Raw genomic sequence first — 72,089 nt, forward strand, 5'->3', positions numbered from 1 at the left:
ATTAATGTAATTTATTCAAACAAAAGAGCTGGTTGACAAGCTGTATTAGTTGCATACATAAATGTAAATCATAATTATGTCGGCAATTTTGCAAATAAAACTAAAAAGTGAATATCATGTATTATGTCTTTCTGTAGTCTTTAAGTTCTAACATTTTTAAATGAGTGATTGATTGATTGGTGTCTAACACAACTTTCTGCACTTTTGGCTTTTTCTGTGCAGTCAGTTATTCGTTAAAAGGAAGCCATAGTACCTGGAAATAGCTGTACAGTGACCTATAGTTGTTAATTTCTGTGACATTTTGGTCTCTTGGGGAGAGTTGTCTCATTGGCGGTCATACCACATCTTCTTTTTTTATATTAACCCTTTTGAAGGAAAACTGACAATCCTAGTCAATAACATAAGAGGTGAACGCACTTACCATGTAAGGGGTTTTAAATCACCACCTCAGTGTTTACAGGCTAGTGATACAGATGTTCAACTACTTAAACCATTAGGCTAATGTGGCACCATTTATCAGTGAACAGCATTTCATCAATAGCTTTGTATATTTGAGAATAAACCTTGTTCCTGTTTGTGTGATCATTGGATAATAGGGTAGTACATAGTAGAGTAAAATGTTCAGTTTATTATAAGTTGTCTAAAACCCCACTGAAATTTTAATGTGCATCTGCTCAATAGAGAGTGAGAGACATTGGTGTATCTTAGAATGCTTAGTTACCCAAACCAGATTAGTATTTATGAATCCTGTGAAGCTCAATGCATGCACCCTTCTGATTAAATTAAGATTATGTAACTATCATTTTATACTAAAATCACCATTAGAATTTCTGGACCAGACACACCAATTTATTCTTACTATTTTTTTTAAGAAACATGTTGGTTAAAGTTGAAAAATTAAATCAAATTTATAAAAGTTCTAAAATTTTTGGCAGATTTGGATTTTGGAAATTATTCACATTAAACACGTTGCAATTGACTAAATGATTTATATAGATTTCTTGTTCAAAATAAATGAGAAATAAAAACCTTTTAAAGTATAATTGATCTTAAAACTAAAATCTGGGAACAGTATATCAATATATATGTTCCTGCTACAATTGCAAGTTAATGAAATAGTTTCTTTAAAAGCACCTTTATTCTGATAACATTGTACAAGATGAAGTTTGAAAATTAACTGCATTGAATCCTATTTACTTTTAGTAATAACTAGCATTGAATCTAATTGTTTTGTGGTGGTATACTTTTACTTAGAATTGCTTCTGGTGAAACTTTTTCATTAACAAGGATATTAAACGAGAAATTTGTTATTAAAGAGAGGTGAACGATACCAAAAGTATATCCAAACTTCTAAATCAAAAAACAAAGTGACAACACCATAGGAAAGAAAGAACAAGAGTGCATACGCTGAAATGTCTCGCCTTCTTTACTTATCATTGATGTTATGTTGATAGTCCTAAATATAAAGCTTTACTTCAACTATCACATGAACTTTATATGATCCCAGAAAATGAGGTCAAGGTCATATAAACCAAACAAGAAATACATGTACACCTTACAGTCATTCAATACACTTAATACAGTTGACCTAGTAATTATAGTTTCGAAGGAACAGCCTTAACCAAGAAAACTAAACATTGACCAATAAACCAGGAAAATGAGGTCACGGTCAAGTGAACCATGCCAGGCAGACAGGTAAAGCTTGCAATTTTTGTTGAGCCTTCGACTTTAGTCGAAAAAGCGAGACTAAGTGATCCTACATTCCGTCAGCCGCGGCGGCGTCCACAAATATTCACTCTGGTTAAAGTTTTTGAAATTTTAATAAATCTTTTAAACCATACTAGATTTCTACCAAACTTGGACAGAAGTTTGTTTATGATCATAAGATAGTATCCAGAAGTAAATTTTGTGAAAATAAAATTACACTTTTTCCGTATTTTACTTATAAATGGACTTAGTTTTTCTGTGGGAAAACATTACATTCACTCTGTGGATAAAGTTTTTAAAATTTTAATACCTCTCTTTAACAATCCTTGGTTTGTACCAAACTTGGACAGAAGCTTGTTTATGATCATTAGATAGTATCCAGAAGTAAATTTTGTAAAACGAAAACATTTTTTCCATATTTTACTTTAAATGGACTTAAATTTTCTGCCAGAACACATTCACTCTGTGGTTAAAATTTTAAAAAATTTGATAACTTTCTTATACTATTTTTATTTTGTATCAAACTTGGACAGATGCTGGTTTTTAAAAGATCAAAAACTAGTATCTAGAAGGAAAAGTGAATATTTTATACCTGTGTATCTGTATTTTTACTTATAATTGGACTTATTCTTCCGGTTAACATTACATCCATATAGTTAAAAGTTTTTAAAACATTTATTAGATTCATAAACTATCCTGTATTTTTTCAAAACTTAGACAGAAGCTTCTTACAATCAAATGATAGTATCAAGCAGAATATTATTATTGATTTTTTTCCTCATCAAAGTAGACGAGACGCTGCGTTCTGCAGAACCCTTACAAATTTTTCTATACAACAAATAAAGTTGACTTATTGTATATAATGTTAGAAAAAAAGGACCAAAACTCAAAAACTTAACTATAACAACTGAACCAGCCTCATTAAATATTAATCAGGTGTAAAAACACTGAAGCAAATGGGGTACATAGTTCATTTTGAAATCAAGAGGAAAAGAACATGCTCATTAAAATCTCTTAACTTAGATGGGGGATTGGCTGAATTTAGACAAACTTGGCAATTATAATGTCTGAAAGGTCATAAACAAAGAATCATCATTTAGTTCCAAACAGATAAACCACGAGCGTCAAAAAGTCTGTTCGGGTTCAAAATAGTGTGTCCAACTAGATAGACATATCTTCCGGTCAACTGTTACCTTGGAAATATCATGGTAAAAATGCTAAGTACTGTGTTCTTTTGAAATATATGTATTATCAAATCTGTTTCCAAATGTGGAGTGGATCGTAACCCTTGGCTAGCGAAGATGTTGGTTTCAGAATAAAGATGTTTATTTACGATGCCAAGACTCTATGAATGAATAATGATGTCGATTTTGTGCAACATTTACAAAGCAGGGTTGATATATATATATATGTGAAAAGTAAAATCACAAAAATACTGAACTCAGAGGAAAATCAATTTGGAAAGTCCATAATCACATGGCAAAATCAAAAAACAAAACGCATCAAAAACGAATGGACAAGAACTGAATTATCCAAATATTCTGACTTTTCGTGGCTAGACGTTTGCAGCCATCATTGTTATGTGTTTCTGACTGACTTTTTGTAAACTAGATATAGGTTTAAAAAAGAGGGACGAAAGATAACAGAGGGACAGTCAAACTCATGAATCGAGAATAAACTGACAACGCCATGGCTAAAAATTAAAAAGACAAACACTTAAACAATTGTACACATGACACAATATAGAAAACTAAAGAATAAGCAACGCGAACCCCACCATAACCATAAACTAGGGGTGACCTCAGGTACTCCGGAAGGGAAGCAGATGCTGCTCCACATGTGGCACCCGTCGTAGTGCTCACTGTAATAACAAATCCGGTAAATAGTATAATTCGGTGGGTCACATTCATGAAAGAGAAGGGGGTTGCAGTTACGACGTAAGGAACATATCCGATTTCATTTGTGAAACGGTTATTCAATAACGGTCAACCAACTCGTGATGGCGTCTGTAAAATTTACGAAGGGATGATTTCAACTTCACCATTTGGAACTCTTGGTTGAGTAGCTTCTTTGTGAGTAGCAACCCTCTATCAAGAAAATCATAAAAGGAAATGCAAGCACGGGAATATCGTTTCAATTGGGAGATATATACCCCGTATCAGATGCTGCTGGAATTTTGTTACTTTAGAAATTGAAAGTTCACCATTGGAAAGCTGAAATCATCTCTTTTGTCGAAAAGTTTTGTTTTCAATCGACCCTCATTGTCAATTTCTAGATGTAAGTCAAGATATGAGGCCGACTTAACTGTATCTGTAGTATCCTTTATCTCTTGTTCTATGGGATAGATGCGTTCAACATAGTCACTAAATTTTGAATGATTTAGTGAACGAACATCATCCATATAGCGGAAAGCAGAGTTAATGGATATTGCTAACTTCTTATCTTTCTTCCTAAGAATTTCCTGTATGAAGTCAGCATCATAATGATAAAGAAACAAGTCGACAAGAAGAGGGCCACAATTGGTTCCAATTGGAATGCCGACAGTCTGTTGAATTACAAGTCCTCCGAAAGTAACAAATATGTTGTCAATCAATAAATCAACATATTGATAATGTCAGTTTCAGAGAATTTTTTATTTGAATCAGAGTGATCCTTGTAGGATTTATCCCACCCTAAGACAAGATACTTGTATCGACGTTGGCCATTTTTTTTATGAAACAACACAATACCAACTCTTTCAATTTGTCTTTTAGTTTGGAATGTGTAATACTTGTGTGAAGTGTAGAAAAGTCAAATGTTTTAATACTATTGTAAGATGAAAGAGAGTTAGATTGTATGTAGTCTTAAAAGATCTTTTGAATTTCTAAGTATCCACATCTGATTCACGCCACCTCTAGAACAGGCAGTTTCACAATAACTTTGAAGCCCGTCTTTGATTGCTGATAACACAGATGTTAATAATTTAGGAAGAGGTTTCGTGGATCACTTGGAAGACCCAGCAATATACCGTTGTTTGTAAGGCCACTTATGTTGTTAAGGTATCCAATACCGTGCTGGAAGATCCAGTTCTTCATATTTGGTTGAAATTCCAAAGGAATGAAGTATGGCATAAATTAAATGTAAGAATTTGAGTCTATTCGGTGAACACGACTATGACTTCCTTTCAAAACAGATTAGAATGTTTGAAAAGGTGCTTTAAAAAGTTTTATATACTGTCACTACTTTACTTATTGGCTCGCTGCCTACATGTTGTATTTGTTCCTTGACTAAAGGTTATTATAATTTATGGTTCGACTAGCAAAATGTTTTTTTTTTATATACTTTAAAAATGACTATGTTCTCATCTGTGACTGCACTTATTCATGTTCATCTGATATAAATTAACCGAATTTCGATCATTTATTCTTAGCATTTAAATTCAATCATAGCATAATAAGATTAGATCTCTTTTGAAACCTTTACAATAACAAAAAAATAGCTATTTAACCGTTTTTAAAAAGTCTAAAGGCTTTCTTTGTGTGTAATGATCTATTTAGTTTTGATTTTCCAAAAACTATTTCATAAAGTTTGATTTAAAAAAAACTTAATTCTACCATTAAAATTACGTAAAAAATATACCACAGTTTAACTCAGTCCTGCCTCAGCCAAAATATGGAATTTACCTTCTCATCATAACGCATTAAAAAAGAACCACTGTATTTTTTAATTTGACTCATATATATACGTTTTATACCAGTCGGAGTAAGGAGTTGATCATACGTGAAAATCATTTGGCTAATGTCGTTTTGGATTTATGATGTAACTCATGTTTGGTGACGTCCAACTTCATAAATACTATTACCAGGGCCTTGTCAGTTCTACATTCAGTGTTAATTGTGGATGAATACCAAGAGATACAGACGATTCCAAATTTGAAGGAAACTATAGGAAACCTTGAGTACACCATGAATGTATAAAGGGTCATCTGACGTTTTCGGCTTTGAAACGCAGACCAACAATAGACCAGTAGGAACCAATCTTTGGTAAACTGTATGGATTTGAATCATTTATGCAGTCATAATAGGAGAACGTAGTAACACTTGCAAGTTGTAATGACTCAATATGCTTTCAGCCGTTGATAAGAAACAGACCTGAAACGTCCTGCAAGCTTTTTAAATGACTGCATGTGAAACGTCTCAGATCCTAGATATATATGTGGTACGGATGGACTGTTGTTTAAAATTTGATGATTTTGTTTTTCTTCGTTTTTTTACCCCCGATTGATGCTGATCACAACGTGATATGCAGTAACCAGTACCCAAGTAAATATATCGAGAAATAGCGGTCATTAATACAAATTGTATGTCCTTCAAATCTCACGTTGTGTGTCATTCTGCCAAAATGTCCATCTCCAAATTTGTAGATCTCAAAAAATCTTTCAGTCAGTTTGTCTCAACATCCTAAAGAAAAATGACCTAGGTACAAAATGTGAAAATCTGACTAGCAAATTGAGAGATGTCAAATTATTTAAAAAAAGGGGTTAAATATTCGCTGTATTTTGGTAATATTTGCCGACTTGCGTATCTATTCATATGAAGCAGAATTCAGACAAGACCTTTTCTAATAACACATTTTCATATAACAGTCCATTATTGTAGGTACACAACACAAGTGTATCTTTTTTGTGCATAAACATAAATTCCACCAATAAAATTTCAACAGAATGACAATAGATTTATCATTTTTACCATTAATTTGCTTCTCTGCCCTGGCGACAGTTTTTTTTTGGAAAATCCTTGAAATGGGCAATAATTTCATCTAAATAGAAAGTCGAGTGCATTTTTGTTTATGTTTGGGTGTGTTTGAGTTGACTAGTTTCTTAAAATCTTATAAAGCAAATTTGATACATCATCTCTCTTCAGATTCTATTATTTCTATATATTTTGGTTACATGTTGACTTAAGATCAGGTGACCCCTGTCTAATTGAACATTATAACTTACAATGTCATTATAAACAAATAGGATTATCCTATCAAACATAAAAAAAGTGTAAAATTCACTTGATAAAAACAGCTTTGTCTATTTTTTAGGTTAGCAAATCACTGAAACATGAAAATGAGGTATGGATTAGCTAAGAATGTTATACCTACTGCTACTAAGTATCATAGTACCAAGGAGGGCTAAGATGCTTGTTTACCTTATGAACATTCATGTTGGAGGGCGATTTTTGTATGCATAATTGTCTTATCAGATTGCTTTATAAATAGTGAACATTAAGAATACCTACGTTCAAACGAGCATAGGAAAGATTACAAAAAAAGTCCCGTTAGCATAGGATAGAGAGGGATATGTACTTAGATATCTATCCTGTTGTGCAAGGAAAATCACATACTAGTATCAAATGGGCGTCTTTCAGTATATCCCTTTCGAATTATGTCATCAACGGGGAAATCGTCAATCATAGGCTCCTTTAATATGTGTTTTTCCTAGATAGATGTGGTCGCCTGTATCCCGGCACTATTAACGTTCATCAAGCATCTAAGTGATCGTCATTCTGCAGGATAACACAGAAATAATGTTTGTTCGTAGGTACTGTAACGTGTAACCAGGCGTTTATTTCACAAACGTCCGTTCCAGTCAATACTTGGATCCAAGTTGTCCACAAACAATACGGCAATACTAAAAACTACAACTATCTACGTAATGCACAATGAACTAAAATATACACACTGACTCTTTGTCTAAATAAACTGAGTAACAACGGACAATTATATATATACAAATATAAGACAATAAACCAGCCTGTCCTCAAGATGGGACGATGTGTCACTTAGAGACAGTACAGCTGGTACAGCTTGTCCTCTGAATGGGACAGTCTGTCAATACAAGACAGAGCGGTCTGGTACATTTTGTCCTCCGAGTGGGACAACCTGTCACTACCAGACAGTGCGGGCTGGAACAACTTGTCCTCCGAGTGGGACAACCTGTCACTACCAGACAGTGCGGGCTGGTACAGCCTGTCCTCCGAGTGGGACAGTCTGCCTTGTCAATCCGTTCAACTTGTACGTTTACTTTGTACCCGGTACAAAGTGTCCTTTTAATATTAAGGCTCTTACTTGTGACTTGTGACGGCTTATCGACAGCCAACCGACAGCCTCAAGTGCCGTTTCTCTTATATACCCCACCGCGACTATAATATTTACTTGATAGGGGTGTTCTCTAAATGTTACCCATACGGAGCATAGAGAGTCCCTTACGATCACCCCTATAACTTTCGACCCGGCCACTAATATTCCCGCCAAACGTCTAAATCCACTGAACACTTCTTTCTGCATAAAATATGCATATATAATACAAGATTCTCCAGATTCATAACCATAACGATCAATAAACATTACAGTACTTAATCACAACTCTAATAAATATAGCAGTGCTGATTACCAATTGTAAAAAAATACTTTTAGTTTGCCGAATAGTTAATGTTATATACTAGAGAATCATATTTTCCCCAAAAAATCGCTCGACATTAGAACAGAAGTGACGATGCCTATAAGCGCACGAATGATATTATCAACACCAGTTTGGCAAAGTTTTTGACGGAAGTTCAACGAACTCGAAAGGTCTTTTGTCAAGGCAATTCGATTTTCAACACACACTTTTTCATAAATCAAACATACATCAAAGAGGGGCAAAAGATATCAGAGGAACAGTCAAACTCATAGATAAAAAAAAACTGACATTACCATGGCTAAAAAAGAAAGTTAAACAGACAAATTATAGTACACAAAACACAACATAGAAAACTAAAGATTAAGCAACACGAACACCACTAAAACCTGGGCTTATCTTAGGTGCTCCAGAAGAATAAGCAGATCCTGCCCCATATGTGGCATCCATCATGTTGCTCATTTTTGTTACAAACCCGGTAAATAGTCTTATTCGGTTTATCACTATCTTGAAAAAGGAAGGGGATTGTAGGAAACAGATATTCCATAACGGTCAACTTCACCATTTGGTACTCCTGGTTTAATAGCTAACTTGTGAGCAACAACCCCATAATGAACCCTCTGTCAAGGAAATCATGATAGGAAATAAAGCGCGGAAATATCGTATCAATTGGGAGATACATACTCCTTATGCAGGCGCTGCAGGAATCATGCTACATAGAAATGGAAAATTCACAATTGGGGAGATAAAGTTATCTCTTTTTTAGTAAAGTTTTGTTTTCAACCGACCCTCATTGTCAATTTTTATATGTAAGTAAATATATGAGGCAGCCTTAACTGTATCTGGTGTATCCTTTTGTTTCTAGTTCGATGGGATAGATGTGTTCAATATTGTCACCAAATTTTGAATTATTTAGTGAGAGAACATCAAAACGTACAGAAAGCTAAAAGCACCAAATTGCGATACAATCTTCGTTTGTTCGTATTTTGACATTTAAAAAAGAAATACAACACTATTTTGTTCTTCAAATTAAACACTTTAAGCCGAATCATAAGTATTTTAAAATCAAAGATGTATTAGATTACATAAACAAACGACAACTACTGTACATCAGATTCCTGACTTAGGACAGGTGCAAACATTTGCATGAATATACAAATATTTAGGTGCTCAAAGTGACTAGCCTTGCAATCTCAATGTTTATATCTTTGTTTCCGTATATTTATGACCATATTTATTCCCATACAATGTGTACAATTTAATAAGATGTTAGACAAATTCGAGGTAACTTAAGGGTCAATAATTCACCATTTTAACATGCATTTCTACTTATTTCTTCGTTAATCTGTAAAGTTGGTATAAAATATAACATTTCACATCCGTCAAAAAGTATACATGCTATTATATTCTTTAATTTCATAAAAGTAACAAATATATAAATAAAGTAAGTTAAGCGAAATCCTTTTTATTGTTTTATGCATGACTGTCAGTTGTTCGTCACCGTGTCGACTTTAGACAATATTGAGACGAAAATTTTTTTTCCCCGGAGTACTAGTACTTTCGAAACAGTGTAGTAATCAATATAATTATTTATTGATTTCGATCAATCATGATTGATTTTAATGAGATTGAAGTCCTGTACTGTACTCTGAGATCATTGTCTCTTTTAAATTGTTGGATAGCTTCAATACCTTTTCGCTTAAGGAGAAATGGACAATCTTCTCCTGATAACATCATGTGCTGAAATTCGAGATCTGCAATAGATTTACTTGCACCATGGCCATTTGTCATAAAATTGCAGTCTACACATATAACATCAAAACTCGTGTTTTTGACTGATAAAATAATCAAACCGATTTTCGCTAGCATCAAGGCGTTAAAAGGCAAATGTATTTTTCTTAAGAGGCGGTGATTTATTTTTGTTTTCTCATATAGCGTACTAGGTAATTCGCTCATATATAAGAATGGGTTATATGGATTCCATGCTAATTTTTCGATTGAAGACTTCATTCTTATCAATGATTGGACAGATCTACCTTCGTGTTGATTCAGAAAAGTGCAATCACCACTCCAAATTATATGTTGTATAAGTAATTCCTCTTTTGTTTCGTTTGTGTTACCAATTCCAAATAAACTTTGATTACACGAAAAACATACAACAGTGTCTAATTCTCCTGTATATATAAATCCTGCTTCCGCTAAAGGTCGGATAATATTTTTTTTATAAGGCCAGTTGCGAAATGTTTCTATTCTTTTCTCGACTGTGTCAAACTGAGAACTACGATATTTATAATTATCTATGTAAATTTTCCTAGCAACATTATTCATCAAATGCAAGAAACTGTAATCTGAATGTCCTTCAATTATAACATTGTAGGTCATTTTGTCAAAACTACCTCCGTAAAAATCATAATTTAAAGAATGCTCAATGAATTTTACAAGTTCATCTTTCCATTCCACGATTCGTTCAATCAGTCTGGCTTGTCCTTCCTTTGTAAAATTAAAAGTTACTTCTCTGAGTACACAGTTTTTATTGAAATTTACTATGTTGGCTAATGTGTCACGATTTTCAATCATAACATTTTCAAACCGATCCCACTTTAAAATCATTGTTTTTTCAACAATTTCAACCCCACAGCCTTTCATAAGACCTGTATGTACAGAACACGTACCCATTTGACTTGTTAATTGAGCAATACCAGACTCTTTACACATGTGCCTAAATTTCTTTTGTTTTTTAAAACTTTTTTTAGTCATTGTTGTCATTATTTGTTGTACCAATCCGTTCACTTCCTCGTCTGATTCTCCGCTGCTGGATAAAGAACTGTTTATTTCTAATACTTTTACTAAATGTTGCCACCATCTGTCATTGTCTTCGATGATGAGAAGTGATTCATAGTTACGTAGACATTTTGGAGGTTTGATGTTTTCATCGAGTAATATTGGAAGCATTTTTTTATAATCCTCTGAATCGATTACATAAAGAACTGCATTTTCTACATGATGTATAAAAGCTCTTGATTTCAATGATTTTTCAGAAATGACGAAAGCAATCGCCATTGAGTGCTCCACTTTCTGTTCTATATTCTCAAATATGGAGAGGCCTGAGTCGAAATCATCAGTAATACTTCCAGTGTTATATCCATGACTCTCTAGTCGTTTTATAACGTTGCCCGACCATTCCTTGTCACGTTGAAAATGTTCATTAAAGAAAAAGATATGGTACTTTTTTCCAATAGGCAAAAAACGATTAAGATCCATTTATAAGACTGAAATTTCTTATATCACTTAAAATTTACTTCATAATATTACCTTTCTTACCTATGTTGATCAATATATCACTAATACACAGATCACTAAAGCAAATAAACTATACTATTTGACCTTGTACGAAATATCTAGGTTATGTGTTTTCCTTCAATATGTTTCTATTTATACTGTTCTGAAATATTTAAAAATCTGTGTATTAGTGATATATTGATCAACATAGGTTAGAAAGGTATTATTATGAAGTAAATATTTATTTATAGTGGATTGGGAAACAAGTTTTGCAACTTGAAAGTAATTGTGTCTTAGACAATTTATGGTAAAATAGACGACGAAACTGTTGAAACTTGCATGTATCAATGTCCTTATTGTGAAGTTTTTACAGTTCAATTCAATAAATTCAAAACCTGAGTTGCAACTATTTTAATACAGTTCTTTAAAACTAATATTGCACTTAGGTTTAAAAGCTCAGATGAAATGCAATTAAATCTTTAAATGAAATAAAGGTTGACATAATAATTTCATGTTTTACTGTGCCTTTTCATGGATCTTCATGGCGTATCACAATAGTAATGCCAAAACAGTTCACAACATTGCAGTTTGAGTTTTTCTCCCATAAACTAATCAACTTGGAAAATATTTTAACAAATTGCTTCACTGACAAAAGTTCTGTGACCAAATTTTCCAACCCAAGTGCCGGTGTCCTATATAGCCATTCTTCCCCCATGCCAAAATTTCCGGGGGGAAATACTGAATCGATCCAATATTTCCCCCCGGAAAAATTGGCATGATCCCACTTTTCCCCCTCAGCGTTATAAGGGGAAAACTAGGATCAGGCCAATTTTTCCCCCGTAAGTAGCATGATAAGCTAAATGTTCCGCCTTGTAATATAACGTCGGCGACGTCACGATAAGATGTTTTAAATGATAGTTACTTTTTTTTCAGCTTATAGTTATACCAAAGCTTCATCGTGTGAATATACATTTGATATGTATTTATACGTGTTTTTCTATGTTGTGATGTTATACTATTGTTTCAGAAAAAGGGAGAAGGTTTTGTACCATTAAAACGTTTAACCCCGCTGCAAATGTTTGCACCTGTCCTAAGTCAGAAATCTTATGAACAGTAGTTGTCGTTTGTTTATGTAGTTTATACGTGTTTCTCGTTTCTCGTTTTTTTTTTTATATAACTTAGACATTTGGTTTTCCCGTTTGAATGGTTTTACACTAGTAATTTTGGGGCCCTTTATAGCTTGTTGGCCGGTGTGAGCCAATTAAGACTCCGTGTTGAAGGCCTATTATGGTTCACTTTTATAAATTGTTATTTGGATGGAGAGATGTCTCATTGTCACTCATATCACATCTTCCTATATCTATATACATGCTATATATTTATTCACACGAAGCACATTCTGATCACATCCATTCTCTTTCGTGGACCCTTGGTATCATTCGAATAAATACAATCACTTAAACCACTTCTGGTCAGTCAGTAGTTTTTTCCTTGCATGCGGACATATAGACAGTCATTTAAAAATGTAAAAAGACTGTTGAACAGAAAGATAGACTTGTTGACTCATAGACAGACTGATAAACCTGTAGACAGATTTGTGTAAATGTAAATGAACAACAAATTTGTATATTTATATATAAATCTAATTCTAACACTGTTCGGTTTAATTTCCAGACTCTATATAGATTGGCATGGGGGAAAAGTTACTATATGTATACGTATTGTCAACTTTCCGCAGGGGAAGAATGACAATGATCCAAAATTTCCCCGGGGAAAGAACTAGCATGGGGGAAGAATGACTATATAACAGGTATGCAATAAATTAGATATTAGCTTACTCACTGTCAGAGCGAGTGCAATGTGGTCAAGGCCGTAACAAAGCATCTTATTTTAGTGAGGCAAAATAATTGAGCCGAGCGAAGCGAGGCGATAACAAATTTTGTAGTGTATAAAACGAATGGTGCAAAATCCTGCATTCTAGGCATTGTTAGATAGTTTAATGATGTTTGAATTTGGACACTCTTTATATAAATTTTTCATATTTAAAGACTTTTACTAACACCAAATTTTTAACAACTTCATTTCAATTTATATGTAAGTTAATCATCCTAACATCACTGATTTGAGTCTGCTGCCAGTACATAGAGCAAACATCAATTCAGTAGAGTTTACTAAATTTTTCTATGGCCGGTTCAGTCAAACTGTTTCAGAATCATAATTTGGCCTGCTGATACCCTTATCGCGATGAAAATTGAGCATGACAAGACCGCACAATCTCTCGCCACTCATGCATGCTCTTTTTCAAGTCTTCAGTCCTTTCAGGGCAGTCTGTGTTTCTAAAGGTAACACAATGATCAATGTCTTCTTTCAATTCCTTCTCCATCAGCAATTCGGTAGCAGCATCGGTTGTAACAGTTTTGTTTGCAAAAGGAAATTAAGATTTCCTGTAAGCACCATCATACAGTCGCAGTTACAAAATATTAAACTCGCTTTTGTGCTGACAAAGAGTAGACAAACTAGGGAAAGAATGAGATAAGATGCATGTATATGATTCTATCTATAGAGTAAGTATATATGCATGATATGGCTACAGGGGAATGGGAATGGAGTTTTTGACGTTTACATGTAGGTCTGTAATTTCAAATTATATGCAATACTCAGACTCTGCTCACAAAAAAACTAGTTTACTAGAATTATTCCTTCTTTACCTTCAGTGTCGCTTTTCCTTTTTTTGCAAAAGTCTTTTCTTTCTTTCTCTAGAGTTTCATGATGAATTCGTTACTAGGTTAATATAATCGAGAAACATCACCCGTTGAGATGCTGAATTTTATCCAGGAAGAATAGTTTAAAAGGAATGATGACAAGTTATAGAAATTAAGGCTGAAACAGAACAACACTGTTGAAATGACTATTATATATATATATATACCATGTACTGTAGTACGCCGCTAGATTAAAACTGACGTGGAAAGGCAACACATGCCCACCGAAAGCTCTTTTAATGAGAGCCCAGGTGGTCGTGTGGTCTAGCGGGACGGCTGCATTGCAGGCGATTTGGTGTCACGATATCACAGTAGCATGGGTTCGAATCCCGCCGAGGGAAGAACCAAAAATTTGCGAAAGCAAATTTACAGATCTAACATTGTTGGGTTGATGTTTAGACGAGTTGTAAGGGAAGAACCAAAAATTAAAGCAAATTTACAGATCTAACATTGTTGGGTTGATGTTTAGACGAGTTGAACTTTTTACAACTCGTCTAAACATCAACCCAACATCGTACAACAGTTAGCCAATGTCCATTATCAATGTTTCTTTAGGAATTTCTCGCTACATTGAAGACCTGTTGGTGACCTTCTGCTGTTGTGTTTTTTTATTTTGGTCGGGTTGTTGTCTCTTTGACACATTCCCCATTTCCATTCTCAATTTTATTTCCTTATTATTCTAATATAGAAATAGTATATTCTATTTTATACTGTAATGTACATAGATACAAATACAATCATCTGTTATTTGGAGAGTGGATAAATGCCACTTGTGTCAAATGATCAGACGAAATTATTGAGTATAATGGAAATGAAACTATATTAAAATATTATTTATTCTTTTGGGCTGGTTTTAAATAATTTTTGTTTCCGCAAAAAAAATATTCATACATTAAGATAAATACATTTAGATGACTACACAATTTTGAAAATATTAGATAAAGAGAATGAAGAGCACATCTTTTTGTTTGCACTTTGGAATAATATTTAAAAAAAATAATCTATGGCATAAAACGGCGGGAGACAAGTACTTAATACGTTGGCATATTGTTGGCACAATGTTGGCTTATGTTTCAAGATCTTTCAATATTGTCATGAAATATAACCTAAGAATGAGCATTCAGATAAAGTTTGTTAAAAATTGGTTCAGTGGGTTCAGTCAGAAGATCTTACAATGAACAAATGGACGACATAAGTCGAATATCTTTTGGAAACTACTTATTTAACAGTTGGTAAGAAAATGTTGGGCCAACATTTGGCCAACCATACATAAATGACAGTTGGTGCCAAGTTGTTGGGCCAACGAGGGACCAACAGTGTCAAAATAACGGTTGGCTGAGTTTTGTTGGGCCAACGTTGGTCTCTTGTTGTCCTGCCAACGCCAACTGTTTACCAACTGTGCCAACTAATCACCAATGACTGTTGGCCCAACAAAGTATTGTTATCTGGGATGTACGTGACATGTGATGTACATTTCACTACACGATTGAATGAATGAACATTCCATAGTAAATGTGTTTCTACAGTTTGTAGTAACACTATTTTTTTAGAAATTGTTTGAACTGTATTAAAATTGTCTGTGATATAATATGTGTATAATATATTCTATATATTACATGAACTATCATTAATGTTTATAATCTTGTTATTTCTGAGTTTTTATTCTCTGGTAATAAAACCATCCGAACCTTAGAAAGTCTTTCGTTTATTTCATTAATACCGGATGAGACGCCTTTCACATTTACATAGATCTACTGTTATCAATTTGTTATTATTATATTATTATTGCAAAGTTATTAAGTTATTTTTATTGCATGCTATGTATGTGAGATTTCAACTTTGTATTTTGTCAAAATGCACTGTTTTTATGTTATTTATATGTTTTTATATTCGGTCAAAAGCTCCTTAGAGCTTGTGTTGCTTATTTGTACTCGTGCCGAATCAAAATAAAGTTTTCTTATCTTATCTTATTAACAAGACACTGATATATCTAGAATAAATACGGTAATCGATTTTCTTCACATGATAATAGGTAAAATATCATGTGATGTCTTATCGTACAAAATGGTGTCGAACGTAAACACCGGTGTTTTCTTCCTGCTAGTAAAGTTAATAATATGTTCTTCAAGAAATCTGCATGCGACTATTAATCCAACAATAGGCGCACCATGGCCAATGCCCCAGAAATATACACCTACAGGCAACGTATTTCAGATAGAACCATCAAGTTTTAGATTTGAAGCGACTGGTGAATCCTGTGACATCCTTACCTCAGCGTTTGCTAGATATAGACAAATAATTTTCGGCACAACTCTTAAATTTCAACCACATCATGGGGTAGACAACGAGAACGCGTTGACAACTGCATCCGTAAAAGTTAAGTTGGAATGTGACAAATTTCCAAGTTTGGAATCGGACGAATCTTGTAAGTATGCCTCTTATTCGTGTTATATTCATGTTATTCATACTGTAAACATCAGGAACTATAACATGGGTTTTCCTGTTTATTCATAATGTCTATCCTTAATATGAATAGAGGGACATCGGTAAAAAAAAAATGTAGTATTATGACCTAGTGTACTTCTAGTATATGTCTAGTATTTATTTTTTTAAAGTTCCATAATTTTAAAGTACTCGATTCGTACTACAAGTTTGGGTTTTGAACTATCGAAGTGAAGTTATGAAGGTACTCTTTGATACATTCCCCATTTCCATTCTCAATTTTACAATAAACATAATATACATGTAGTTTTTCTCTTTTTTTCTTTCTATAATTTTAAAGAGTATTTTACTGAACATGCTGAAGGTGTAACAACTCAGTTATAAGTACTATAGTATTGGTAAAAAACAGTTTTGCCTCATAAAATGCATTAAAACACATTAAAAACCGTATACTTTCAACGAAATACCAATCAAGCACTTTAAAATTATGGTACGGAAATTGAACAAGTAAAGTAATAAAGCAGGGGCAGATCGAGTCATTTTTAAAGGGGGTTCCCAACCCAGGATAAAAAAGGGGGTTCCAACCATATGCCCCAATTTCAATACATTGATCGTCCAATAACGGTTGGTTCCGACCATCGGACAGCTACTTTGAAATTAATTGTGCATGAATAAAAGCTGTGTGTCAATTGAAAATTCCTCTTCGCTAACATGGTATTTAGAAGAGACAGGAGATACGTATACAGAAGGGAGACCAAACTCATCCTAGTACATGTATTAGGATGAATAAAGAGAACTGAGAATCGTTTTCCCATTTCAAAGAAATGGAAAACGATGACATGTTGATCATTTGTTGATGACTTCAAAACACTTAGATAAAAAAGTCAAGCACATATACTAACATTAACAAACAAAAAACTAACGTTGGGATGAATTTAGGTAATAACTTAGATTAAGCAGATTATCGACTCGACATGTGACACCACAGATTATCGGCTCGACATGTGACACCCGTAGTGTCACGCGTGATACATTTTTGTAAGCACAAATGCCTTGATATGATTTTGATAGACATGTGACACCCGTAGTGTCACGCATGATACATTTTTGTACAGATGTGGTGATAAGTCTTATCTGCATGGCAATGTCACAATCTTGGAATACATGCTCTGGAATATCGTATCAACTGAAAGATATATCATCAGTATGCTGGAAGTTATATAATCAGTATGATTGAATATATATTCATATCAATTTTGAAGGATGCATTTAAGAAAATAAAATAGAAAAATTACTTTTTTTGTTGAATTTCAGTTATAGCTCAGTTATAGCTTTAATAAAATCTGTGATTTGTCCCATTTATTTAAAATCATAGATTTTTTTAAACGAAAAAAAGAAAGTACACGGAGTTTAATTGTCTTTTATCATTGATCCGTAGTCTGATCGTAAGAGACAATATATTATGAGTGTTGCTGCTCACAAGGAAGCTATTAAACCAAGAGTTCCAAATGATGAAGTTGAAATCATTCCTTCGTAAATTTTGCGGACGCCATCACGAGTTGGTTGACCGTTATGGAATAACCGTTTCACAAATGATATCGGATATGTTCCTTACGTCGTAACTACAATCCCCTTCCCTGTCATGAATGTGACCTACCGAATCAGACTATTTACCGGATGTTTTATCACATAAGAAATACGACGGGTGCAACATGTGGAGCAGGATCTGCTTACCCTTCCGGAGCACCTGAGATCACCCCTAGTTTTTGGTGGGTTCGTGTTGTTTATTCTTTAGTTTTCTATGTTGTGTCATGTGTACTCTTGTTTGTCTGTTTGTCTTTTTCATTTTTAGCCATGGCGTTGTCAATAGATATAGGAAGATGTGGTGTGAGTGCCAATGAGACAACTCTCCATCCAAGTAACAATTTAAAAAGTAAACCATTATAGGTTAAAGTACGGCCTTCAACACGGACAGTTTGTTTTAGATTTATGAGTTTGACTGTCCCTTTGGTATCTTTCGTCCCTCTTTTATGAATCAGAACAGTACTAGACAGATACCTCCAACCGTAAAATAAAGTACGGGAGGTTGCCATAAGAAGTTTTATACACATGGTATCTTTTTGATACCATTGAATTTTAATCAACCAATTTAATATAATCAAGAATGCTTTTTATCATTTTAGACGATCTCGTTGTCAGTGCATCTGGTATTACTATCAATGCCAATGAAGTATGGGGTGCCCTCAGAGGACTGGAAACATTTAGTCAAATTATAGTTAGACGTAGTCTTCAGGTAGGATTTCTCACGGTCAATATACTTTTATATACAAGGTACAGATCTTAGCTATTCTTATTTATATCTTAAAATGTTGATTATCGGTATTTTTAAACGACGTAGATGATCGTAGATGAGAAAAATCACCATTTGTTTTTTATTAACTTCTTACATTTACTTCATTCGAACTTTGGTGAATTGTCTCGTTGGCAATTATACCTCTTTATATTTATAGTTATGCAGAGGGACCTTTTAGCTCTTCCGGAGCATTTGTTTTCACTTTCGAGTTTTTATAAAATTTGTTTTCTGTTTAGTGTTTTATAATATACTTTATCTCTTCGCCCCTGTATGACTGCCTTCATCTTTGTGTGACCTTTGTTTTTCCACTTCAGGGGCGTAGCTAGGTTAAAATGAAGTGCACGCTTGTACCGCCGAGCGGAGCGAGGCGAAAAATTTTTGGGACTATTTTATGCTGAAAATATCATTTTTTTTTGGTTTTCGGTCATAGAAGGGTGAAAAGAGGTGATACATAAACAAAAGACTTGACGTAGACAATTCAAAAATATAAAGGCAAATTATGGTTACATAAATAAAAACACATTTTTGTTAGATAGAATTTATTCAGAATTGTCCAAAATCTGCTCTTCGGGTCTTTGAAGAAACGAACTTTTCCATTACCTTGTCAATATCAACATTGAAATCCCGATGGATATGCATTAATGCCAGCGATGATAATCTGTCGTTATTCATGGTTGATCGTACATACGTTTTCAACCGACGAAGTACACTAAACGACCTCTCCGCGGTAGCACTTGTTACCGGCATTGTCAACATGATACTTAAAATAGTATCTATAGAAGGATACAGCACTGGGCTTACCGCATCGAGTGTCTCACACAGTGAGGTTGGCATCTGATCGCGAGGTGTGATACACCATCGTGTTCGCCATCGAGCGACCTCCCGTTTAAATTCGTCTAGATTACATGTCAGGTCTTCCTCGTATGTTTCAAACAGTGTTGTGATTTGATCGTTTGTTACGTTTTCTACAACTCGAGGAAGCAGATACTGTGCGAAAAATCGATTTTCGGACGATATTAGACGCGACTCGAGTTCCATTATCATGTGGTCTATGAATGGAAAATACAATGACACTTTCCAATATTGTTTTGGTGTGTTTGCCGGATGATTGGCCCTAGTTGTCTGTCGACCGCATCGCCTCGGCATATTCTCCACAATATCAAATGGTTCCGATAAATCTAAAGCTGTTTGGTAAATTTCATTCCAAACAGCTTCATCGCTGCGTTCGGCCCGTAGCATCTCTATAACTGTTCTACATTCTTTCGTAGCCTCTAACAGATCACATTCTACACCTTGCAGATATTTTGATAGATATACCGTACTCTGCAAAATGTGCTCCGAAACTACAAGAGCAATTACAAATTCAAATCTGGTTATAGAGGCAAGATACTGTCCGGATTTGTCATCTCCGTTTTCTCGTAATCTTTCCAATGCATGAACCACCACCGGAAACGATGTTTTAAAAGTATAAAGCGCGTCGGCTCGACTCGTCCATCGTGTTTCACAAAGGGTTCGCAATTTGGTCCTCTTGTCCATATTTTCTTTTGTAGTTGCATCGGAGTCCAACTCTTGGTAAAATGCTTGAAGTTTTTTAGATGAATAATCGAACGAAAAGGCAACTTCCTGTACGGTCGACATTACATTTCTAACCGATGAATCTTTACAACTATGGACTATGGCTAAATTCAAGCAGTGAGATTTACAATGAACATACATAGCACCCGGAACCATTTCACATATTCTTGCTTGAACCCCTTTATATTTACCAGACATATTGGCGGCCCCATCATAGCCTTGTGCCCTCATATTCATGGTAATGATGTCCGCACTGATCAGAGTTTCAATCAAAAGTTCCGCCAAATGCTCACCTGTAGTGCTGGTGGCCATCACGAAATCCAGAAAGTCTTCCTTAATAGATACTTTGTTTGTGATAGTGTCTCTCTCCAAGTAGCGTAGACATACAGATACCTGTTCACGGGTTGATGTGTCAGTTGTTTCGTCTGCGATTAATGTGAAAAATTTACTTTTGTTGCAGTTTTCAACTATCGATGTGCGAATCTGATTTCCGATTATGTTTATTATTTCGTTTTGAATATCAGGGGACGTATATTTTGCCCTGCTACTACTGTTTGCTAAGTGGTCCCTTAAAATGTCATCGCCCTGTGCCTTTGAGTTTAATATTGCCATAAAGTTACTAAGCTCTGGTGTGTGTCCACGTATTGCAATATTTTGTTTCCCGCATAACAAAATTGTCTCAATAATTTTCACCAGAACATGACGATTTTTAAGAACTTGTGTCTTTTTGAATTCAGAAAGTTTGTATATGATTGCTTCATCAGCAGAATCTTTTGAGTGTATTTGTACAAAGTTACCTGCCATTGCCTGGTATTGAAAGTGTGGAGAACCTTCCCTAGTATGGCGCTTTATGAAGCAAGACAAATTGGACCAATCTGTAACTTTATTAATAAAAAGTTTCTCTTTTGCTTCTTTTCGACCAAAAATCACACAAGGGCCACAGTATAACGCATCCTCGGAGACTGAATAGCGCATCCAGCTATTTTCCAACAACCATTTACCCGAAAGGCGACGACTGTGTTTACCTATTTCCCTGTAAAGAATGACGATTATTAAGTTTGTAAATTATGTAAATTTATTTAATAGCCATTACAGTTTTTTATATATATATCTGCGCACAGTGAGTCAACATACCCCCCTTTTTTTTATTATTATTCAAATCCCTGTATCAATATACGGTTTGCCGGAAATTAGACGCGTTTGTGAATCTCATGTTGATTTATTTTTTACTCGGGGAACAAAAAACTAAGATAGATTCGGGTTGAAACGCGGGTTGAAACGTGGCAATTTACATAGACTATCTCATTCTGGGTCTGTTATTATCAATTTAATTTACGACGTGTGAACCTTTTGAAAGTGCCTGTTTTTCGGACAGTTGATGGATTTACATAACCACTAAAATTTGCCGGTATACTAATTTTGAAGTGTTACACATTGGCTTTGCATATGATATAATTCCATTTTTTGGAAACGTTTCATACAAATTATTAATTTAAAGTGACTTTGAAATATAAGAACACAACATACCTCGCCGGGAAGTCATAATTATTTACATCATTCCAGTTGGATGTTAGTAACTGCATCTTAACTTCTGTCATCTGCAAGTTAGAATCGTGCAGACTTGACATGTCTGGGTACGGAGGTGTGTTGGCTTTGCCTTTGGAGGTGACGGCTAAAACTGAGCTGCAGCTTGCAGTTGCATTGTCACTCTCAAACTCTGGCAAGGATTGTTGGGATACGGGTTCATCTGAAGAATCTTTCGTTTCTGTTGAAACGGGTTTGGTAAAAAAACTATCAATAGTTTTCCATTTAGACTTTCCACCTTTTTCGTTACGTTTCGACGCCATGCCGTGTTCTACGCCGGAAATGTAACGTTCGTATATTCCAGAAACAATAACGGATAACGATGATAAGTCCGGGACGAACTTCATGAGTTATAGAAAACTTTCAGTTTGAAACCAAATGCCGTTATTTAATTACGTTTCATCAAGTAAAAAAAAAATCATAAAATTGAGAATGGAAATGGGGAATGTGCCAAAGAGACAACGACCAGACCATAGAGCAGACAACAGCATAAGGTCACCAACAGGTATGCAACGAGAAATTCCCGCACCCGGAATCGTCCTTAACCTGGCCCCCTAAACAAATATTTTATTCATCAAATTTTTTTATTTTTTTTTTTTTTTTGCACGACGAAACGATGTGCACGCAGCTGCGTGTTGGCGTATATGGAGCTACGCGCCTGCACTTGGTATCTTCTTATATTTTGTTTTTGCCGAGTACATTCAAATGAAATACTTCATGTTTACCTATAGCACAATGGTTTTATCCATGGTTCACTTTTCTTTAAAATGAGTATCCCGTTGCTTTTAAGCCCGTTTCAATATCATTTATGGCCATCAACATAACCATTTTCTGGACCAGATATTCGTGTCTCCACGTTTGAACGTCTTCTCATTGATGCTCGAGCCCAACTAATGGACAATTCATAACCAAATACAAACAATGAATAGCTGATAATTTTTAGAACTGACAATACTTTTTCTAACATCAGTTGTAGAAGACCCACTTTTTGTTGAAGGTGCTTCCAGAAAGAAATGTTAAGCTGAAATCGGAGTTAACATGACCTTTCTATATTTAATATAGTTACTACAACCAATGGGTCGATGTCCTCGCTTCCCCATGAGTATCACCAGCGAATAATTCGGCACTTTCTACCCTAGATGGCCTTAGTCGTATTTTGTATAACCTTTAGGAATTTTCGGTTTCTTTGTTCGTCAATTTGATTTTTGATTTAGCCTACTAGTATTTGATTAGAGCGTCACTGAAATAGACAAAACGCGTACTATTTTAAGCCTGGGATAAATTTAAATTATTTTTAAATTGAAAAAGGATGCCATTCTAAATTCAGTTTACTGATTCCTGAACATTAAAATGCATTAAACACACAATGCAATTCAGGTGCAAGCATCTAATTCGTTTGCTTCAAGCATTGTTATTTCTTTCTTAAATGTTCTTTATGTCTATGTTAATTTCAAAAGCTAATATAAAAGTGATATATTTTTTGTAGTATTTCATTAATGGAACAACTATCACAGACTTTCCTAGATTTCAGCATCGTGGAATGTTGATAGATACATCGAGACATTTCTTATCTGTTGACGTCATCAAGGAACATATCGTAAGTGAAATACCATACCCATTTGATATCAAATGTTTAAAAGAATTAAAAAAGAATTCAGTTTTATTTTAAGAAATATTTCAGAATTGACAAATCAACCATAAGAAAGATACATTTTGTTACCTTAAGTTGGGATATGTCATTTTTGTATGTGTTAATATGTTTAGTCATGACACAGGATTCAGTTTCGAAAAGGGGACTACTAAGAGAAATATTTCACCGGAAAGATTTATTTTTTTGAAATGAAACAAAATCAAACTTTCGGTAATAAAGAACGCATATTAACTTGAATATCTTCCTATTAGTTTGTGTACCATAAAGAGTCAGAACTGACAATGCATTGTTTATATTAAACAGGAAGCTATGGCTCAGAACAAGTTTAATGTCTTACATTGGCACATTGTGGACGACAACTCTTTTCCTTATACAAGTGCAGCGTTTCCTGAAATGAGCCAAAAGGTATTTAGAAAAATGAAAAGTATTATCATTATAATGATAAAAATGATTTTGGAAATAATCAATGCTTAAAGCAACAAAAAAAGAATATGAATAACAACACAGATAACATTATTTAATATATAAAAGAGTTAAATATTGTGGCACCAAATCGCCTTGTACTGTCCCGAAGCGCTAGACCACTCGATCTCTGGGGCTTAAAATATATAAGTATATATTCTTATGACGTTAAATTTGTATTTAAGGGATCGTATCCAGGGGCTGGCCATATATACACAGCTTCTAATGTTTTGGACATTATTGGTTTTGCGAGAATGAGAGGAATTCGTGTCATACCAGAGTTTGATACTCCAGGTAAGCAGAACTTAATAATATTATATATACTTTGTGTTTTAAAGGCATCTTATAAAGTTCCTTACTTTCACTTTTCCGACGTATTGATGCCAATTTGATGATACCATGTCACTCAATTACCTACACGAAGTGCTTGCATCTCACATATCCCAGCGAACTTGTTATCAAAGATAGTACCGAAACTAAAGGGTCTCCTTATTTCAATTTCAATTTTTATATTGGACACAGTTGAAAGATTTCAAATTAGAATCATTGACAAACAATGATAACAACTATCCAAAAAAACTCATAAAAGTTGGTACGGCAGGCATCGGTATTCTAATTGTTAGACTTGAAAGTACTCGCTGCTCCTTTGTACGAAATTTACATACCTTAAAATATGTTTATGCTCCTTCATGATCACACTGTACAGACGACGTCATCAATACGGGTGTGCTCTCTTCATGGTCACATTGTACAGACGACGTCATCAATACGGGTGTGCTCTCTTCATGATCACATTGTACAGACGACGTCATCAATACGGGTGTGCTCTTCATGATCACACTGTACAGACGACGTCGTCAATACGGGTGTGCTCTCTTTATGATCACACTGTACAGACGACGTCATCAATACGGGTGTGCTCTCTTCATGATCACACTGTACAGACGACGTCATCAATACGGGTGTGGTCTTGTGACATCAAAGGAAACAGCTCCTGTAGACCCGATAAAGAAGATACGATTTCAGCGACACTTCATGAACCTTACGTTCACCATCACGAATTGTTTGACTGAATACGATGTGTCTTTGTCTCAACTCACTAGCGACACGGTGTTTTTTTGTTCTGTGATGTTAACATACAACAACATGTGTCTCTTCTGTAGATTGTGTCCTAATCTCAATTTTAACACTTTGACTCATAGGAGATCTTTACATACATAGAAGGAGTCGATTGCGCTGTCTTCACATCCCTTATTGAATCCCTCAAACTTGTTTTTGTTTTCTTCATTTAATGGATTTATGAGATTTGTATATCAGTCAATCACTATTGTCCCTAAGTTACGTGTTTAAACACAAAAACTGTTTGTATTTTAAGTATCATGTTATATATTTAATAGGTATGTTTTATCGAATAGATGAGCGTTATTTGTCTTATAATTGTATTTTAGGGTCAAGGAGTACTTGCCTCTCAGTTTTTTTAATTCTTTATTGCTCAAGCTTTAATGTATTTGGCTATATAATCAGTAATCTTCATGGCATTTCTGTCAAAATTTAATCACTGTAATTTATAAGAGATAACGTTTTACATATTTTTTCCCACTGTGCAGGACACACTCAATCTTGGGGAAAGGGTATTCCTGATTTATTGACAAAATGTTACAGTAAAGGTGTATTTGATGGTAGTTATGGACCAGTAGACCCTTCTAAGAACACCACCTATACTTTCCTGGAGACATTTTTTGGTGACGTAGCAAACACTTTCCCAGATCAATATATTCATCTTGGTGGTGATGAAGTTTCATTTGGATGTTGGTAAGAAAATAAATTACGAAGTAAGTTATAATAATTTGCAATGGGTATGAACAACTTTTGTTTTACAAATTTTAAACTGAAGAGAAGACGAATATTAACGAAAAAAAGAAACTCTAAATAAAAACAAACATGTCAATATTCGGATAGAAGAAATATAAGAAATTGAAAAGTGTTTGGCTATATTTTATGTAATATGATAAGAACAAAGATATTTTGTTTTGTACTATTTTATGAATAGAACAATAAACAATATGTCATGGAAAGGAAATGTTTGGCCCTGCAACCCAGAAAAAAACTTTTGAAAAAGATCTAGGTTCATGGGTACGTTTTAGGTAAAGTGTTTCACACCAAATTTCTAGGAAACATTTATTCGGTGTTGTTAAACAAGATATATTTTTCTATTTCAGGCAGAGCAACCCAGATATAAAAACATTTATGTCAAAAATGAGTTTTGGAACAAGCTATTCAAAACTGGAACAATATTACATGCAGAGGTGAGAACCTGAATTGACTGCCTTCCTTTCGAAATGTTTGAAATAGAAAGAATAGCAGAGAGAAGTGTCAATAGTTCTTTACAGATAGAAATAGCCATTCAACAGATTAAAGGCTGATATATTTATTCATGGTTAACATTCAAAATCTTCTATACACTAAATGACAACTTAACTCAATACTTATTTGTTTCAGCTTAATAGATCTTGACAAAGAACAGGTTACATGCATTGGTGTTGTTACATTTGTGACATTGCAGTTGGTCTCTATCAGCCATTACATATTTCGTAAAAGCATAAGAATACATGTTTTCTTTCAAAAGGCATACTGTGAAGTAGAGAGTATTTATTTTAATAAGCATTTACCTTCACTTAAACCAATAGATTAATTTGTTTTTAAAATTGTTGTCATAGATAAATTTAGAAAAATACAATCCTCTTTTCGTTAATTTATTTTGTCTTTTCTCATTTCAGTTTGTTAAATATTATTGGTAAAAAGTTAAACAAAGGATACCTTATTTGGCAAGAAGTTTTAGACAATGGAGCCATGGTAAAATATGCTTTTGTATTTTATAGCATTTACACACTTTAATCACAAAGGAGTTTGAAAATAATCAGTATATTTGCTACATGATCTGTGAAAGAACACTTACAGTTGTTGTCCATTCGTTTGATGTGTTTCATCATTAGATTTTGCTATTTGATTAGGGACTTTCAGTTTTGAATTTTCCTCGGAGTTCAGTATTTTTATGATTTTACGTTTTACAAAACAAACAAGTAAAAAACGTTCAAACCCTATAACTTCAATATTAGTTAAATAAAGAATTCCAATTTTAGTTCCATTCCTCTTTGAAATGACAATAAAGAACATGAAGAATTAATAAGAATATTTCAGTAATCAGTTAAAGAACCATATTTTCATACAGTGTTATAATGTAGGTACAACCAGATACAGTAGTTGAAGTTTGGAAGGGTGGATACGTAGAAGAACTTGCCAAAATAACTAAGTTGGGGTATAAAACATTGCTATCTTCTTGTTGGTACCTTAACTACATATCGTATGGTGATGACTGGAGAAAATATTATGCTTGTGATCCACAACAATTTAACGGTAATTATGAAAATCAATGATGCAACTTAAAAACATTTCAAAATGTTCTGAATATATTGTGATACATGCTGCTGTGAAATATGAAGACATAAACAATTTACATTATCTATTAATTTTTTGTCACTTTGTGTAAGTATTTTGATATATTTCAGTTTATTTTTTTCTGACTTGTTGAAGTAACACATTGTTAATATAAAACTATAAATGAGGATTTTTTTCTGTGTTGTTCATAAAGGTACTGATGCACAGAAGAAATTAATCATTGGTGGTGAAACGTGTATGTGGGGTGAATTTGTTGATAACACCAACTTGATTGCTCGATTTTGGTAAGAGAGCTACTATAATTATTGTATGCAAAAATCCAGACTGTATCCAGATGTATGGCAAGTACGAATTAGAAGTCGTCATATTCTAAAATATTAAAGTCTTTATACAGATTCCTGCTTGAATGAAAAGTTAATACTTTCTTATCAAGTCTAGGGGAAGATTACCTCTTTTGAAAATATATTTTTTAAATGTAAAATGTTTAATTGCTTTATTAACTTTGTGAGTCCTTAGTGCTTTTCTGGAGTTACACTCATCAGGAATAGTCAGGAATGTATAAAACTAGACAGTTGAAAAGCTGTATATCACCAAATCTGACTTACAAAAATAGCCAAATTCATCTCAGATAAACTTTATTTGCGGGTGTTTGAACCTTAGTTTCTTTATATTTCGTAATTTATAAACATTTTTGTTGTTGCTAAATTGAATTTTAAATGCATTTTATAAGATTCCCTGTGTACATGTATTATTACAAGTATATTTAATTAATATTGTGTATGTATTACACAGGCCAAGAGCAGCAGCAGTAGGTGAACGTTTATGGAGCGATATGTCTGTCAAAAATACAGCAGAGGCAGCACCAAGGCTAGAAGAACATAGATGTAGAATGGTCAGGTAAGTTAAAGTTTCAGGTATAGTCGAAACTATTTAATACATTTATTCACATGATTTGAAATGCCTGTATATTTGGATTTTTGTTTTAACAGTGAAAATAAAACAGGTTAATTATTACACTAATTAATACAAACACAATTCATGTACTGTATGTGTGTCACTGCTTTTCAGAATTAACTTTTAACAGGAATACTCAAACCAATCATATGAAAGCCCCAAATCAATCCATGTGTTCGTAGATAGTAGATGTTTTAGTGTCCTGTTAAATTGTTCCTTTTAAAATTGTTATACGATGATGACTGATGTACCCATATTTTGACTATTTTATTAATTGTGACTGTTTATTTAACGCATCATGTAAATGTAGCGGAATTTGATGAGACTGTTATTAAAGTGACAGGGTTAGCGCTATAGAACCAGGTTTAATCCACCATTTTCTACATTTGAAAATGCCTGTACCAAGTCAGGAATATGACAGTTCTTGTCCATTCGTTTTTGATGCGTTTTGTTTTTTGATTTTGCCATGTAATTATGGACTTTCCAAATTGATTTTCCTCTGAGTTCAGTATTTTTGTGATTTTACTTTTTGCATACATACCAGAATATGTCAGGAGCTTTACTCGATGTTAACTTACTAAATTTTATTCAGAGAGACGTTCATATAAGTTACTGATTTTATTTTAGTAATGAATTCACACTTAATTTAAGAAATTCATAAGTTACTTTTATGTTAGAGGTAAAATATTTTTCATATCAATATATATATCTTTATTTTTTCAGTCGAGGATTTGCTGCTGAACCTATTAATGGACCTGGATACTGCCCAGAAGAGTACACCAAGTTTTAATTGTTACATATCATGACACTCATTCAATATCCAAATAAATCCAAGATTTATTATATACTTAGGTAGCTACATAATAACATTCCATTTTAGAATGTGGGTTTTCCATTTCTTGTGTGTAATGTGTCACACAATCTTTCAGGAATATATCTTTATTTATAGTTTTGATTTAAATAACTAGTAATTGTACATAATTGTCATTTGGTATAAGAAATGTTTATTAAATTATATGTTTGAATTATGAAATTAAAATTTCTCAATTATACATTTTTACTTTAGGCTAGCATAATATTAAAAGTGTTTACTGACATGTTTTTTGTGGTTTTATTTTGTTCTGAGTTTTTATTAGATTTTTGTATATATGTACTTAATTGTAACAGTGGTCAATTAAAAATATAAGTCCTTCAAGCAATGTTAAAACATAGTGATAACATATATTTCATGCAATTCCAAATTGTTTCATTGTTTCATTTTAATTTTCTCATGATCTTTTTGGATATCTGTAACTAAAATTACTATACAGTTGTCCAATAAACGTATTCACACTTTTGGTATTTAGCTGCATTTTGTTTCCAAATGACCTTCGATTGCCTCCGATTAACCTTTTGACGTCAAGCAACAATCACTTTTTCATTGTGACGTCAAATATTTTGAATTGTTATGTCAAAGTTTACGGGAACCTGTGTGATTCTACGTAATGGCCGACAAATTTGCATACAAGTGTAAATACGGGTCAGATACTTATTGTATAAAAAATGAAAAGTGTGACAAATTCTATTTATACGATGAATTACGTTTCTTCTTTGAATAAATAATCTAACATCTCATTTGAATGAGATTCATTTCTCTGAGCATGTTTATACAGGATAATAACATATATGTTATATAGTCCGACAGATGGCATTGAACTAGAATATGAGGCACTAAATGCTCATTTGATTTTTTTTAAAGCAAGAAAGGGGACGTCCATTTGAAAATCATTTTGAAAAGAAGGATTTTGAAAAATTTAAATACCTGACATTGCAATTGTTTTACGAAAACCTTCCAAAGGCAGCTTGAAAATAAGTAATCTAACATACAAAATGTGGAAAAACCAGCTATTCGAGAAAGTAGAAAGCAAATATTCGTGTAGCATTGTCTGCCAAAAAAGTCTCTTCGCAATGAATAAAAATAGATATTAATGCGAGAAAACTGCACCTAGCATACCTCCAACCCCCTAGATAATTAAATGGCCACTACCAACATTTGTAATTTGATGACACCGCCATAATATATATTGCACACTAAAGTATTTTCGTCCAATTGCTTTTGTCTGTGTATAGTGCAAGCAAGCTCATATATATGCTTTGTGTGTAATGTATGTCTTACCTTTATTTTTTTTGTGTATTGTCAATGTGTGTGTAAAAGCTCAGTAGATACTGTTTTGTCTGTGTTTTAACCTGTCCGACGTGGAATAAAGCGTTTGTATTGAATAATTGTTTGCATTGTTTATTTGTATGATACAGTATTGCATTTCTTGCTCTAACAAGGGAGATTGATACTAGTTATAGATAAACTAAAACCGTCCATGGTCATATGTGGCTAGTTTTAATCGTCCATCTGGCGATTAAAAAAAATACAAAGATAGATATATATAGGACGATGTGGTATGAGTGCCAATGAGACAACTCACCATCCAAGACACAATTTATAAAAGTAAACCATTATAGGTCAAAGTAAGGTCTTCAACACGGAGCCTTGGCTCACATCGAACAGCAAGCTATAAAGGGCAAACAAATACTAGTGTAAAACCATTCAAACTGGAAAAACAATGATCAAATATATATAAAAAATTTGTAAGGGTTCCGCGGAACCCAGTGTCTCGCCTATTTTTGCTGTAAATTGCAGGCTAAACAAAAATGAGGAAAAAAATCAATAAAAATATTCCTCTTGATGCTATTTTATGATTGTAAGAAGCTTCTGTCCAAGTTTGGTAAAAATCTAGGATAGTTAATGAATCTAATAAATGTTTTGAAAACTTTAACTGCAGACTGTATGTAATGTTAACTGGAAGAAAAATCTAAGTCCATTTAAAAGTAAAATACAGAAAAAATGGAGTTATATTTTTTACAAAATTTACTTCTGGATACTATCTTATGATCATAAATAAGCTTCTGTCCAAGTTTGGTACAAACCCAGGATAGTTTAAGAAAGTTATTAAAAATTTTAAAACTTTAACCACAGAGTGAATGTAATGTTTCCCTGCAGAAAACTAAGTCCATTTAAAAGTAAAATACGGAAAAAATAGATTTATCTTTTTACAAAATTTACTTCTGGATACTATCTTATGATCATACACAAGCTTCTGTTCAAGTTTGGTACAAACCCAGGATAGTTTCAAAAAGTTATTAAAATTCTAAAAACTTTAACCACAGAGTGAATGTTATGTTTCATGCAGAAAAAACTAAGTCCATTAATAAGTAAAATACGGAAAGAATGGAATTTTATTTTTACAAAATTTACTTCTGGATACTATCTTATGATCATTTACAAGCTTCTGACCAAGTTTGGTAGAAATCCAGTGTAGTTTAAGAAAGTTATTAAAATTTCAAAAACTTTAACCACAGAGTGAATATTTGTGGACGCCGCCGACGACGACGCCGACGACGACGGAATGTAGGATCGCTTAGTCTCGCTTTTTCGACTAAAGTCGAAGGCTCGACAAAAACGAGAAACACTAACCACATAAACAAACGACAACTACTGAACATCAGATTCCTGACTTAGGACAGGTGCATACAACTGCTGCGGGATTAAACGTTTTAATGGTACCAAACCTTCTCCCTTATCTGGATACAATAGTATAACATCACAACATAGAAAAAAAGACACACTATAAAATATCAATAGCAATGGCTAAACTCAATCAAAACACGTATAAAATAGACAATGTTGTATGTAGTATTTGATTAATTAAAAGAGTAACAAATGCATGGCACTAACTAAGGCTGTGTTGAAAAGTCATTGTTGTGCTGGAAATTAAATGTCGGATTATAGGTTAGTTTAAGGAACAGATTAATTACGAACGTAACACTTATATTCGTATGTAAGGTTACGTTGTGTTATTCTTACCTTACTTAGTGCATTGTGTCAACTATATTTAGCTAAAGATTCACAAATTTTCATCGTCCATACAGATGTTTTGTGATCGTAATTTTGTTCTCCTTCCAAATGCTTCTTTCTTTCAACACGAGGAATATGTTTGGAAGTTGCGCCAAATTAAAAATGGGTTTCTATGTTTTGATGTTATACTATTGTTTCAGAAAAAGGGATACAGTTTGTCACTATTAAACGTTTAATCCCGCTGTAAATGTTTGCACCTGTTCTAAGCCAGGAATCTGATGTACAGTAGTTGTCTTTTGTTTATGTAATTTATACGTGTTTCTCGTTTCTCGTTTCTCGTTTTTTATATAGATTAGATAGTTGTTTTTTTTCGTTTGAAAGTTTTTCACTAGTAACTTTGGGGCACTTTATATCTTGTTGTTGGGTGTGAACCAAGGCTCCGCGTTGAAGGCCGTACATTGACCTATAATGATTAACTTTTATATATTGTTATTTGGATGGAGAGTTGTCTCATTGGCATTCACACCACATCTTCCTTTATCTAAAACAAATTGTTGTCCTAATAAGTTGAAGGATTTACTCACATACGACTTGCGACTTGTATATCTCGAAGAGATTTTAAAATGTGGCAATATCTGGAGGCAGTTTGTTCAAAATGAATATTTCTACAATCTTTGGCTGTAATAGGTTAATGGGATCTACTATCCGACTGAACCTTTTGGTTAGTTTTTGTAGGTATTTTTTTCTTCTCTGCAGCTTCAACGTAATTTGTTATTTTGAAATACATGATGGTTCGAGATTCTTTTCGTCTTGTGTGTATTCTTTTCCATCCTTATTCCGTTATCATGTTGCTGATGTTTGGCTGATATTTTATATATTTCTATGTCTGCTGGTTAAATATTGTACAGCCTGTCTTTGTACGTTCTAAATGTTATCTTTGATGTTTTGCTGGTACGTGTCCCATACTGTCGTGGGATGTTCAATTTGTGTTAATTACTAAATGTTTTATAGGCATGTTCTTTGATAGATTTTTAGCTGATATGAAGGTTTCGATGTAAGAAACCATGGTTTCGGTTAGCTTTTCCTTTGATGTTGTTTAAGTATTCTCCCCAATCCTTTGCGGTCCAGGTACTTAGTCAATGTTTCATGATCCAGAGTATGTACGTGTAGTTTGAAGTCCCACTTCATTGGATTTTCCGTTTTGGGGTCAGTAGTCAATGCTCTTCAACTTTGTACTTGTGTTAAATCACGGTGTGTTTTATGCGGTTTGTCTCCATGGAGCTCTTTAGATACTGACATTTCTTGACAAGTGCATCATGCCTGCTTTTGAGTTTTCTTTCTTGTCCTTTATATTTCAAATTTATTTTAGGTACCAACAATTTCTCGTTTGTGTGAGAGAGGAAAAACATTTTTTTTTTCCATTTTTGAAACTTATTTTTCTACGTTTTTTTTCTTCTATAATGTTCAATGAAAACAAACTGTCCGAGAAAATTGAAAAAGCTAGTATCTAACGTCATAATATTTCCGTTAGTTCAGTGCCAAAATATTCTTCTGTAGCCTTTTTTTAGGCACAATCAAAAATAGACTTAAAACCCCTCAGTATTCGGAAACTTTTCTTGTTGGTAGTTCGGATCTCTATCCTACAGGTTATTAAACTGTTGATACCTTTTATATAAGACAGGTAAATCATGCCATACCATACTTATCTTATCTGCCTTTTCATTGAAGTGTTGTCAAAGGTCGTATGTGTGATTACTGAATGCAATGAATTTCCTTCCTTATCTCTTACTGCATATATTTGTGTGTGGGACTCTTCAGTCATCATCGTCATCGCCAAATGACAGCAGAAATGATGCTGAAAAATTAATACAAAAGGTCAATAGCGTGACATTCCTTCTCACAGTAAACGACACTTGGGGGTAAGTTAAAATTTGACTTTTATTTCAATCAATAGAATACAATATGGTCCTCAATAATGCGTGGACAATGTGTCATCAACTTTCGTAGTTTCTTCCTGAATATTGCTGTTGTTTTTTTTATTTGGTCAGGTTGTTGTCTCTTTGACACATTCCCCATTTCCATTTTCAATTTTATTCGGGAGATATTTTGATATGGACGTTAAGCAAGCAAAAATCAATCAGTAAAAGTCATTGATCCCGACCAATTATATTTCTTCTGTTCATATACTTCTAGCTGTTGAGTAGTGCTTTTTAAAAGAACCCAGACAACATAACTTCTCATAATACATATTAATGTCTTTTACTCATTGATGACTGATAATTAAAACAATTTTAATCAATGGAATAAAATACGCTTTCTCTTTTCTTATTTTCATTGAAAAATTAACACAATTTTAATCAATGAAATAAGTTACATTTTCTCTTTTCTAAGATACATATGCATTTAAACCTTCCATACTTGCATACACTTCTGGTAAATGACACTATTAATTAAAATTATTTTACAGCGACTGCATACATACTGTTAAGACACCGACTCTTGTTCCAGGGAAGAAATCACAATCTATTCCAGTTGGTAATTGTGATCATGGGCCACTTGAATTCAGCGTTCAACCGGCCACGGATGGCTATAGCCTAATGGTAAAATTTATTCAATAAGAAGTAATAATGTTCCAAGGAAAACTTTTGTTGAAATGTGTCCTAAATTTTGACTAGATCATAACACTTTAAAAGGCCGAAGTTTGATTCTTTCAAGGGTCTATATATTTTATAAGCCGTGTTGCTGGAAATAGGAAATCTACAGGTCTGATCCACCATTCTTTTACACAAGAAAATGCCTGTATCAGGTCAGGAATATGACAGTTGCTACCCATTCGTTTGATGTGTGTGTGCTTTTGATTTTGTCATTTCATTAGGGATATGCCGTTTAGAATTTTCCTCGGAGTTTATTAAAAAAAATTCTTCATTCTACTTAAAAATGTTTTTTTAAAATACATTATGGGCTTCAAAGTCAATACGGATAGATTATATGCTCGTAAGTCACCATTTTGGGTTGCCTCGAAAGTTAACTACTAGTATGTTAGTACTGAATATGAAAAATGGACCACAATAGCCGTTTAAACATAAAGGTGTAATAACGTCAATATTTATTATTAACTGTGCTAAAAAGAAGTTATTACGTATGAATAGTAATTAAGTCATATTGGTACTACTTCTATGCCCAAAAAATTTCCTTAAACCTATTAATATGTTTGGACATGATAGCTGTCATCTTAAATGAATCTGTCACTTTTCTACATATACTATTCTTTTCAGTCCGTGCATATCACATTTCATTCCTCCGTCATAGTAGATGCATCTCCTCCAGCATGCGATATACCATGGAATGGAACATATCTGGTTCCTACTAAGATGACGGAGCAGCTGCCATCATTATTGCCCGGATGTGTTGTTGGGGATTCTAGGGAAGGCTATCATATGACTTACTACTGGTTCTACTTATTAGACTGGTTGATTGTTTAATACTGTCTTTAAATAAAATTATGTTTATTCTAGTTTCACCCTTTTTTTAAATTTACCCGCAAGAAATTGATTGGTATGTGTTTTTACCGGATAGATGTTGCGATGTGAACAAGTGATGCACCGTTTTCTATGCAGTGATAACCTTTACCTTCTTAACCTATCCTGTGTTTGCCACGTCTGTGAATTGTCGACAGAAACTACATTCGAGCAAATATGTTTTGTTTCCTAAGCTCGCCTCAGTGGCTCGCCTCAAGATGGTAACGGTTAGGAATTCTATGAATTCTTTAAGATCATTCTTTCAGAATAGACAATCACGTAACATGAATGTCATTTAATATTACGCACCTAATGTGTGAGCGATCATTTATATCGCATTTCTTCACCACAACGGGTGCCATTAGCTAAGTAGGAACTATACTCACCCTTCTTAAATACGCGATTTTACCTTGCATTTATTTTTGTTGGATTCATGCTGTTTACTGAAGGTCGAAATTACACTTACAGGTAGTATTCAAATATTGGGCTTTCTCAAATTGTAATTACGAATCGTCGGTCCAAAACAATATAACGATAGTGATGTTTTTCTGAAGTTAAACAACGATTTTTTTCTGATATATTTGCAGCAATGTGGTAACATTTATTGTTGTATACGATATTCTCCAGGTTGAAAATGCTGTAATTATAAGAAGTATGATCGAATGAACTAACATTATTTTAAAAACAAATTTAACATAAAAGTTAGACAAATAAAATATCGCAATTATCGTTGCAGAAGCTAAATTAAGACAATTGCTGAAAGAGGTCAGAAAGACTTTGTGTAAGGAGATACAATCAACCATGGAACATTTTATAAAATAGAAGATATGGTATAATTGCCAATGAGACAACTCTCCACAAAAGACCAAAATGACACAGAAATTAACAACCACAGCTCACCATACGGCCTTCAACAATAATCAATTACACAAAGCCCATACCGCATAGTCAGCTATAAAAGGCACCGAAATTACAGTGTTAAACAATTCAAACGAGAAAAATAACGGCCTTTTTTACGTAAAAAAATGAAGAAAAAAATGTGTATGCTAGACATACTTTCTCTCTTTGATTTTGTTTTAAAGAAAATGAGGAAATACAGCGGACGGGTGTTTTTGAGCTATTCATTTTCAATGAAATTTCACTTGACGTTCGGTACAATTTTGAAATCTTTTATTTTTCCTAAATAGGACAAACACTTTTGTCTACGTTTTTGGTTTCAATAGTCAAAAAATCGCAACTTTTCGAGAGAAAAAAACCCGCAAAAAATATATATATTTTAGACTGTTTGCCAGACTCAGTTGAAATGTAAGAATATGTGTACTCAAATAGTTAAATCTTAGCTATCTATGTTTTCACCAGCAACAAACAAAAAATAACAAACGAGTTTTAAGTTGTTTTTTCTTTTATGCAATTATCATAATAGAGGTCTTGGGAATCATTAAGTATGGACGTTTTTTTTTTCGCTGTGTCGATAATTATCCCTCATGAACAATGGGGGGAGGGGGGTGCTCGTATGCTCGAAACATGAGCTTTAATCCCTGCTCTGAGACTGGTACTATTTTCATGGAATTGTAAAATAGAGTGCACTGAGGACGCAGGGGTCGATCCAGCCATTTCCAAAAGGAGATTCCAACCCAAGATAAAAAAGGGGGAGAGTGTACAACCAAATTTCCTATTCAAAAGCATTGATCGGCAAGAAAATGGGTGTTCCAACCCCTGTTATCTTTCACAGCGACGTTGTTCATTTCAACACAAATGAAATTGAGAATGGAAATGGGAAATGTGTCAAAGAGACAACAACCCGGCCATAGAAAAAAAACAACACTAGAAGGTCACCAACAGGTCTTAAATGTAGCGAGAAATTCCCGCACCCGGAGGCGTTCATCAGCTGGCCCCTAAACAAATATATACTAGTTTTTATTCTCAAATCAATTCAACTGATTCTTAGGGATAAAAATGCAAAAGGGTAGCAGGCGAGAAGAAATTGTTAAAAAAATCACAATCTATTTAATTCGGGAAGGCAGCAGTTGCGGATACAAAGTTGTTATCGTGCATAACAGAAACAACACCAACATTACTATTCAAAATAACACATGGTGTTTGTATACGAAACATTGCATTAAAAGTACCCTTTTTGAGGGTAACTCCATTTGGTTAACTTATCTTCTTGACAATGTCCACCCTCTATACTGGATTTTCCTTTAACTGTTTAAAGGTACAGAGTAAAAACTCTATTAAAATCTAAATCTTTTCATGATCCAGCTAAAACATATTGAACAAAATACATGCTGGAATATATGTAGGACTCTGAACCGCGATGGTATTTCCAACTTTGATCCTTTACGCAGCTAAATTGCGATGTTTAGACCCTAATATATAAAGAAGATATGGTATGATTACTAATAACACAACTCTCCTTAAGAGATACAATGAGACTTAAATATGTGTTTTTTTTTTTTATCCCAATGAAGTGTGACGTGCTATCTTGTTGATATGTATACCGAATTGCTTTGGTAGTAAAGCTAAAGTGCGATGTCTATGCAGATGACGAGACATATATAATACAATTGTGTTAAACGTCACTGGTAGTCGGAGTTATTTGATTGCTATAGGTATAGGTCGACTATACATTGTGTCACTGTATATATGTAGAATGCTCAAGCAGTTTTCCGGATTTTTAAATTAATAATTAGAGGGCTCGTTATCAACCATATAAAACGGAGATTGATTAAGTATGCAACTGTAATTAAGGAAAGGACATACATGCAGAATTATGAATATTCTATATATAAACTATTAGTTGTTTCATTGGCATTCATACCACATCTTCTTTTTTATATTAACAATTAAATAATTGCACATCTGTAGATTTTAGACAAGCCATCACGCGTCATGTAGAACATGTATTTGCATATCAGCGAATGGACCATCGCATTTCGGATTATACCATTGCACTTTCGCGTGACCATCACACTTCAGCCGGCCAGTGTCGCACCACCGAGTCCTACATATATACTCTGAGTTGTGAAATATTAACGTTCCAATATCTGTGCAATCTCCGGGGGCCACTTCAATATTTTGTGGTGAGCAACTGAGATATCAAGTACCCCACCCTTTTTATTTATTTTGTTTATCAAAAATACATATACCTTGTCATGTATCGTGAACAAAAAACAGACCTATAGATATATTTGGGTATTTTTCATCATCTGGTATATTAGTATAGTGATCTTTTTTGTGTCCTTCTCATCATCATGTTTATGTTAAGAAGCAATGCAATCGTAATAATCACACCTTGCTTTTCCAATACATTCGTAAAATCTTCATACTTTTCAAGTTTTGTATTTGCTTCTTTTATAATATCTTTAATTATGAAGAAATTTCAATTTCAAAAGACAATAAGATATGTTTAGTCATACACTTTCATTATATTTATATTTATATTTTAAATGGAAAACTGATAAAAAGTTACATTGTCATTCCCTCTTAAAGGACTTTTCCACTATGGAATTTCTTGTTATATGTTATCATGTTTCGTGTATACTTACTTATAGTTACTTATAGTTGATTTCCAGTACAGGATCCCTCAAGGTTCCTCTTCACCAGACTCGTAATTTAATGTGTTTCTTATACTATTTTGACCGTGACTTCCGGATATTTCTGCTCTATAGTCATTATAGTATAATTCTTCGTCTGACCAATATTTGTCTAGTCGATTTTTGAATGCATTTATCGATGGTGACTTTGTTATTTTATCTGGTAGTTTGTTCCAGGTTTTAGCAATTCTAACAGAGAAAGAGTGTTTACGGATATTAGATTGGAATCTTTGATGCACTACTTTATTACTGTTGGTCCTACTACTACATCTTTGTTGAGAATCGTCTGCCTTTCTTAAAAATGAGCTAACTTCTTTGTCGTAGTATCCGTTCATTGTTTTAAAGGTTTCGATCATGTCTCCTCTTATTCTCCTATAGGATAATGTAGGTAAGCCTAGTTTTTTTAGTCTCTCTGGGTAGCTCATGTCTTTTAGCCCTGGTAGTTGTTTTGTTACCCTTCTTTGGACACCTTCTATTTTGTCTATATCTTTCTTTTTGTATGGGGACCATACTGAGCTGGCATAGTCTAGGTGTGTTCTAACCATGGTTTTGTAAAGTGGCATGAATGTTTCTATTCCCAGGTATTTAAATGTTCTTCTAAGAACTGCGAATATGGAGTTTGCTTTGTTCACTTTTTCACTAATGTGGTTTTCGAATGTGAGCTCTGCATCAATGAGAACTCCAATATCTTTTTCCTCTTTAACTTGTGCTATAGGATGATTTAGTAGGCTATAGATTGGTGGATGGTCAGTGCTATTAGATTTCTTACTTATTTTCATATATTTGCATTTTTCTGGGTGAAATTTTAGCAGCCATTTGTCACTCCAGGATTCCATCTTATTAAGATCTTCTTGTAAAATTTGTCTGTCATTTTGTGTTTTAATTATTCTGAAGATCTTAGTGTCATCTGCAAATAGGTATGCATCAGAATCTACTTGGTCTGGGAGATCATTTATATATAAAACAAATAGGAGTGGTCCTAATACTGATCCTTGGGGTATCCCAGATGTAACGTTAGCCCAGTCTGACTCTTCACCATTCACTACGACCTTTTGTTTCCTGTCTTCTAAAAAGCTCGTTATCCACCCTACTATATCTTCATGAACACCTAGATTTTTGATTTTGGCTATTAATCTTTTATGTGGTACCTTATCAAAGGCCTTCATAAAGTCTGTATAAATGCAGTCTATGTCTAATCCTTGATCTAGTGCCTCTGTCCATTTATCAATCACTTCTAATAATTGGAGACCAGTTGACCTTCCTGCAATAAATCCATATTGCTTTTTAGAGAATAGGTTGTTCTTTTTCATATGCTCTATTATAAATTCACGTAATATTTTCTCCATTATTTTACATACTACTGAAGTCAAACTGACTGGTCTATAGTTTTTGGCTAGTGACTTGTTACCCTTTTTAAATATTGCACTTATCATAGCATTCTTCCAATCGTTAGGTACGGTCTTACTTTCAAGTGATTGATTATAAATGATACATAGAGGTTTTGCCAATGATTCAGCGATCTCTTTTAACAGTCTGGGGTGTAGTTTATCTATCCCTGGAGATTTGTCTATTTTAAATGCATTTAAATGCTTCAGCACTACTTCTTCCTTAATTTTTTGATATGGCATATCATTAATTACTAATACAGGCGTTGGTGATGGTACCTCGCCATCAGGTTCCTTTGTGAAGACACTGGAAAAGTATTCTACTAGTAATTTGGCCTTTTTGCTGTTATCTTCTGTTTTATCTGATTTTGTGTCTTCTGTATCCAAATGTAAGTCCCCAATTCCTTCTTTGGTTTTTGTTTTTGACTTGATATAGCTCCAGATAGCTTTAGGGTTTTCTTTAGCTTTTTGTGATAGATTTTTCTCATATTCCCTCTTCAACTTATTTACCCTACTTTTTACTTGATTCCTTATCTTATTGTATTCCTTCCTCACTTCTGGGTCGTTATTATTGGTAATCTTTTTTGACAGGATGTTTTTCCTTTTTATTTTATCTATGGTGTTCTTATCCATTGGGAAATTATTTTTCCCTCTACCGATTTGTTTCCTTTCTTTTGTTGGTATATACTTTTTGTCCATATCTTGAATTATACTTAAAACTGATTTCCAGTTTTCATTTATATCATTTTCTTTCTGTAATAATTCTGGCCATTTAATTTTATTTAATTCTTCTTTTATTTTTATGTAGTTTCCTTTACTGAATAATTTAATTAATTTAGGTTTGCTATTAATATTTGTATAGCAATTGAAGTCAAATTTCATGGTACAGTGATCACTTTTTCCTAGTGGACTTTGATATTCTAAATTTGAGACCATATTCTCCTCATTGGTTAAAATCAGGTCCAGGGTATGTGGTGTATTGGTGCCTCTCCATCTTGTTGGTCTTGTAACATGTTGAAATAAGAAATTTTCTTGTAGATTTTCTAAAAATCTGTATTCGTTACTTTCTGTACTATCACCTGGTGAATTCCAACTATCCCAGTTTATTTCTGGATAATTATAATCTCCCATTATTAAGATATGTGAGTAGCCTTTTTTACACGCTTCAGTAGTGAGTAAATTTAATTGTTTAGTGTACTCCTGTGATCTATTTGATGGTGACCTGTATATTAATCCTAATAATAGCTGGTCTGACTGATTTAAATTGATCTTAATAAATAAGTTTTCTTGGAATTCTGTATTCATATGGACCTGTGATGCGTCCAGTTGTTTATCTATGTACAATAAAAGACCTCTGCCTATGTCGACGTCTAGGTTTTTACCAAACATGTTGTAGTCAGATACCTCGGCTAAAGAATATTCTGAGATTCCTGGTTTATAACGATTATTTTTTGGTTTAACCTCTGTGATACCAATTATTTTTGGTTTGTCGTCTCTTGTTCGTACTATTAGTTCAGGCAGCTTGTTAAATAACTGATCTGCATTTGTGTATATACAGCTCAATTTGGGTAAAACTGTAAAATTATCTGTTTTTACATTTTTAAAAACCTTTTTACCATTAAAATTATTTACATCCTCTTTTCCTCTTTTTCCTTTTAGGAGTCTAGCTTCTTTAGTCTGACAACCTTCCTTGCCCAAGGTGGGCCCCTTACTCTGAAGTGGTAGTCCCCCGAAATCTCTTCCTCAGTTTGTTTTTTTGCTTGGTCCCATAATCTTTTCTCTTGCTCTCTTTCTGCTTGGGTTAGGTCGTTACTAACTCCCACTTTTGCGTATTTTGGATTTGTTTTTATGTAGTGTATATTTCTGAATAAGGTGATCTTAGGCTCTGCACTTGGTAATTTTACTAGGATTGGTCTATTTAGTTTTTCTTTATTAAATTTCCCAAGTCTTTTAATTGTCTTCAAGTTTTCCTTATCCAATTGTATTTTGCAATCTTTAAATAGCTCATTTAGTCTTTCTTTGTCAGTGTTTTCTCTTTCTTCTTTGTTCTCTTCGTCTATTTCCGGAATCCCAAAGATGATCAAGTTATTTTCTCTGGACTTTCTCTCGTTGATTTCTTCAAGGACATTTGTAACAGTCTCCTTCCTTGTTATATTTTTCGCTGCTTTATCTACCTCGCTGTTAGTGGAGTCACTGTCTCCTTTAATATCTGGCTTTTGTATCTTGCTTATTTCTTCTGTTATTATGGCTTTCACTTTATCCTCGTCACAACCTTCTTCTGTGATTGGTGCCTCTATTTTGCTCACTTCCTCTTTAACAATCTTTTTTACCATCTCTTCATTGCAGCTCTTAATTTCCTCACAAACAATCTGCTTGACTTTGTCCTCGTCACATTTATTTTCAACTGTTTTTTCGAGTGATGTAATTCTTTCCTCATAACTCTCCATTATCTGTTTGCACCTTTTTTCTATCTCAATATCGGTAACTGCGTGTTGTTCCATGACTATCCTGCATTTTCCACAAAACCACATTGCATCTGTTTTGCATAACATGCTGTATTCCGCTTTTGTTTTCTTTAGACAGGATATGCAAAAATGTTCTTTGCACCTTTGGCATTCCATAAGTTGAGCCTCTGGCTCTTTGAAGATGTTGGTACATTTAGCGCATGTCCATGCTTCCTCCTCGTCTTGATTTAATTTTTGTGACGATTTGGGACCTGTTGTACTACCTTTTCTAGTTGTCATACTTTTAACTAAATAAAATAGGGCTTCCCTATTTTTTATTTTTTATTTTTTTATCTGTTTAAAGATTGTATAAGGCTTCCTTACACCAATTTCTTATGAAATATTTTATTTTGTACTGTTTTTATTTAAAGGACAAGGCTACCCTATCCTTGACTGTATTTGATTGTCGAATGAAGCTAGACTACCCTAATTTTGACAGGGCTTCCCTATCGTGCGTTTAATTTTTATTTTCTATTTATTTTTTTTATTTTTTTATTTATTTTTTTTTTCGGGACAAGGCTTCCTCATCCGTTTGACATAGACTGCACTCTCGAATGATAGAAATAGGGCTTCCCTGTTTCTTCAATAATTATCTCCCTTTCCTAATAGGACAAGAATTCCTTATCCTCCTAGAGTTGATTAATAGCACTGACCTCTTTATTAAAAATAAAAGAAACAAGGCTTCCTTTGTTTTTTTTTTAATTTTCTCCTTGTTATATATATTCCTTTCCTTCTTTCAGAAAACAAGGCTTCCTTGTTTTCTTTTTAGTTGTTGTTTTTTATTTTGTTTTGTTCCCTTCTTAAATAAAACTATGCTTACCTCTAGTTAATAGGGCTTCCCTATTACTATTTTCTCTCTGTTAGAATATGCTTATACCTTTTAAATCTGGAGACAAGGCTTCCTTGTCTACGGAACTATTTTCCTATCTATAGAGACAATATTTCACTACGGTATCTGCAGAACAGAGCTTCCCTATTCTGTATTACCTCCCTTATATAAACTGTACCTAGACAAGGCTTCCCTGTCTGGTATTATTAATATATATCTGTATAATAACCGTTACCTTATGCAACTAAAAACAGGGCTTCCCTATTTTGTTGATACTTCTTTAACAGGTTTCAGACACTTCTAGGGACAGTTCCACCATTTTGTAAACCCAAAGTTTAGCTATCGTTCTATTTGGATGTATGCCGTCTGACAGTAGTTTATAATTTTTCCTATATCTCACCCTGGTTTTGTTTTTGGGTTTATTAGATATTATTTGATCCTGTGAGAATCTAGGTGCTCTATACTTCTTATTTAGTAATATTAGCTGTCTATTGTAGTAATCTACTTGATAGCACAGTTCTTTATCCAGGCTACTTGCTTGCGTTACTGTTCTATAGGCTTTTGTCTTGTCGATTACCAGTGCCGGATAGTGCCTTTTGTTTTTGTCCTTTTTAGTAACAATTCTGGTACCCTTATACTTTTTCACTGCTAGGGAGAAGTTTGTTGATTTTGTTTGGTTGTTATTTTGATCTACTTTGTCTTTGTTTTTCTTCCCTTCTCTATCTCTGATTTTTTTGTTAAAGATTGTTATCGAGTAGTAAGGGCAATCCAGAAAGATTATAGTGACATATTTGTATTTTGCCAATATTTTGTCTCTTAAATCTCTGTATCCTGTGAGTATTGTCTCTATATTTTGATAGGGGTAGTTCCTTAAGTATATGTATTTCCCCTTTGTTGTTATTTCACAAGTTCCAAACCAGATTAAAATGATTGGATCTTTAGTTTTCAATTCTTCTAGTTTTGCAAAAAGGGTTTTTAGATGTTCCTCATTGGAGGCTGTAGCTCCACTCTTTGCTACTATGTGAAACTTATCACTGATGCTGTCTGGAACTATTCTATCTAGACTGAACCCCTTGCTATCCGTAAATAGTACGGTATCTCGTGAAAGGCCCTGCCTTTTAAATAGGTTATAAACCCTTTTATATTCCTTTATAATCTTATTCACTGACATGAATTACAGTTAATTAATCAATGTCAATTACGGATATATATATATATTCAAGATTCAATTTCAAATTTCCCGGAAAAAAAAATCCAAAATGGCGGCAACGAGCCTAGTGTCAATGCACAATTTCAGAGGAGATTTTTCACTTTTCTTCGCTGACTAGTCCATATTTACATTTATATACAGTTATTTATGACATATATACTGAAAATGTTTGACTTGTTTGACAACTAACTAACAAAAACACACAGAAAACTTATCTTTTCTTGACTTTTTGTAGCAGCAGAAAAAGCTTGACCATGCCGACCGGAAGTCACGTATTTAGCTATACATACCTTTGAACTGGTGTAACTTGATTCGGTGCAAATGTAAAACTGGTCGGATCTATAGCCTCTATAGCTAGCTTCAGAGGAAAAAACACATTTGAATAAATAGATTAATTGGGTTGACAAATAGCTGATGCATTTATGACTGTGGTTTTACCGCATCAAAATTAAATACTGACATATATATCTGATTAGTTTCAGATACTCTGATCATATGATATACTGAATCAAGCAAGTGATATAAATATCAACCTATTGATATATTTAATCTGAGTCTCTCATCCTTTTCAAAGATTACAAAGCGGCTCATCCTTACCACTCATTACATAGTAAGTTCCCCCCCCCCCCCCCCCCGTGTGCAATCAGAGTAGTTTCCTAGATTTAACTTGAAACAAATGACCCCATGATGGCATCCATCCCCTGCTAATGTGCTCTTATTGTCATACTGTTTCAAAATTTAACTTAGAGAAAAAATTAAAAAATGGAAGTTATCAAACTCTGTTCAAATAATAAATACTAAATGAGTGAGGGCATATATTTTTTAAATTTTAAAATATTCATTAAGTGGCGGGAAATATTTTTGAGTTATCGAACCTCATTTCTGAGGCCGCCACTTGATTTCCGGCTAAACAAAAAGCATGTCTGGAATAATCGTACTTAGTAAGTTTCTTCTATTTTGTATCGCGACGCCCTATTATCGAGTACAATTTCAATCATTCAACTAACAATTCTTTTTTTTATTTTTCAGACCAAAACACCAAGCGGGAAACCGGCAAGGTTGTACAGAAAGGCAACATTGCTGCTGGAAAGGTATGAACATGTCTTCACATGGTCGTCGCCATAGCCATATCAAAATAAGAATGTTCCAGAAAATTCATCTTTTTTCTGTAGCTGCACTGTTGGTTGAATTTTGTCTATATTGTTTGAAATTTTATATATATAATTTTTACAAATGGTTGAAATAACATTTCATAAATTGAACGCACAATTACTTTTATGGCAAAGACATGAAAAAGGGGGGAGTTCTACTGAAATCTAGGTTTAAGTCTTCCTTAATGTTTAAACATTTACCTTGGCCTTTATTCTAATGGGTTTACTTGAGACTGAGCTTAAATTACCTTTGTAAATTCTGAAATCATTGTGTTCATTTATTATCAATAAGTTTGTATTCAACAAGTTTGTATATATTAACGACCTACCAGAATATTTGAAATCCAGTAAACTCAGACTGTTCGCAGACGACAGCATCATATACAAAAGCATCAAATCTAAAAAAGATTGTGATAGCCTTCAGGAAGATCTTGATGCTGCTGCAAAGTGGGAAGAAGACTGGCTGATGGCTTTCCATCCAGACAAATGTACAGTTCTCACTGCCTCAAACAAGAAAAATACCATCAAACACGACTACATCCTTCACAGCCACACTTTAGAATCTGTCTCCTCCGCAAAATATCTTGGAGTAACACTGCAATCAGATTTAAAATGGACACAGCATACAAACAACATCATTGGTAATGCTAATAAAAGCCTAGGCTTTCTAAAAAGAAATCTGAAAACATCCATTACAAACATTAAGTCTCAGGCATATCTAGCACTCGTACGTCCTAAACTAGAATATGCTTGTTCGGTTTGGAACCCTCATACTGCTGAACAATGCAATAAACTTGAGATGGTTCAACGTCGGGCTGCTAGATATGCCTGTAATCGTTATCACAACACCAGTAGCGTTACAGACATGCTCCATACTTTAAATTGGCCTACCCTACAACAAAGAAGACTTAAAACAAGACTTATAATGTTTTATAAAATTGTACACCATATTGTCGCTGTACCATCAACATTACTCATACCAACAGACAATAGAACCCGACAACTTCATACACAAACTTACAGACATTTACTTACAGTTAAAGATTGTTACAAATATTCATTTTTTCCGTATACTATTACACAATGGAATGTACTACCTCCAAAGGTAGTACTTTCTCCCACTTTAAATATTTTTAGAGAACAGTTAACACCTACTGTTCTCTACAATATAGAACAGTAAACCTAGTAGTTATGTAAATAGTTTTAACCACATGTCATGTTAGTATTTGTTTATTTTTTGGCACTTTATTTTGTAAATATTTATTTATTATTATCCTACGCATGCGCAGCAGTTAGTAATCATCAAAATATGATGGATAACTGGATACCATAAGAAGAAGAAGAAGAACTATTGTCACAATTGGATCAAGAGTTACTTCCCTTTTGTTGACATGGCTGTGTTTTATATGCAGAAAGTTCGTCATAAATCAGCCAAATTCAACTTGTTCATTTATATACAGATCATCAGATTTCACTGTATAAGTTTTGTAAAAAGACATGAAATATGATTATTTTTAGCTCCTTGCATGATTCTTGTCTTCTCAATGATCTAGTCAGTAGTGTTGATCTCTTATGTAATTTTTTGTAATTTTAATATGCCTGTTTGTTTGTTTTTTTGTTGTGTATTTTAGTAACAATCCTATTGTTTGGATTTCAAACTAATAAAATTCTTATTCTTATTCTTATTCTTATGGTACCAACTTATGTCCCTGCAACGAAAAGAAGGGAGCATATTGTTTTACCCCCATCCATCTGTACTATTATGGGTATACAGTTATTTAGCACAACTCCTCTTTACATTTTAAATCCTAGGAAGTTTTCACTTTTCTCTCTGTTTGTATACATATTGAAGGTGTGCATGTGGTCAAGGATTTTTATTAGTATTTGCTCTTTTGGGAGATAGTGTAGATTTGATTGAATTTAACAAAGCACCAGATAATTATATAAAATGTCTGTACTTTTATCAATTTTAGGCCATTGCAGATATAATAAGAACATGTCTAGGACCAAGATCCATGCTGAAGGTATATTATTTTAGAATCGCTTATTCTATTTTCTGAACATCTGAAATATATTCTGTTTTCTTCTATTTTGATAAAATGTTATTTTGTCACATGGAGATTATTTATATCCAGTAAAATTCACAAAACCTTCACTTTTATATGCACAATATTCAATAAATAAATCTGGTGTAAAGTCAATATCTGAATTTTCCATTAAACTTATTCATGATGTATTGACAAGCTGATAGACACATAGGAAGCTTTGAAGCATAGTAACTGTTTAATATAATAGTTTCAGTTATTGAATAGACCTTTATGTATAAGACATTGAGGTACATATAGAATTTATGTTGAAAATTAAAAAAAAATAAAAAATTCTTATACATGCAGCTGTTCTCGTATAATGAGCATGGTTAAGTGTATCAATGTTCAAATATTTTCAGTGGATTCCGTTAGAATAGTTGTACAAAATATGATTTAACATCTATGATATATATTTTCAGATGTTGATGGACCCTATGGGCGGTATAGTCATGACAAATGATGGCAATGCTATACTTAGAGAGGTAATATTTAAAATCGTATAATTAAAGTTTTTATTAGCATATTACTATTTATTGTCCAAGTAAGAAGAGTCCTAAAATATGGTTATAAATGTTTGATACAAGATGATAGATTAATTCCAAGTGTATGACATTTGGCATCTAATAAACTTTATTCAGTGTATAAATACATATTCATGTCAGTGTATCCTTATTTTTAAAGCAATTGCTTTCATGCCGTCGCGTATGGCCATCTTTGTGACCCAGATCAGAGACTCCGCCCAGATCAAGCCATAGTATTTTGTTAAACAGGCTCCTGGTCTGTCATTCTTAAACACCTATGTATGTTTTCTAATGCAATACATAGCTTGAAACTTTTGAAAAACGTTAGTGGATTTAAGAAGTTTCAGCATACGTTCTTGTAGATGTATTTTTGTATTTAGGGGGACAACCGTTTGACTATCAAAAAACATAGACGTCCGAGAGAAAAAAATGCATTTTTATACCTGCGATTCCGTTTTCCGTTCGTACGATGTTTCAACAAAATATGGAATCATTTCAGTTGTTGATTTAGTATTGAAAATTTGACTGAATTATCTTTTATAATATACGGTTTTATATGTTTAATTGGTGTTTTTTAAGAAAGAGGTCAGGTGCTCTTGTTCATTCATAAAATTGTCGTTCATTCATAAATTTATCGTAAAATCAAAATCACTACACAGGTTATCAGGTTATACGTAGTGTCAAATGATTACCTGTAATCTAAAAATAGACAAAGTTAACTGACCTATTTTGTTGATTTGTTTGCGCAAATAATTTGGAGGAACGAAACCCTTGTTAAAAACACATAACAATAAGTTTGTTTTCCTTTTTTGTCATAACTCCGTAAGATTTATCGATCACCTTACTAATGAAATGGACCCGTCCAAACGTGATAGATGCCAAGTCCAGATGAAGAGATATTTACAATTTGGAATTTTCTAGTTTCAAAGATTAAAAAAAGGACATCCTTTTTGGATATCATATTCAAAACTGGGTATGCATGACAAATGATGAAACCATTATCCTCGTCTTTCCAATGGACGAGTCTACTACGTTTGTTGACCCTCGACGGTCCACCGTGTTTGCAATTTTATTTCACATGTTTTCGAAATATTGAAGATCATTTTCACAATCTTTCCTGAAAATTGGATAAATATCAAAGCAACTTAGAGCTGTTTGTTCTTGTTCGTATAATGACGATTTAATGTCATGTTTGTCTGTGATGGTCCCTCTTTTCGGGATTGCATGAGAATTATAGTTATCTCGTACCGCATGAGGATGACACATATCAACTGAGCAATAATGTTTGGGACTTAGTTTTTAAGAAATGATGACAAAGTAACATTATGAAAATATTTTTAGTCAGCTGAAATATATATTTATTTTTTACATGTTTATGTCTTGTAAAATATTTTGTTTCTTTCCCGTTTTTTCAACATTTGCGTCTGGAAAGTTGAAATGTTTTAACTGAAGTGTTAAATTTAAATTAATTATGAAAATTAAATCAATAAAGGAAATTATTGCCCAGTTACAAACACTACTAGGGGATAATCCATAATAATTTCTCTTGGAGTTATATGTTTCAGCACATGTATATTTGACCCCAACTTTAGCCTGGCAAACGTGTTGTCTCCTTGTGAAATATAAAACATATTAAAAATGACTTTCTGCTAAAGTCTTTAATTGATATAAAGTTAAAACCTTCTTAATTCTCACTAGACAACACTCCTGTCATGTTTAATTCTTAAATATATGTGGATGAAAAAAAAGTCCCCAAAACATAAACATGGCAGCAATTGCTTTTACAGCCTTTCAGGCTTTGATTTAGCATTTGTCTTATGAAAAGAATTGTGAAGAGGTGGCAAAGTTTTAAACTTAGTTAAAGTTTAAAAAAAAATCAATTGACCCCCTGTGTAACCCCTTTTGCCAAATAAATTCACTTAGTACATTCATTCGTACATACACATGATATAGTCTATAACATTTAAGAAAGATTTGATTAGGCCTGATAAACTTTAATGGATTACATAACTCAATTACATTTTTATTCATTGTCAACTTAAAGCCTGATGTTAAACAATTATGAAAAACAAATTATATATTTCTAGATAACTGTACAGCATCCAGCAGCCAAATCTATGATCGAGGTGGCCAGAACACAGGATGAAGAAGTTGGAGATGGAACTACATCTGTTATTATATTAGGTAGATGAAGTCTCATTTTAATGCCACACCTACGATAAAAGAGAGTCATAATGTTTTTCAGTCTGTTAGTTCTCCTGTCTGTTTACTTCCAGTTTAAGTTTTTGGTCAAGTTAGTTTTTTATGAAGTTGAAGTCCAATTAAGTTGAAACTTAGTACACATGTTCCCTATGATATAATCTTTCTAATTTTCAATTAAAGTTTTGACACATATCTTGAAGCTAGTGGACCTTTAACATTGAATGAATCAGTTATATTACTGGTTAAGTCAATCATCTTTTTGTCCAAGTCAAATCTTATACTCAACTTATGAATAATTTTCTAATGGATCTTTCTTACATGTCTTATAGGAAAACAAATCCTATTGCCTGGTTGTTGTTCATGTTGTTTTTGATCATACTTACAAAAAAAGACCCCCCTCTTTTGTAAGTATGATAAAAGATTGCATTAAGCATCAATGTGACAACAACCATGCAATATTATGGGAACCTATAAAAGATCTTGTTGATTGCTCATATTTATATGTATGGGAAAAAAGTTTAAAGTATTCAAAAATTAATAAATTGATTTTAGTTCAGTGACAATAATTTGAAATACCATTGAATTTTATTTGCAGCTGGTGAAATGCTATCAGTAGCTGAACAGTTCCTGACCCAACAGATGCACCCTACAATTATTATTAGTGCTTACAGACAGGCATTGGAAGATATGGTTGATATACTTAGAGAAAAAGTCAGGTAAGATGTTGCATACTCACCATTGCTGCTCTGTATATATAGATATAGATATAGGAAGATGTGGTGTGAGTGCCTATGAGACAAACTCTCCATCCAAGTAACAATTTATAAAAGTTAACCATTATAGGTCAAGGTACATGTACAGCCTTCAACATAGAGCCTTGGCTCACATCAAACAGCAAGCTCTAGAGGGCCCCAAAAATTACTAGTGTATTTAAGAGTGAATGGCCCAACAGAAGTCACTATGAAACACACAGTCAGGAGTGAATTTTAACCTCAATCATCTTGTGTATACTGTATTAACAGTCTGTCACATTTGATAGAAGTTTTGCAGTATGTTGAAGAAAAAGAAGTAGAAATTTGGACTGTAGAACATTCCTTAATCAAAGAAATATATTTTTATTAAATGACTTCTTGTGTCAAAAAAATTATTCAGGATGCTTATTATGAATTATATAACTGATAATCTGATTACATCTTTGTTTACAGTGTACCAGTAGACACAAATAACAGAACTGAAATGTTGAAGATTGTTAAAAGTTGTGTTGGAACAAAGTTTATAAGTAAATGGTAAGAATTTTTTTTTTTTTTTTAAATCAGGAAAAATTGAAACTTTTATAATTGTTTCTCACTTGCGTGTTTTTAATCTTTATCATTTATATATACAGTAGAACCTGTTGTCAAATTATATTTTTAAAGTTTTATTGACATGATTTACACGATTTATATACTTTTAAAGGTCAGTTTTATGACACAAAAGAAAATAGTTGTCAACAGTCAGACTTTTATTGTGCCTGATGTAAAAAGAAAAGAAACTGAAAAAATCTTGGGTAGGGCTATAGAGAAAACAAATAGATATTTTTTGCACCTCAGTTAATAATTGTCTGCACTTAATATATTTGACCTCATTGCTCATTACATTTAAAATATTTTTTTAGGTCTGATTTAGCTTGTAATATAGCTTTAGATGCAACAGCAACAGTAGCTTTAGAAGAAAATGGTAGAAAAGAAATTGATATCAAGAGATATGCAAAAGTAGAAAAGGTAATATACTTAACAGACTGGCCATGTTAATATTATTTTCAAAATGAACTGAACTGGAATTAATGTACTGATGTTTATCATAAACAGTTCACATTTACAATTGGTTCTGTTATATTAATTTTGATATTTTGATGTTGACAGGTTATAACTTGTAAATTCTCTTTAAAATAAAGGCAAAAAAAGCTCTGATTATTCTCTCCTTGTCGATAAAAAAAAAACATTAATAATTTTATTTCTCTTTTTGCCATAAATTTTCACATTGGTTTTTGACAAACTGATACACCTGATTTTATTTCTTACTCTCATTCATTTGAACAATACAATGAATTTAAAGACGCAAATAGTAATGATGTTTGATACCTTACAATTTTTTACTAGATACCTGGAGGAACAATAGAAGATTCACAAGTTTTAAAAGGAGTAATGTTGAACAAAGATGTTGTTCATCCTAAAATGAAAAGGTCAGTAGTTTTTAAACAGGAAGTAACATTTTGTTTCCTTTCAAAAACATCAAACAGATATATTTGATTGGAGAGATTATATACGTAATCATTTAATGTAATATGAAACACTGTCTGCAGATTACATACTTTAAACGATACTGTTTAGTTGAATTACTTCATAGATATAGGAAGATGTGGTATGAGTGCCGTTCCAATTAGACAACTGTCCATCCAAATAACAAATTATAAAAGTAAACCATGATGGGACTGAACAGCTTTTAACCCGGAGCCTTGGATCACACCAAACACAAGCTTGAAGTACTAAAGTTACTGGTGTAAAACCATTCAAATGGGAAAACCAACGGTCTAATCTATATAAAAAAGAGAACAAGAAACACGTATAAATAACATAAACAAACAACAACTTACTGTACATCAGATTCCTGATGTAGGACAGGATTAAACATTTGCAGCAGGATTAAACATTTTAATGGTACCAAACCTTCTCCCTTTTTCTGAAACAATAGTATAACATTACATCATAGAAAAACACACAATAAAATATCAATTGGAAGGCTTAACTCAATCAACAAATGTAAATTAACACACTTATGAATGAATAAATTTGATCTGCGCAATAATAATAATTATCCTTATTTTTACCATGACTTCAGCTGATTTATGGTTGATCCAATCTCTTGCTGTTTGCATTTGTTTTAACCCTTTCCTCCATAATGACGTCTTTTGACGCCACCCCCTTTACTCCATAATGACGCCTGTGTAGTACCTCAGTTGAAAAGCCTTGACTTGAAAATGTCTGCATCAGACTTAAAAAAATTGTATTTAATATGAAAAGGAGATTCATGAGAATATATCTGACTCGAATTTCATTGATAAAGTATTAGTTTTCACAATGCATTAACACTTTGAACCTGATGATTTTTTTTTCATGAAAAAAATCCTATGCGAATCAAGTATGTTAAAAAAAATCCATGGAGGAAAGGGTTAAATGAAATTCTTGCTCTTGATGGACTAAAATCTTGGTCTGTCTCAAATTTATTTTGTCTACGTCTGTAATAGATTTTGTCTTGTTTTTCAGGAGAATAGAGAAACCTAAAATACTCTTATTAGACTGTAATTTAGAATATAAAAAAGGTGAAAGTCAGGTAAGAATCCGTCACATTTACTTCATATCAGGAAATAAATAAAATAATTTAGAAATAAAATTAACAATTTTCTTATTGGGGAATATGTTTCTTTCATGTAAACATGAGTCAAATATTCAGATTTGTTTCATAAGAGAAATTATGGTTTACTTTTATTTCACTAAGAAATCTCTATAATGCATTGCAGCCAATATGTTTATTTTGAAGTAATTACTTCATCTGTTTAATGTATATATTGTAATTTTTTGCCCAAATAATTAATGAAAATATATCAAAACTGGAAATTGCTATCCTAGGATATTGTCTCTTTGGTTTCAGTTAATTAACCTTGGAGATAAAAAAAGATCCAACTACAGTTTGCACTAAGTAATTATCTTTTAAATATGTACTTTAATCTTGTAGACCAACATAGAAATAACAAAAGAAGAAGACTTTACGTAAGTATGATAGAATATAAGTATTGCAGAACTACGTCCGGGATTTTTCCTTTTTAAATTTCCATTTTGAATAGAAATAGTTGTTATTGATGGAATGGCATATATATTATTATTTGAGTTTGTTAATGATTACCCTGGAAATAAAATATATTTATTTAATATATTGCTTTCAAAACTCTTTTTGATGGAATGACAAAAAAATTTAATTGGTTTTACGGTTTAAGCTGATAATTATATGTCATCAAATGTATTTTTTTATTCCAAGATTTAATTTGGCAAAACATGAATGATTATTTGTTTTATTTTAGGAAAATTTTAAAGATGGAGGAAGATTATATTGAAAAGATCTGTGCTGAAGTAATACAATTCAAACCAGACTTGATAATTACAGAGAAAGGTGTCTCCGATCTAGCTCAACATTTCCTTGTTAAAGCAGGAATAAGTGTGATACGACGGGTCAGGAAGTCTGATAATAACAGAATTGCAAGGTGAGATGATTAGTAAGGCACTGGATATAAATGATTGCAGAAGTTGGGCATACAATGTATATCAATAATGTTACAACCAAACACAAACAACAATGACACATCTAAAGGGAATGCCAATTGGCTAGTGTTTTTATGGTGTATCTAGCTCTATTGTTATGCGTTTACTTTTCTACATTGGCTAGAGGTAAAAGGGGAGGGTTGAGATCTCATAAACATGTTTAACCCGCCACATTTTTGCCCCTGTCCCAAGTCAGGAGCCTCTGGCCTTTGTTAGTCTTGTATCATTTTAATTTTAGTTTCTCGTGTACAATTTGGAAATTAGTATGGCGTTCATTATCACTGAACTAGTATATATTTGTTTAGGGGCCAGCTAAAGGACGCCTCCGGTGCGGGAATTTGTTGGTGACCCTCTGCTGATGTTTTTTCTATGGTCGGGTTGTTGTCTCTTTGACACATTCCCCATTTCGATTTTCAATTTTACTAAATTGTTTTAGAGTATATAAAAATTCTCGGTCTCCCTCTACATACAATATCTATAAATTTGAGATTGTGATTTATAAATACATGACTGAATGTGATTAATATAATACAGTAAAACCTGTATAAACCGGCCGGCTACGGGACTATGAAAAAGGGCCGGTTTGGACAGTGAGCCGGTTTTATTCAGGTTTTTTGTTTTGACCGGAAGTTAATGACTTGTGACGTCCGACATTTTGCATGTAAAAGTTCTCTCTGATTGTAAATTATATCTGATAAATTAAAATACTTTCACTTCGTTTTTCATTTCTTGCATTTGCATCATAATGCTCGCGTTGTTTGGATTGTAAGACGAGAGTTTCGATTTACTCCCATGATCAATAATTTGAAATGTTGGAATGGCCGATTAAAAAGCTAGAATATTATCAAACGTAATTTCATCAATTTCGAAACGTTGTCTTACAGTGTACAATATCCAATACAATATTCGGTGTGTCTTTTCGTTTAATAAAACGTTTATACAGCTCACTACTGTACGATTGTAGCTAGGTTCACAGTTTGACATCTGACTTATTGATTATCAAATATATTTTGATTGCATATCGATCATTGAAATTAATTAGACAAACCGGTTTTGACAGGTAATAATTAATGTAATTAAGAGTATTGGGACTTCATAATTAGACCGGAATTCGGAATACACAGGGTCCGGTTTACAAAGGGTATTTTATCAAAGACTTTGAATGGAAAAATATGGGACTTTCATTTTCGGCCGGAATGGACAGGAAACCGGTTTATTCAGGGTCCGGTTTAATCAGGTTTGACTGTTATAGTATAATTAATGATTGATCATATTTATAGAATTTATTGCTTTTACCAAATTCTCTTTAGAAACTGAGGAATGATGAGCAGGCAAAAATAATTGATTTTAAATATATTGAAACAATCCGAGTTAATCCAATGAAAAACAAAAAAAAATGTGAAGAGGAATAGTGTTTTATGTGTGATTAATCAACAAAAATGTTTAATTAAAAGTTTTGTGTTTTTTCAGAGCATGTGGAGCAACAATTGTGAATAGAACTGATGAAATTAAGGAAGATGATCTAGGATCTGGCTGTGGACTTTTCTACATCGAGAAGTTTGGGGATGAGTAAGTTTATAATAAAGTACATGTATAGCACAGTTATCAATGCAAGCATAAAAGTTACATTATTATAAATTGATAAAGGATTGCTAATATCAATGAAAATTAAATTCCATTCACCATTTTGATATACAAAATATGGCAGTTTTAAATGGCAAGGTTATTTATTTAACTGGAAAGGAATTGTTAAATTTACTTTTCTTAATTTTTAATCTTAAATACAATGTTTTGTCTCAATTATGACAATAGAAAAAGGCATTTGAAGCACAGAAACTTTTCTTTTAATTCAAACTAGATGGTAGACAATTGCATATAAACAAAATGTTTTATTACCTTTCAGATATTTTACCTTCTTAGTAGAGTGTGAAAATCCCAAAGCATGTACTATTTTACTGAGAGGTGCTAGTAAAGATATCCTTAATGAAATCGAGAGAAACTTACAAGATGCAATGAACGTAGCTAGAAATGTGATGGTAGAACCTAAACTAGTGGCTGGGGGAGGAGCTTCTGAAATGGCTCTAGCTCAGGTAAGGGGGAAAGAGTTGAGGGGGGGGGGGGAGCTGCTGAAATGGCTCTAGCTCAGGTAAGGGGGAAAGAGTTGAGGGGAGGAGCTGCTGAAATGGCTCTAGCTCAGGTAAGAAGGAAAGAGTTGAATCTCTGGTACATGTTCTGTTAAAATGAAATGAATAAATAGTCTTCATTTCAAGGCTATTACGGAATAGATGTGTAAAAATGGTAAAACCATACACAGAAGACTAAGTTTAAGGTATATGCATTCATTTTAATTAATATTATTTTTTTACCATTTGATAGTTTCATTTGACTTTAAAACTAATCTTCATGTGAGTCCTCAAATGATTATAACACACTTATAAAATACAACATTATATTGATATTTACACAATATACAAATGTACATAGATTTTTAATGAAAAAGCATTTTAATTTGCACAATTGATAAAAAAATTGTTACATTTTGTTTTAAAAGATACATGTGTATTACTTATGTTGAGGATCAGATATTGGGAAAGCAGTGTCTACCTTTTGATCCTAGTGATATTGTGAAATGTTATATTTGAGAATCTAACACATTAATATCATGATTGTTCATTAATTCATAATTGATACTTCATTATAACCATTTTATGATAGAGTAAAATATAAAGGATATATATTTGTGAGTAAAATGACCATTTGTATCTACTTATATCTCTATTTGACTTATTTTCTTTACAGGCTATGAATGAGAAAGCTAAGGCAATTACGGGTGTAAGCCAATGGCCATACAGGGCTGTAGCTAGGGCATTAGAGGTTATCCCACGTACATTAATACAGAACTGTGGAGCCAACCCAATTAGAACACTTACAGCACTTAGGGTTAGTATATTCAGTATGATAAACATTTTAAAACCTTATTCAGTCTACAGTTTGCCTTCTTAATTACAGCCGATTTCATTGAGTGTGAAGCTAATGGTAATATCTTTGGTTAGCTTGCTTGTTAGCTTAACAGTGAAGTCATTATTAGGTTAGGTAAATTAGGTTAGGTAAACTACCTTCCTTTAAGAATAGACTAGTCCAACAGATAACCAATATATTTGTCTAGGAGTGTGCTACTTTGAAAGGAGGGTAATATACATTCCTTAGGTCTTCACGGTTCAGGTAACAAGCAAGCTAACCAAGGATTCTACCTTAAAGAGTCCTTTAATTTATATATATGTAGCAGAAGGGTATTCTGTATCTAGTTAAACAGTATTAAAAGGTAAAAATACAATTAAATGGTGGTATCAAGTTGTAAATAAAGTTGTTTTAAAAATATATATAAACAAAATTAAAAAAGGAAATAATTCATGAATTATGAATCAAACTTATTGTACAGCAGTTTTTTTTCTCCAAAACAATCAAAAGATTGCATTACAGTATTCTGTTTCAGGCTAAACATGCATCACCTGACAACACATCATGGGGTATTGATGGTGAAAATGGTAAAATTGTTGACATGAAAGAATATGGTATATGGGAGCCATTCTCTGTTAAAGTGCAGACACTTAAAACAGCACTTGAGGTAGGTAGCAAAAAAAATTATTAATATAATACATACAAAATGATGAAGTCAAAATCTTGGACTGCCAGTGGGAAGTTGTGGTTTCAATCCAAACCAAAGACTTTAAGATTGGTATTTTTGAGGGTATTAAGGAGCTAGAGCAAATCCTGGTTGAATTGTCAAAATAATGTGTGTGGTTAGTGTGACATGTCTTCATGCAGATTTTAATCTTGTGAACTAGTGTTAAAAATGTACCTCAGCTTGGCTGTCTAATCCAAAGGAGGGTTGATATTCATAAAATATTAACAATTTCTTGTCCTTAGTATGCATTAAATTTGCTGCTTGACGTTAAGCAATCATTAATTGATTGATGAGATAATATGACAAAAAGTGTAATTCAATATCCAGTCATTGAACATTATTGATTAATAATTTTAATTTGTATCACAAAGATTTCTCTGGTCTGGCTGACATCAAAATAACAAGATGCAAATATTGTAGTGAATTTTTTGTCTTCCTAATGCACCAACAATACCATCTTTTCTACATTTTTACTTTTAATTTCAGACTGCCATGTTATTATTGAGGATTGATGATATTGTCTCAGGTACAAAGAAGCAATCTGATGCCAATGCTCCACCTAAAGGAGCACCAGACGCCCAGGCATCAGAGGGACCAGAGCCTTGAACACTGTTTACTTTATTTATTGTATTATTCTGCTTATTAAATGTTCAGTATGAGTTGTTCTCAGTGAGAATGTGGTCATACAATATCATGATCTTGTAAAATAGAAATCCATCCATTATCTTATGATGGCTGCTTGAATTATTTAATTTCAAGCATGTATATGGTGAAAAAATTAAGTGAATTTACATACATTATTTCCTAGAAATGAAAACTATGTTTTCTTGCATACATTTTATATTTATTTCATTTTTGACGAACAAACCCCTTGATGACAGTGCTACAAGTGTGTGTGATATTAGTATTATTATGTGATGTGTCCTGTTTGAACATAAAGAATTTCATATTTTATAAGAAAGATCCAGAATAAATAACTCAAGAGTCAAAAGTTGTTTTTGTGATGCATAGACACTGTGAAAAACAGGAATAAAAAAGGACTTTGAGAATGAGAAGCAGAATTAACATAGTACTGGAAAATGTATAAAAAGTTTAGTCATGAAGCTGTTCAGAATTTTACTATAGATGATGTCTATATGGTATGGGCTTTGCTCATTGTTAAGGCCATGCAGAAACCTATTGTTAATTTTATGTCATTTGGCCTCTTGTCAAAGAGTTGTCTAATTGGCAATCACGACTTCTTTTTCGTCCCCTACCAACAAAGTCAACTTAAGGTTTACACTCAGTCTGTCCATCTTTCAGTCGGCCAAATCAGCTTTCAACACTTTTTCTAAAAGCTTTAAGGTATTGATTTATAGTCTTGTGTAATGTTTTACAATGACAAGTTTCAGATCAAGTTCAAATTTTGTTCTGGTGTGATAATTATTTTGATGAAGAAAAAAAACTGGACATAATAGGCAAACATTTAAAAATATTTGGGGTACTGCAGTCAACATTGTGATAATAACCATAAAGCAATCAAATATGCAACAAAGAAACAACAGCTAACATGAGAGACAAGAATACAAGAATTTACCATAGCATAATAACACAATGACAGGATGTATAAATACAGAGCCTCGTTATATGTAACAAAAAATCACAATAAGACATGCAGACACATAACATTATCAAAAGAGAAAAACTAGAATACAAATATTTACCATAGCACAATAACACAAGCACCATGAATGATGGGCTGTACAAGCACAGAGCCAAGTCAAACGGAAATCACCAGATACAGACGAAACAGTAAAAGTAATAATCATAAAGACAATTTAGAGAATAGTATAACATGTAATTAAGACGAAAAACAATGTCAGTACCAAGGATCTATACTCCCAAGAAGATCATGTAACATGCATATTGCTACTCAGGTGGGGGGAAATTTATTTTACGGCGGCTTTCATGTTGTACCTTTAAAACACATCTATATTTCAGGTGCAAAAAATGCCATGTCAAAAACGATGATTTTCCGCGTTATTTTCAACTATTTTCAGATGCATACTACTCCACATATAGAATACTTTTAAAATGCCTTTATAGTTTTAAAGTTCAAGAGTAACTGTTTTTTTGTCATTTTCGTTCACAAATCATTTTTAGAAGGGGTAAGTTGTGAGATTTGTCTACCATATTAGCAGTGGGGTACTCATTGTAAGTTGGCTAACGTCAGTTAAGGCTGTTTTTAACGTCATTTGTTCCAGATTTGATATTTACAACAAACATTTTTCTGAAGCTGGATAAATCGAGGGACAGTTTAAGACATTAAAATTCCATGAGGTAATTGGGTAACTCAAATTTCTAAAAATGTCCTCTCCGCCACTCCACTATTTGGCTTTATAACTGTTTTGATCTGAGCGTCACTGATGAGTATTTTATATTACCTGGTTACAAAACTTTGAATTTTTCGAAAACTAAGGATTTTCTTATCCAAGGCATAGATTACCTTGGCCATATTTGGCACAACTTTTTGGAATTTTGGATCCTCAATGCTCTTCAACTTTGTACTTGTTTGGCTCTATAAATATTTTGATATGAGTGTCATTGATGGACTTGTGTAGATGAAACGCGTGTCTGGCATACTGAATTATAATCCTGGTACCTTTGATAACTATTATATAGACGAAACGCGCGTCTGGCGTATTCAATTATTATCCTAGTACCTTTGATAACTATTATTTTGAAAGGTATTGTGGATTATTTGGAAAGAAATGTGCGCCTCTCCATTATGACCTCTTTTTTTTTCCTTTCAGTCATTAGACAATTGTTAGAAAAAAAAAATCAAAGAAGCCAGGGACTTTGACTTTCTGTGTAAGCAAGGTCTTAAATAAAACTTTAGGAAACTTGTATCACTCCTTACCACTTTATTTCATGATGTTAGTTTGATTTTAAGGATTTTTTCCCTACGTGAGGAAGTACGTTTTTTTCTTCTTAGTTGATTTTTTCATATTCAATCTGAAATTTATGATTTAAAGGCATACCTAAATAAATAAAACAAACACTTGATAGTATGACTGAACCTTTTCATATTGTGTAAACATGAAAACCTGAGAACTTAGCTCCTAGCAGGCACGGAGTCGGACATATACAAATTACGTTAACTTAGTTCTTACTTGCATGTTTATCCGTACGCATTTCTTAATGTTTTTAATATAATCTAACAATAAAGGTTTCTTATTCCAGGAAAATTGGTCTATTGCGTTCATAACGTTATGTTTTTTTTTACAATCTACAGCATATATGCACTTTTGGACTTTTTCCTTTTTTTTTTTTATCTAGTTGCATGCTTCTTAGATTAATTGTTAATGATAAGTTCATAACATATCACTTTGTTAATATTTTGTGTTATATGGAAATGGTTTCATTTGTAGACCTGGCCTAACGGTCATAAAACTTTCGAGCATGATTTTTGTACTCAGACTCAAAAATCAACCAATCAAAATGCTGGATTTCAAGTTTCGAGCACGATTTTTGTGCTCCTAGCACTGAGCAAAGTTTTATGACTTCAACCCCTGGCCTCACAGTCATAAAACTTTCGAGCATGATTTTTGTACTCAGACTCGAAAATCCAACAATCAAATTGCTGTATTTCATGTTTCGAGCATGATTTTTGTGCTCTGAGCACTGAGCAAAGTGTTATGCCGTAAAGGCCTGATGTATATTATTCTGAACAGTCATTACGACATAAATGAACAATAGGTTATGGGTATTACATGCATTTACGGAATATTAAATAGAACACCAAATGTGACGGACAAGAAACATACCTAGACGACCATAGCGGTATTTATAAAAAAAATCCTTTCCGAATGTTGTGTGCATAATGCTTTTCAACTTCGTACTCTATTTGGCCCTTTGCCCATTTTAATAAAGCGTCACTGACAAATAGGTGGTAGACGAAATGTGCGTATGGCATACTAAATTATAAATGTGGTTTGTTTGCTAAATGCTTTTTTACAAGATATATCTCTAATGCAAATGGAGTCTAACATAACAACTGACTATTGACTGAACATATATATGTTAATTCATTAATTCATAAAACAATGTTTTAAGCGCTCGACGTCTTGTTTCAAACATGGGCAATTAAATAATCGGTTATTAACAGTGGAAAATACAATACTTAACTATACGTATTCACCGAATTCAATCAATGAAATACATCTATATTGTTCAATATAATATAATTGTCATTTAATACATCGATTGCTATGAAACTTTGTAAGATTTTCGAGTAATAGGAATTAATTCCATTTGTGAGTCGAAAAACGAGTAAGTTATCGCCTCTTTAAAATTTGGATGCGCACCAATTGCTGTTTTGTAGATGCTTTTACCATGACACCAAAAATGTATAACTATTTGAGGAGCTAAAACAAAAGTTCCAACGGCACCAGAACACCAGAATGTCCCTCTTTTTGATCCACCACGGCTCGAGCAGTAGAATAGACTCTCTGCCAGAAAATGAGAAACAACACTTTAAATAATTGATGAGTCAATAGCAAAATTTACCTTCATCAGGAACGCTCAACCACACAATGTGAAACCAAGAATATAATATGTATTCGATGTATTGAATAAATTATCACGAACGCAGGTTCCAACAACCAAAAATACAGTTAACCTGTAATTAATTCTATTGATTCATACATAATAAATAAATAAGTTTTATATACCATGCCGACTCTAAATAAAGCTTATTTATTTATTATGTATGAATCAATAGAATTAATTACAGGTTAACTGTATTTTTGGTTGTTGGAACCTGCGTTCGTGATAATTTATTCAATACATCGATAGATAGTCAGAGAAGGATAAGTTATAAATCATTTTGGTAATCAATGATCGTCAACTTTATATTTTTTTTGGCTTAACATTTTTTATTCGAGCGTCACTGATGAGTCTCATATAGACAACACGCGCGTTTATCGAAAATATAAAATTTCATTCCTGGTATCTATGTGAGTTTTAGTGCAAATTTTAAAATGCATATTTGCACAATTGGAATAATTTGAATCAAACGAAATAGACCATATGCAGAATATATTAAGATTATTATTCATATCAACAGATGGAACTGAAAATGATCTTAACTTAGGAATTGTGGAATACTAGTGGCTAATCATTTTTCAAATCAATTTTAATTTAGCAAAACGAAGACACCATTTGTCACTGGGGACTTCAGTCATTTCTGGTGGAACTGTCGTCCTCCCACAGGGCCTATAAGTGACGCCCAGGAACTACGAAGAGTTCCTAGGAAGATATAATATCGTCTTATTATCATACGTGTCACATGCGTAGTCATTTGTTAGTCATTTCATCGTGTATATTCGCTAGTATAATTGGTTTCAAATGTATAGTTAGGTTCAATATTCTCAAAGTGTTTATTAGGACATCTATAATCTATATAAGTATTTAAGTTTAATTGTAGTTCATTAGTTCAAGTGTATTTATAAATCCATCGATAACATTTTTCCATAGTTACATATTTGATTCAACTAGAGTTTAAAGCGTTATATATATACATACTTTGTTTGGTGAGGTTTGCACTTACTGGCCCCAGTGACATTGGATCTCCAATTAAGTAATCTTTTGATTACTATATATATGCACATATATTATCAAATTAACATTCAAAGTAGAACAAAATTTGCATACCATTCGACCTATTCGGTTCCAAAATTGAGAGAAAACATTCTTTGTCAGTTAAACTTTGTGGATTTGACAACATTGTTTTATTTATTATTGTTAGTTTGAAGAAAGTGGTCCACAATATATTATATGATATCACTGTTATATTTTTTGCGAAAATAACTGTTTTAAGGGGAGACAAATAATTTACTTCCTGCATTACCATGCAAATAAGGTTTAGGTGGCTCGGTATTATTTGCATTCTAGAATTTAGATTGCTCTTTTATGTCACTATATCTGAGCTCTTTAATGTCACTATATCTGAACACATATATGTGTTGAATATATTGGACAAAAAAAACCCAGTTTCAACTCAACTTACTTTCCCAAACTAAGGGATGATTCAGGAGTAGAAAAATATGAAACAATTTTCCATACCGGACATAAAAAAGTAAATGGTCATGATAAATATGTAAGTAAGTTCATTTCTGGATATTATAATGAAAGTACCTGAGTTAACTGTGTTTGTGTATTCCCTTTCATGAATGTGACCTACCGATTTAGACTATTTACCGGATTTTTTATCACATAAGCAACACGAAGGGTGCCATATGTGGAGCAGGATCTGCTTACTCTTCCGGAGCACATGATACCCCCCCTAGTTTTTGGTGGGGTTCGTGTTGTTTATTCCTTAGTTTTCTATGTTGTGTCATGTGTACTATTGTTTGTTTGTCTTCTTCATTTTTTAGCCTTGCGTTGTCAGTTTGTTTTAGATTTATGAGTTTGACTGTCCCTTTGGTATCTTTCGTCCCTCTTGATATATTAGGCAGTGTTAAAAATTGATGAAAATTCTAACGAAGCTATCCTTACCCCTTCTGGGCCAGGAAATACTATCGTGCAACCTTAACTGGGATTTATATATAGCGAGGGAAGAACAAAAAATTTGCGAAAGCAAATTTACAGATCTAACATTATTGGGTTGATGTTTAGACGAGTTGTATATACATATATATACCACTCGTCTAAACATCAACTATATATATATATATATACAACTCGTCTAAACATCAACCCAACAATGTTAGATCAGTAAATTTGCTTTCGAAATTTTTTTGTTCTTCCCTCGCCGGGATTTGAACCAACCCGTTTACTGTGATATCATGACACCAAATCGCCTGCACTGCAGCCGTCCCGCTAGACCACACGACCACCTGGGCTCTACATATATATTTGCACGAAATCAATAAAGTTAATTATTTTTATCTTTTTAATTTGTTTATTATTAAAGTTTATTGATAAAAGTTGATTGAGGGCAACTAGAAAAAAAACAGCCCTTAAATCCCCCTCTGGCAATTAAAATTGCTGATTTTGCAAATTTTGCCTGATACCGGTATGTGGGGATAAACATGAAAAGTTTACCTAGTAAGTAAAACTTCCTTATTTTTATGTAATTTGCAATACATTTTAATCATAATGTTCGATTCATTTTCGCAGTGTCTGACACATGTGCAACAATTGGAATTTAAGACGCAACATACTTTAGTTGCCTGTACGTCTTATAACTTTCAACGACTTAAAATAGTGCATTATTTCTTATTTGTTTTCACACAAGTACGGCTATAAAAGTTTCTTCAGGTTTAACTTGTAGTTATGTGGTAACATTACACCAGTGTTTGTGTACATTATGTAGTTAAGTGGTCCTTACTTATTCATTAAGTCATATAGTAAGGTGAATTAGAGAAATCATTAAGGATTTCTTTCCATTAACAAGACATTTGTTTGGACAAAAATGTGATAATGATTGTATGTTAGCAAGAATAAATAGTTTATCCAATTTTATGTGCTAATGTCATGAATCGTTTTGATTTTTAGATCCTATATAACACAATAAAGGGAAATTGATTATGTAAGAGAACATAACTCAACTTAACGCATAAGTAAAAAAAAAACAAACAGTCAACTCAGAGATATATTCTAGTACATGTATTGTCAAAAAGATTTTAGAATAAGGTTAACTGCCATCTAAAGAATATTGTTATATTGCCTTCATAATCGGGAAATGCTCAAAGGAATTCAAGGCATGCTTTAAATGTTTATTTCAGATTAACTAGAAATAGAGTTGGCAATTCTATTATCTCTCCTGATTTAGTAAAAAGTATATGCATCATAGATGTCATGACTGGTTCTTGTGATGTCTTAATTAAGGCGAGACGGAAGTATTTGCCTTCCGAAGTTTAGGTTGCTCTTTTGTTTTCCTTATTTAAGTCAATGTATATGAACAGTGTGATTGGACAAACATACAGTACCAACTTAAAATGCGTTACTAAACTGAGGGATGAATCAGGTGTAGAAAATCATAAAGTATTATATATTATATACAGGTGAAAATTAATTTTGAGAATTTGTTTTAATTTTGTTTTCACTGCATGATACATATAGATTCTTACATTGATACCAGTGGATTATCGGATTTATCCAATCGAGATAGTTAAATTATAAATTTTAAAGTTCGAGCTGCCTCGGCGAGTACTTTAAAATTATAATTTAACTATCGAGATTGGATAAATCCGATAATTCACGAGTAACTATGTAAGAATCTGTTTCTCTAATAATTAAAACGACATTTTTTTATTTTGTTTACCGAAAATCCTCTTCGAGTGCCTTTCACATTGCACGAAGTTGTCAATTTCATTAACACCTGTTATCATATTTTGGTTCATCCAGTCAGCTAAAAAGGTCATGACCCTTAAAATCATCCAATGATCTTTTGAGATCACAAACAACCACACGTTGATTAAATTTTTTTATACAATGAGTTCGGAAAGGGATAAATTTCCATAGAATTAGAGAAAAGACATTACACACCTAATAGTCTTAGGTTTTTAAATATAGCAAAAAAAGCAAACAGTCATGATACATATTTGAATTCATTATCCCTTATGGACCAGGAAATACTTCCATGCCACATTAACAATTTTGATGGCACGATATCTGTTGTTATAATAAAATTATAGATATTGGTAAGAGCAATGTCATTTTGAAATATGAAGATACTAAATAAGCTGAAATTGCAGGGAAATGATATTCCGAAATCCTAAAGATATAAAAACGTTTTCATAATTAAAGAGGCACTGATTAATTCACATGTCAATCCTTTTGTATTCCCATTGCAAGATATATAAGCAATTATATTTTAAACATCTCTTGCGGATTACCAACGCATATACCAATCGTGTCTATGTTTATGATATTATCAATTTGATCTAAAAGCTACTGTTTAATTTTTTATTTTTTTAAAAAAATAACTCGGTGTCTAACATTATTATAATCCACAAAATAATTAGTGCTTTGAAGTTGAAATATTTATCCTTTTCGTTTTTGGAAATCAAACGTAATTTTCAACTGATTATGTTTTGTTGTAACATACACAACTGTCCCAAATTATGGTAGGGTTGATCGCTCACAAACTTGTTCAACACCAACACATTATGTATGTGTCTGTCCTAAATCAGGAACATGTAGTTCAGTGGTAGTCGTTGGTTCTGTATGTCATATTTATTGAATAGTTACACATTTTTCATATCGGGGCCTTTAATAGCCGACTATAACTTATGGGTGTCCATGTGGTTAAAGGCCGCACGGTTGCCTATTATTATTACTTACATCCAATTCATTTTGGGAATAATAGTCTCATTGAAAACCATACTATCATATTAAAACATCTAGAATGACAGCCGCATTTGACCAATCATTGTTGCATATAGTTGTTCTTAAAAATCAATTCATCTATTTCTCATGTACTTAATTTTTTCTAATCACCTTTTGTTTTTATATTAAAATTGTTGAGAAGAGATGACGTAGTGTTCAAATATTAAATAAATACTTTTACCAGCTCATCAAATTATGGATATAAATGTACATGAGACAGTTTGCTGTCCCTAGTGGATTTCGTATTTGTTCTGAAACTGTTTATTAGAAATTTTAAGATATATCAATGCAAACCATCTATTAGACCATTTTTATAACTGCAGTTTCAGTCATTCATGCTCAAAATAGATATATCAAATAAAGGTAATAATAGTATACGTCTTCAATAGTCCTAAATCGATTAAACTGAAACAAGTCCCGGTCAAAACCAAAATTAAAAGACACACATCAACCATCAGAGGGAAAAAATCGAACAACGGAAACAAAAAAATGCTACAAAATCAATCGCCAAAATACATAGAAACGTTTAACAAAATAGCAGAAATGACACTATTCTTTGATTAAAAAACTTTTCCTGTTGTATCCCGATATTGTCTCCATAATTTGATTAGATTTTGGCATGTTCCATCATTAGTTTCCAATGTTGTATTTCATAGATACGTATTTTGTTTTTTTCCATGGTGTTGTCAATTTGTGAGTTTGAATGTTCATTTGTTTCCTCATCTTATCTTTTCAGAATAAGTTCCAGTTCCCTCCGAAAACTGATTTGACCAGAGAACATCTTGTTTCCACTCTCGAAACATTAGACAGAGAAGAGAAGCCTTTTTGTTTTCTATAATCATATAACGTTATCCACATTTACTAAATTTATCAATAGTAATTGTAAATTTGTAATCCTATAAATATTACTAGTACGTATATTAATATTTTCTACATTTAAATAACAATAGTCTTGAAGTATAGATTCTAGGTGTTTGTCATCTTAATTAAGTATTTAAGTGTTTTTTTTATTGTCTAAGTCTATTGTTTTGGTAATATTAATTTGCTGTGGTTTGGTACTAATATATGCCATTCTTGTGTTACAGTATTTTTTTGTGTTCGGTTTTGGTTATATTTTTTGTCTATTTGCATGTTTGATATTCTCTGTTGACATATTTGTTTGTTTTATAGTAGTAAATATAATGGCACAATGTTGACTGCTGTACTATATTTTGACATTTTTTTTTACCTATTATGCCTATTTGTTTTGCTCACAACTTGTCAATATAATGGAATTTAATTCGACTGTCATACAATTGAGAGATTTATCTATCTATGAAAAGCTTTTTAATCCAACATTTTATACATAAGAAAATGCCTGTCCCAAGTCAGGAATATGACAGTTTTATTGTAATCCATTTGCTTGATGTGTTTGAGCTTTTGATTTTGCTAATCGATTTGGGACTTAGAGTTTTCTTCTGTTATTTTACTTTTTTCTTATACTTTAAGATATGATATTTTACCCCTAAATGGTAAAACGAAGACATCAGTACTCACTGGAGACTGCAGTCACACCATAGGCTGACTTGTAAGTGATGCCCTCTAATTTATTTATGATTAGGTATAATTCTATGACCTGCGTGGGCATCACATATTATTTGGTGTATTCATACACTTTTGCGTTTATATACTCACATTAGTATTTATTTTTCACATCGATTATTTATTATTTGTCCTTCTTGGATATATTTAGATGTTATTGCACATGGCGTCTTCGTTATGTATTACATTAATTATATATGTATTAGGTACATTTATGGTCATCATTAACCATGAACTTTTCCTCCGTTTAGGATTTATATGATTATGATCTATAATTTGATTTGGTAATTGGTTCACTTTCTTCGTCTGCTCATGACTATTCTTTATATATTTGTTTATACATTTTTATCATCTCAATTATTATTTGATTTAGTTGTTGGTTCACTTACTCTGTTTACGTCAAGTCTAACGTATTATATGTTTGTTAATTCACTATTCTTACTTCACCATATGGTGGTTTGGTTCACTTACTGGCCCCAGTGAGCTTGAATCTCCGTTCATATAGTGAGCTTGGATGTTTATATATCTAGCCATTATGTTAAAGTATAATCAAATGCCTCAGTATATTTCAATATAAAAAGATATAACTTTCATTTTTATACGTTACCAGAAATAATTTGGAAAAATCACTTCGATAAGTTATCATCAAGTGTGTAGTTGAATCTTTTGTATAGAAAAGATGAATTACTATTCGTCACATTCGAAATAAAGGCTATTTTGTGTAAGTTGATACATTCAAGGGACTTAATCCTGAATGTGTACGCTGTAGTGTCTTCATTTGCTGGTCGAAAAAGATGTGGTGATAAAAACATTTCAGTACATATTGATTCTAAATGGAAGTAAAAAATAGTTGAAATTTATACACTCATAATACTAGTACTGACTTCAAACTCTGCAATGAAGGTTTTCATGGTCAACTGTATTATCTGCACCATTTTCATTATGTTTATTTGATGCAAAATTGCTATCTCATTTGAACATGTAACCGTTGTAGCCGTCTTACAACTCATTTCTATACTAAATTATGGTTTATGAGATGATGTTCATTAAATTGATTGTGACTTTATAGGAAAATAAGTTAAATGCTTTATAGGGAAAATCTTCAGTAAAAATTCAAACATTCATGAATTAGAAACATATTTTAAAATGACCTGATATCGCTGTAATTCGATTGTACTACCAAACTACGATTTATGTTCACAAGATTATGTCGTGTTGCTTAAAATTACTATTATATTTTATTTTCACGGGATTCTTGAAATGTATCTGGTTTATCTAAATAGTGTTGAAAAGAAACAGAGGTGCCTCGGTTGTCTAGTGGTCCTAGCAGGTTAACTAATGAATCGTTATCCTGTCAATACTTTGAGTAAGAGTCTCATAATTGGCATGTACATTTAACTTCAATTTTAAAATGCCAGGATTGTGAATTATAGACAACTCCAGCTTGTTCGCTTATAATTGCATATAGGTTGCACTTTGTAAATACAACTGTTACTCAAACCACGCCTCTTTTGGGGAGATTTAGAATATTCATAGATAATTTTGTTTACAT

General features: G+C 32.9%; 4 protein-coding genes across 4 annotated transcripts in view; all 4 read left to right on the forward strand.

Moving 5' to 3' along the window:
* Positions 1-110, forward strand: part of LOC134714536 (coatomer subunit epsilon-like) — a 13,028-nt gene extending 12,918 nt beyond the window's left edge. The window contains exon 11 of the mRNA XM_063575859.1: positions 1-110. This exon is cut by the window's left edge and continues 501 nt beyond it. The gene's annotated coding sequence lies outside the window, so the exon portion shown is untranslated.
* Positions 111-16,212: 16,102 nt separating this feature from the next.
* LOC134714538 (beta-hexosaminidase subunit beta-like) lies at positions 16,213-30,908 on the forward strand. The gene is made up of 12 exons (XM_063575864.1): positions 16,213-16,600; positions 18,801-18,910; positions 23,616-23,726; positions 24,084-24,185; positions 24,428-24,536; positions 25,850-26,054; positions 26,462-26,548; positions 27,020-27,095; positions 27,485-27,656; positions 27,892-27,982; positions 28,491-28,595; positions 29,376-30,908. Exons 1-12 carry the CDS (start codon positions 16,240-16,242, stop codon positions 29,440-29,442), a joined length of 1,596 nt encoding a protein of 531 aa, XP_063431934.1. The 5' UTR covers positions 16,213-16,239; the 3' UTR covers positions 29,443-30,908.
* A 3,350-nt stretch (positions 30,909-34,258) lies between these two features.
* LOC134713701 (uncharacterized) lies at positions 34,259-36,023 on the forward strand. Its single transcript, XM_063574993.1, has 3 exons — positions 34,259-34,460; positions 35,009-35,141; positions 35,817-36,023. The coding sequence occupies exons 1-3, from the start codon at positions 34,306-34,308 to the stop codon at positions 36,021-36,023; spliced, it is 495 nt and encodes a 164-aa protein (XP_063431063.1). The 5' UTR covers positions 34,259-34,305.
* A 10,418-nt stretch (positions 36,024-46,441) lies between these two features.
* LOC134714540 (T-complex protein 1 subunit gamma-like) lies at positions 46,442-60,572 on the forward strand. Its single transcript, XM_063575865.1, has 17 exons — positions 46,442-46,524; positions 46,613-46,674; positions 48,708-48,758; positions 49,241-49,303; positions 51,430-51,526; positions 52,140-52,260; positions 52,750-52,830; positions 53,199-53,304; positions 53,683-53,765; positions 54,847-54,913; positions 55,316-55,350; positions 55,659-55,838; positions 57,367-57,465; positions 57,800-57,986; positions 58,696-58,836; positions 59,390-59,521; positions 60,068-60,572. Exons 1-17 carry the CDS (start codon positions 46,503-46,505, stop codon positions 60,185-60,187), a joined length of 1,647 nt encoding a protein of 548 aa, XP_063431935.1. The 5' UTR covers positions 46,442-46,502; the 3' UTR covers positions 60,188-60,572.
* Positions 60,573-72,089: the final 11,517 nt, after the last annotated feature.

Source organism: Mytilus trossulus, chromosome 4 (assembly GCF_036588685.1).
Source record: "Mytilus trossulus isolate FHL-02 chromosome 4, PNRI_Mtr1.1.1.hap1, whole genome shotgun sequence".
Classification (NCBI taxonomy): Eukaryota; Metazoa; Mollusca; class Bivalvia; order Mytilida; family Mytilidae; genus Mytilus; species Mytilus trossulus.

Bases quoted from the DNA above. Each gene is read 5' to 3' on its own strand.
- LOC134714538 (XM_063575864.1), top strand. From the start codon at position 16,240: ATGGTGTCGAACGTAAACACCGGTGTTTTCTTCCTGCTAGTAAAGTTA. The intron at 26,549-27,019 runs GTGAGAACCTGA...TTCTCATTTCAG, and splicing joins GAACAATATTACATGCAGAG to TTTGTTAAATATTATTGGTA. The intron at 27,983-28,490 runs GTAAGAGAGCTA...TGTATTACACAG, and splicing joins AACTTGATTGCTCGATTTTG to GCCAAGAGCAGCAGCAGTAG.
- LOC134713701 (XM_063574993.1), top strand. From the start codon at position 34,306: ATGAATTTCCTTCCTTATCTCTTACTGCATATATTTGTGTGTGGGACT. The intron at 34,461-35,008 runs GTAAGTTAAAAT...ATTATTTTACAG, and splicing joins ACAGTAAACGACACTTGGGG to CGACTGCATACATACTGTTA. The intron at 35,142-35,816 runs GTAAAATTTATT...TATTCTTTTCAG, and splicing joins CGGATGGCTATAGCCTAATG to TCCGTGCATATCACATTTCA.
- LOC134714540 (XM_063575865.1), top strand. From the start codon at position 46,503: ATGTCTGGAATAATCGTACTTA. The intron at 52,831-53,198 runs GTAAGAATTTTT...ATATTTTTTTAG, and splicing joins ACAAAGTTTATAAGTAAATG to GTCTGATTTAGCTTGTAATA. The intron at 55,351-55,658 runs GTAAGTATGATA...GTTTTATTTTAG, and splicing joins ACAAAAGAAGAAGACTTTAC to GAAAATTTTAAAGATGGAGG.